The sequence below is a fragment of the Anolis carolinensis genome, chromosome 1 (genome assembly GCF_035594765.1).
Source record: "Anolis carolinensis isolate JA03-04 chromosome 1, rAnoCar3.1.pri, whole genome shotgun sequence".
In the NCBI taxonomy this organism is placed as follows: Eukaryota; Metazoa; Chordata; class Lepidosauria; order Squamata; family Dactyloidae; genus Anolis; species Anolis carolinensis.
In genome coordinates, this window is record NC_085841.1 from 188,599,439 (window position 1) to 188,671,527 (window position 72,089).

The 72,089-nt window shown below is 40.4% G+C and overlaps 2 protein-coding genes across 4 annotated transcripts; one reads left to right on the forward strand and one right to left on the reverse strand.

Annotated features, from left to right (window-relative positions):
- Positions 1 to 8,857: 8,857 nt before the first annotated feature.
- Positions 8,858 to 33,663, reverse strand: mdh1b (malate dehydrogenase 1B). 3 transcript variants are annotated; one of them, XM_008114930.3, is made up of 13 exons: positions 33,529 to 33,663; positions 31,284 to 31,396; positions 28,526 to 28,660; positions 25,908 to 26,050; positions 24,691 to 25,190; positions 23,210 to 23,351; positions 21,825 to 21,988; positions 21,407 to 21,546; positions 19,967 to 20,018; positions 18,577 to 18,639; positions 13,704 to 13,757; positions 11,883 to 11,936; positions 8,858 to 9,282 (listed from the first exon to the last, which is right to left on the reverse strand). In XM_008114930.3, the coding sequence occupies exons 1-13, from the start codon at positions 33,548 to 33,550 to the stop codon at positions 9,263 to 9,265; spliced, it is 1,602 nt and encodes a 533-aa protein (XP_008113137.1). In that variant the 5' UTR covers positions 33,551 to 33,663; the 3' UTR covers positions 8,858 to 9,262. The 3 variants fall into 3 exon arrangements, with proteins under 3 accessions (XP_008113137.1, XP_008113138.1, XP_008113139.1); XM_008114931.3 differs by lacking the exon at positions 25,908 to 26,050; XM_008114932.3 differs by lacking the exons at positions 25,908 to 26,050; positions 31,284 to 31,396 and having other exon boundaries at positions 33,529 to 33,623.
- fastkd2 (FAST kinase domains 2) lies at positions 33,656 to 51,000 on the forward strand. The gene is made up of 12 exons (XM_008114929.3): positions 33,656 to 33,777; positions 35,971 to 36,776; positions 38,927 to 39,030; positions 40,002 to 40,110; positions 40,736 to 40,859; positions 41,441 to 41,580; positions 42,564 to 42,736; positions 45,214 to 45,377; positions 45,737 to 45,955; positions 46,124 to 46,211; positions 49,237 to 49,351; positions 50,312 to 51,000. Exons 2-12 carry the CDS (start codon positions 36,054 to 36,056, stop codon positions 50,408 to 50,410), a joined length of 2,058 nt encoding a protein of 685 aa, XP_008113136.1. The 5' UTR covers positions 33,656 to 33,777; positions 35,971 to 36,053; the 3' UTR covers positions 50,411 to 51,000.
- Positions 51,001 to 72,089: the final 21,089 nt, after the last annotated feature.

A 72,089-nucleotide genomic window follows, 5' to 3' on the forward strand; every position in this document is an offset into this window, starting at 1 on the left:
CATATGCAGCCATCAGCAGTCTCAGTGTGAGTTCTGGGGCCCTGGGTTCTACCTGGCCCGGCTTCTCTGAGCTGGCTCTCTTGAAAAGCTCTGTGAGCCCCTTGAAGAGCTGCTCTGCTGGCAGAGGTTTCTGTTTCTCAGCCTGGCATGAGTGGCTTGGCAGGATGTATTCAACCAAGGAGACATCAGTCAAATCCACTGTGGAAAATAAAGCAAGACATTCATTACAAAGTCCCCACCTGAACAAAGGGTGATTTCTTATTTCAGCAAGATGTGCTGCTAGTTTCAGAGTAACCCAGTTTTTGGAGAAATAAACCATTCTAAGAAAGGCACACCCAAAGTTCTGATGTTTTTTGCTGTAGGTGCCACTATTGGATTTGTAGACATTGACATTACTCTATTGATTTTTTCTTCTTCAATAGTGGTTTAAGGCAGGGCTTCTAAAATGTTTCCACTCACTGCCCTTTTCAGCCCGAGAAATGTTTACATGATCTCAGTATATAGATATATAAAGTTGGTGTAAAAATCAAATATGTATTGATAAAAAAATCAGCATTTGCAAAATGTACTAAACAGGCTGATTTTCCTTTTTATGAAGTACAGCTGAAGCATCTTCTGCAGATGCAAACTTCCACTTTTAATACTGCACAACAGATTTCTCTAAAACAGGCACTAGCTAACATTCAAAAGCCTTTTACTTTTGCCAAATTTTTGGAGCACCAACATTGAACTAAGAGGGCCCCAACTCTAAATGGTTTAACTCCAAACAGTTTAAGAAGTACTGATGCAGTTTGATACCACTTTTACTGCTATGGCTCAATGCCACGGAATCGTGGGAGCTGTAGTTTTGCTAGATATTTAGCCTGCTCTGCCAAAGCATGTTGGTGCCTCACCAAACTAAAAATCCCAGGTGATTCACAAAGGAGCTGGTAGATTCAATGATGTCCTCCCATAAGGAACCTATTCTGATCCAGAAGTAAAGACAAAATGCTAAAAGCTGAAAAAAATTAGCAACTTGAGTATAAATTGCATGAGGGTTAAAATTTCACTTAATCTCTTCAAAAGTATTTAGAAAGCGGTCTAATCTTGACTATTACATGACTCACACTGGCAGAGGCTTTGCACTGCACGAAGCTTCAGGGCTGTTCTGTAGACAGAATTCGGAATAACATTCAGAGCCTCTGTGAAATAAAATAAAGAATACTACATCTAAATTATCACAGATATGTTTATGAAAGAAAAATTCAGATAGAAGTATGAACTAGGAATATGAAAAAGGAGTCTAAATTCCTCAGGACACACGCTCTACAAGCAGAAGATTTCAGTCTCACAACCTGACAGCTTCCAGTGGGGATGGGGATGGACACCTATTTGAAGCCCTAGAAAGCTACTACTGAGCTGTTCATTTAAACCTCTGTATATAAATGCACAGCAGATTACACCTCTGAGCTGCTGAATTCGCTGACTGAAAGGTTGGTGGTTTGAATCCAGGGAGCAGGGTGAGCTCCCACTATTAACCCCAGCTTCTGCCAACCTAGCAGTTCAAAAACATGCAAATGTGAGTAGATCAATAAGTACCACTCTGGCAGGAAGGTAACAACACTCCATGCAGCCATGCCGGCCACATGATCTTGGAGGTGTCTATGGACAATGCTGGCTGTTCAGTTTAGAAATGGAGATGAGCACCAAACCCCAGAGTTGGACACGGCTGGACTTAATGTCAGGGAAAACCTTTACTTTTACCTATATAAATGTATGGATATTTTTGCATGTGTGCTTATGCACACCTTGACATATCAGACTACATTGATGATTGCATGGAAATAAGGTACATACAGTAGAGTCTCACTTATCCAACACTCGCTTATCCAACGTTCTGGATTATCCAACGCATTTTTGTAGTCAATGTTTTCAATATAACATATTTTGGTGCTAATTTTGTAAATACAGTAATTACAACATAACATTACTGCGTATTGAACTACTTTTTCTGTCAAATTTGTTGTATAACATGATGTTTTGGTGCTTAATTTGTAAAAGCATAACCTATTTTGATGTTTAATAGGCTTTTTCTTAATCTCTCCTTATTATCCAACATATTTGCTTATCCAACGTTCTGCCGGCCCGTTTATGTTGGATAAGTGAGACTCTCCTGTATTTGTATATGCATCACAAAAAATATGCACTCCTGCCTGGGAAGTATGCACATGTCATGTCCCGCAGTTGATGGTGGTTGGTATAGTGGCATGCCTAGCCATTAGTGGTGGTTAGTACATATAATGCTTGGCAGTCTGGTGATGGTTAATATAGTATCATGCTTAACAGGATGAGTAGTATAGCTGCTGCAAAATGTATGGAAGATCTGTCTGTAAGGACTCACAGGCAGCACCAATGGGGGTGAAGGCTGTGGAGATAGGATTCAGCTGTGATCAGCTGCATACAAAGAGCCTGGTCAGAGATGGCTCTTTGGTAGAAAAGTATCTGTCATACTTGGTTGTGGATGTTGGCTGTTTTCCCCCCAAGGTGGTAAAATTGAGTTATTCTGACCTGTTTTCTGGAATCTTGTGATGTACCTTGCTGAACCTTGCACCTTGGTGAGAACCTTGCCTTGGACGCTGCCGATCTTTTAACCTCGACGTGGACCTTGTAGTACCTTGAATCCTTGGAATTTGAATCTTGCCTGATTTTGACTTATGAATTTTGGACTTCCCTTGGATTCTTGATTATCTGGTTTGACTTTTGGAACCTTTGACTATAGCTTGTACTCCTGAAACCTATCTGGCTCAACTCCTGGAACTCTGACTACAGTTTGTGCCCTTATCCCCCGGAACATTATACTAAGTGAACTCTCGGTGCTTGACTCTTAGACTGCAAACCTTGGCTACTGTCTATTCGTTCTCCTGAACTGGCTTTGTAGTACTCTCTCTGTTAATGAAACTTTACTTCATAACTTCAGCTATCTTTATGTTTTGAAGTTCGACCTTGAAGGGAACAAGTGTTGAAGTCATTGCTTTAAGTAAAACAGTTTTGAAACAAGCAGGGTGTTGTTTTGGTTAACCTCTGCCCACATACCAACAGAGCACTGGATCCTGACAGCACATTTTGTCAGAGATTGAGTATGAACAAGATCTCTCTTTTTTGTTTGCACTCCCAGATTCCTCCTGCCCTTATGACCAGTAAAAAGATACATTTCCAAATTTTGGTGGTAGCAGATCATCAGACAGGCATGTTGATGCATGTGAATATACAGTAGAGTCTCACTTATCCAAGCTAAACGGGCTCGCAGAACCTTGGATAAGCAAATATCTTGGATAATAAGGAGGGATTAAGAAAAAGCCTATTAAACATCAAATTAGGTTATGATTTTACAAATTAAGCACCAAAACATCATGTTATACAACAAATTTGACAGAAAAAATAGTTCAATAGGCAGTAATGTTATGTTGTAATTATTGTATTTACGAATTTAGCACCAAAATATCATGATATATTGAAAACATTGACTACAAAAATGCCTTGGATATCCAGACCCTTGGATAAGCGAGTCTTGGATAAGTACTTGTTGATCTATTCATTGTCTTATATAAAGAGCCATCCCCCTGTTCTCAGTCTTGCTTTCAAACAAAATCCAACAGTCAAAGATCAAATTCCATTGTGCATTAGAGACCATTGGCTGAGATCACAGAATTTTGGAAAGGAGCCCTGGGCACTATTACATATTTACCTTGTTGATCTGGATCCATCTTATTAAACTTGGTGATATGAGGACAATGGTGGACGTCCTATAAAGAAAGAAATGTTACGGTTTGCAAGTCACAGCAAAAGAATTCATGCCCAACACAACTCACAATATACAATCAGCCCATCATATTTGGTTAGATTAGGTGTACCATGGAAGTGGAAAAACCACAAATAAAAAAAAACACTTTTTTAATTTGAGAGAAAACATCATATAGGTCCTCTTGTGCAATTCTATAGTCAGTGTTTGCCAGATGGTATTTTGGAGAACCTTGAGATTCCTAGAAAGGTGTTTTCAATAGAAATCTCTAGTCTATTTCACACTTAGAGATTCCTACAGAAACCATAGTAATTAAATCCATGAATAATCAAATCCACAAAAGTCAAACCCGCAAATGTGGAGGGTTTTCACATTGTAATAAGTAAAAAAAAAACCCACGATGAAATGTCATTTATAGACATATGGGTGCTACTTAGATCTGTTCTTTTAATAATATCTTACCAAAACGTTTTTCAAGAATGACATATTTTAGATCCATGAGTTTACAATTATATCTGTCAAACACTGTTCATTTGACAAGTTTACATCCCTCTTCCAATTGCTGCACCAGTTTTAAGTTTCTGAAAGTGTTCAGGTAGGAGATCGGATGTTGTGCTGTACCCAGGAACAGAAGGCATTTAAGAATAAAACCAGGCACAGTGACATTGTGTTACAACTGCATTCATTAATTCTCCTTAAGTAAAGGCTTTGCCTCTAAGCCCTCCCATAGACCCACACTGACATCCAGAGCATTTACCTTCATTGTAGAATGATGTCCCAAGTAAAACTGTTCATCGTGAAATGGCTATTCCATTTACTGCTTCACAGTAAAACAGCGAGATGCCCAGGTTCATGAACTATTCCGCCCTTCCCTGCTGCCCCTTCCCCAATCAAGTGCAATCAATTAATAATCAAAGGTGTGAATAATTGAAAATGGAACAGCTCCTTTGCTCTTGGTCTCTAAAGGGCATTCTACGCAGGTTCCCCTTCTGCTTCCCCAGATGAAGACTCGGACATCTGGTTCCTGAGAAACATGATGCTACTACGGAAACAGAGAAGGTTGAGGGACACAATTGTCATCAATACAGGAAGGTTACATGATCAGTCACCATGCTTGTTTCAAATTAATTACCTTCGTTTTTAAAATAAAAGAAATAAGTCTGAGGCAATCATAAGCACTTGTCATGTACCTTATTGAAGCTCCAATTGTAAAAGTTGTGATGCGAGTCAAGCTCCAGCACAGTGGATCTCTTTTTATAAATCACCTTATACTTACATGCATTGTTGGAATTAATACATGTTGCAAGATACCTAACGCTGTTTTCGATATATCACAATGAATGCATCTACACTATAGAATGAATGCAATTTGACACCACTTTCACTGCTGTGGATCAAGGCTATGGAATCAGGGGAACTGTCATGATTCTTAACATTTTCTGCCAAAGAGTGCTGGTGCCTCACCAAACTACAACTATCAGGATTCTCTAACACACAGAGCCATGGCAGTTAAAGCGATGTCAAATTGCATTCGTTCTGCAATATAGATGATGACGACAGCAACAACAACAACAACAACTTTATTTTTATATCCCGCCTCCATCTTCCCAAAGGGACTCGGGGCGGCTAACATGGAACCAAGCCCAGATAATCACAATAACAGAATAAAGTACATGCATAAAACAGAAATTAAAACCAGATAAAAAACACATTTAGGAGTTACCAATTAAAACAGAATAAGGATTAAAACAGGAGTGGACTGGGACAAGGTACAAGAAATGTATATTGGAAACCTAGTGGGTGAGGTAGATGCACCCAATGTTAGAAAATTTAATACAGTAGTCTCACTTATCCAACATAAACGGGCCGGCAGAACGTTGGATAAACGAATATGTTGGATAATAAGGAGAGATTAAGGAGAAGCCTATTAAACATCAAATTAGGTTATGATTTTTACAAATTAAGCATCAAAACATCATGTTATACAACAAATTTGACATAAAAGCAGTTCAATATGCAGTAATGCTACGTAGTAATTAATGTATTTACGAATTTAGCGCCAAAATATCACAGTGTATTGAAAACATTGACTACAAAAATGCGTTGGATAATCCAGAATGTTGGATAAGCGAGTGTTGGATAAGTGAGAATCTACCGTATTAGCTGCTTCTAAAAGCAGGACAGTCTTCCTAATGGTGATAAGAGCTTTATTATTCAAAAGTTCATATCATTATGAATCCAAAATTCACCCAAGCCTGATGGCCAAGGACAGGACGATAAGTATATCACAGTAATGGGATTAACATCCTAGGATTCAATCTTTCCCCTAGTGCTTTATTCCAGGGTAGGTAATGGTCATGGTTGTAAAGAAAGCAATGCCAAAAATTAGATTTATTGGGTAGAATCTAATGCTAGCAAAATGGCAAAATGCCGAGGAATCAGAAGGGAGCACCTCTCTGCTTCCTCTGACCAAGCTGCCAATGCCTCATAGGGTTGCATAGGAAGCAGCCATAGCAGTTAAAAGTGGAATCATTAGTGCTATGGCCAATTAGTATGATAGAGCCCTAGTTTGCATCAGTCTTTCTTTTCTTAATCAAGTTTTAAATTATCTGTCCACAGACAACAGCTGCCATTTGTCCTTTCTTCTAAACAATATGCATATAAATCCTCATCCCCATTCCTTATTAAAAGTTCAATAGTTGAGGGGGGGTTTGGCATCTTTGATGTTCTTTGATGTCCTCTTGGTTTAAACTCTTGTGCCGGCAGGACTAATGTCTTGAAGATTGGGTTGCTGACATGAAGGTTGTCTGTTCGAATCCAACTTGGGGAGATTGCGAATGAGTTCCCTCTATCAGCTCCAGCTCCATGTGGGAACATGAGAGAAACCTCCCATAAGGACAGTAAAACATCAAAGCATTCGGGCATACCGTGGGCAACGTCCTTACAGATGGCCAATTCTTTCACACCAAAAGCGACTTGCAGTTTCTCAAGTTGCTCTTGACAAAAAAAAAATTACTTCCTCTTGCTTCTTTTTTTCCAGTTACACTATAAATCCTCACTCCACTTAATCCTCACTCCACTTAATCAATTCACAAAGATTATAAGTAAAAGCAGAAACAATCATAAAAGAAAAAGAAGATGTAGGATAGTAAACACTATCTAGACTACACTACCTAGATCTTCCAAATCAAGTTTTCATTCATGTTCTAAGGCTAATAGTAGAAACACTCTAGAACAGTGGTTCTCAACTTGTGGGTCCCCAGATGTTTTGGCCTTCAACTCCCAGAAATCCTAACAGCTGGTAAACTGGCTGGGATTTCTGGGAGTTGTAGGCCAAAACACCTGGGGACCCACAGGTTGAGAACCACTGCTCTAGAAAGCCTTCCTAGAGTTTTTGGGTGGCAGGATCTCATATTTATTAAATTGAAGATGGGCTTCAGCTATAGCAATGGAAGATCCTTTGGATTAGACACCAGAAATGTTGTTGGGCTGCATGAGTCAGTCTCTCATCATTGTCTATGCTAATTCAGCTTCATCAGAGTTCGACTTTAACATCTGGAGAGCCACATAGTCCCCATGCCATCTGTGGAGCACCAGACCAAAGAGACAAACAGCTTCTCCCTTACAGTAATAAATTGCACCATAGGTAGCAGTTTTTACTATTATCTAATAGTTATCTAATAAATGAAAACAAGGAATTTAAAGGTCTTGATCCTCAGATAATTTCATGACAGACCTCTGTAGGGCTCAACTAAAAAGGGGAAGATGCAAATTATCTTCTCCACAAAGCTTATAGAAGAGCCCATCTTGTTTTTCTTGTATGAAATGCCTATCATTTATGGTTTCTGTTGCTGCTTCTTTACTATGGGCTCCTAAAACTAAACCTGTTTGCCTTATCAATACAGAACTAAATCGGTTTCAGAGACTGTGTTAAATCCTGAGGATCTGAGGATGGAATATTGTTGCCACATTCACAGTGCTGCAATGTTAATGCTAGGCTCTGACTGTACCAAGTGCTGTGTATTTCCATAATATCTAGCAGCAATGTGTGTAGCTACAATTTTTTTTACATCAAGTGTCCTTTTTACATGATAAAGGACACTTGAAAACCCAGGGATGTAGCCAAAGGGCTGAGGTGGTGGTGAACAGTGAATTCACTTGCTTGAACCCCTTACAGCTTGATTTTAGATGGGGGCCTTTTGATTGATTTATTGAATTTACAAACCACTTCACATCAAATATTTTGGAGCCATATACAAGACAGGTTAGATGGTATAAAGATACACTATAACATTGTGTTCTATGTTGTTGGTATGTGCATGTTGGTGGATCCAAGCATATACAGTATGACACGACATTGACTACTGACCATTTTGAACATGTAAAGCAATGGTTCTCAAAGTTTGCCAATTTTTTGTTGTAAACTGCCCTGAGTCCCCCTGGGGAGATAGGGCGGAATAGAAATAAAGTAGGTAAAGGTAAAGGTTTCCCCTGACGTTAAGTCCAGTCATGTCTGACTCTGGGGGTTGGTGCTCATCTCCATTTCTAAGCCGAAGAGCTGGCATTGTCCGTAGACACCTCCAAGGTCATGTGGCCGGCATGACTGCATGGAGCGCCATTACCTTCCTGCCGGAGCAGTACCTATTGATCTACTCACATTGGCATGTTTTCGAACTGCTAGGTTGGCAGAAGCTGGAGCTAACAGCGGGCACTCAGTCCGCTACTGGGATTTGAACCTGGGACCTTTCGGTCTGCAAGTTCAGCAGCTCAGTGCTTTAACACACTTCGCCACCGGGGCTCCTAGAAATAAAGTATTATTATAATATTATTATTATGTTCTGCAGTTCCCTCCCCCTCACTCCTCCCCCTCCAAGCTTTCCTTCCTCTTTCCTGCTCCTCTGCCTGACCATAGAAAACCAATAATGATGGAAACATCTGGAATCTAAAGAAAGAATAGAATTGATTTTGGGCCATATTTCAGAAGACCAGGCTGGTATTGGTTCAAAATATATTTCCAGTTGCATGAAGGGCTACTATGTCATTTGTCCACAGTATGCAATGAAAAGACGAAGAAGGATGTTGTTGAACCAAGGCAATTATTTTGAATATTTTATTTGACCATTGTTTTTTCTTAAGTTGAACATTTAAGTGCTTTGAATACTTTACACCTTTTTCTAACCTGGAAAATGACTTTTCAGATAGTGTAAATAGAATGAAATGAAACTAAGGTGGTTTAGCCCAAATATTGCAGCTGAGATGGATCTAGCTAACCACATCACAAATGTTTAGTGTATGCAAAGAAAACTAATATGCTTAGGATTTCACATAGTTACACGTTTCATGATATACAGAAAGCCCATTTGGCATTTTTCTGCACCAAATCTATTGTTGTTGAGTCACAGAAGCTGTTTTATCCAAGAATTCTCTCAGTCCAATGGAAGTGAGCAGTAATAAATTAGCTTTGTTCACTGTTGCTCAAATTGCTTAAAAGTAGTCACCAGGAACTGCAGAATAAAAATAAAAAACAGGTATTTATTTTTCAGTGGTTCTCAAAATCTAAAATAGATTTAATTGGATAACTCATTACACTATGTAACACGGTTTTTGTTCCTGGGTTATAAATGTCATTTCCTAATTGGTTCTATTATAAAACATGGAAAAAGTTTATTAAACTGCAAAAACTTTGTTTTTGCAGGACATCCTGCAGCACTTTTTGCTATATTTTTTCAATTGATATCCCACCAAGTCTCAACCAATTCAACATAGTTTGTGGCAGCCACAAAAATGAAGTTTCTGGAGTCTAACAACAAATTTCAAAGTAACGACCCCACAGTTAAACAGGAATAACACTTTCAAACCAGGAACAGTTTTTTCCCCCTCCAAATTTTGTTACATACTGTTATTCAAGATGTTTTACAAAGGGGTTTAATTGGATCACAGCCACATTTCTCAGGCCTCCTACACACAACTGAATAAAATCCCATATTATCTGCTTTGAACTGCAATCTAGGGCAGTGTGGACTCAAACAACCCAGTTCAAAGCAGATATTGTGGGATTTTCTGCCGTGATATTCTGGGTTATATGGCCGTGTGGAAAGGCCCTCAGAGGTGTTAAATGCATCAATACACAAGGCATTTACATAGTCACAGGCAGAATAGTACTTCTCCATTTATGGTGCTCCAATGCACAAATATTACTCTGTTGTTTGCAGTGATATATGTTGAAGGATCTTCTCGCAATACACAGTAGAAATGTCACAGCAGAAGCAACTAATCATGAAGAACCAAAGATGTGCTGTCTCTTCTAGATATTTGTTTCCACATATGTCCCAAGTATCTGTCTTTCATACTTTATATGTTTCCCTGAAGAAACAGTGTCATATTAGCTATGGAAAACAGTTGCAAAAGGTCACACAACTAGAGAGCTATATTTCTACTTTAGCGGACATGGCATCATCCTGTGGGATCCTGCTGCTGGCTATTGAGAGAGAAATCTATGAAATCTTCAGCCAGAGAATGCTCCTCTGAAGAATCACCCAAATCCGAAGATAATCCCATAGGAGGCAGCCATGGCAGATAAAGTAGAATTAGAGCATTAGAATTACCGTATATACTCGAATATAAGCCGACCCGAATATAAGCCGAGGCACCTAATTTTACCACCAAAAACTGGGAAAACTTATTGACTCGAGTATAAGCCGAGGGTGGGAAATGCAGCAGCTACTGGTAAATTTCAAAAATAAAATTAGATACCAATAAAATTACATTAATTGAGGCATCAGTGGGTTAAATGTTTTGAATATTTACTGTATTTCAAAGAAAAACAGTAAACTAACTCTATAAGTGGAAAAGCAACAATAACTTTATAATCATCATCATCAACAACAACAGCTTCATTTGTACCCTGCCCTATCTATCTCCCCCTGGGGACTCAGGCCAGCTTCCAACATAGTAACAGGCAAACATATAATGCTTACATAAACAATGCAGAGCTAGATATAGATCTATAATTATACAGTAGAGTCTCACTTATCCAGCATGGAGGTTGAAAGGGGTTGCTGGAAGAGCTTAATAAGAGATGGTAGATAGTTCAGCATTTAGTCATTTAGATAGGATTTAGGACTGAAAAGGTTCTGAGAGCAAAATGGACACTGCTTAAGGGAAATTACTGATTTTGACCAGGAAAGCTGCTTGGCTATCAGATTTGATTTATAAGAGTTGCATACGCCATTACTTTATACAGGGCCACATTAAGGTTTTTGTAGATTCTAGGCACTCTTGTATTTGACTCCCTGCCTCACCTCAATGTATTACTAAGGACAGTAATACAGAGGACAGAGGACAGAAAAGTCCCGGATGGGTTAAACCCTTGTGCAAGCAGGACTGATGACTTGAAGGTTGGGTTGCTGACCTGAAGGTTGCAGGCTCAAGCCCAACTTGGGGAGAGCATGAAAGAGCTCCCTCTATCAGCTCCAGCTCCATGCTGCAACATGAGAGAAGCCTCCCACAAGGATGGTAAAAATATCAAAACATCCAGGCATCCCCTGGGCAATGTCCTTGCAGACGGCCAATTCTCTCATACCAGAAGCGACTTGCAGTTTCTCAAGTTGCTCCTGACACATACATACACACACATGCACACACACAAAACTAGGGACAGAGATACATTATTTCAAAAACTATTCTGTTTATCCCTATGCAAATTAAAAACTGGAAGTTGAAATTACCCTCATTCAGGATCAGATTCTGGAATATAGGGTAGTGTAGAAGGGGCCCTAGTTGCACCTTCGGGGAATTATTCAACTTTTGATATTTGTGGAGGAACTTAATTTGCTTGGCCTTAACCTGAATCTCTTAAAAAATCTAGGGAATTCCTGTTACAACTGAACAATATTCTGGCATTGCTAATAGAAGTCCACATCGAAAAATAGATGCTGTGCGTCATTTGATGTTATATTCAAAATTTTAAAAGAATTTGGTATAGAAATACAACAGGATTCATTCTCTACATTATTTATCTTTGTCACACAGTTGGGCTTCTCTCTGTATACTGGTCACACCAAACAAAAAATTAGAAACAAAAAGTTTCATAAAGGTTTCATACCATCAAAACTTTCTTCTTCATTTTCTTCTTCTGGACTCCTCGATCCTCCAGTTTCTATGACAAAAGAAATTGCTAACATTACACCGAACCATGCCCACATCTTTTTTAAAAAGCCCATTAGAGTATTCTTACTTCTTTTTACAGCAGCATTAAGACAAGCATGCATCCATGTGCATTTCTCTTTGTTAACATTGAAATGGGAAGATAATTATAAAATGGGAAGATGCAATCAGAAAAGAGGAAGTGTAGTGAACTGTGGTCTTTGGGTGCTGAAGGCTTTAATTCAGGTGTTGGAATTATTGGGTGGCCTTAAGCAAGATCTGCTACATCTATAAAATGGGCTTTAGTACTGGAGATAACTAGAGTTCCCAACCTTCCTAACAGCTGATAAACTGGCTTGGATTTCTGGGAGCTAAAGTCCAAAACACATGGAGAAGCACAGTTTGAGAAACACTGGTTAGAGCAGTAGTTCTCAACCTGTGGGTCCCTAGATGTTTTGGCCTTCAACTCCCAGAAATTCTAACAGCTGATAAACTGGCTGAGATTTCTGGGAGTTCTAGCCAAAAACACCTGGCAACTCACAGGTTGAGAACCACTGGGTAAGAGAATGTATTCAGGTAGGTGTGTGTTTGTTTCTGTGTGTGTGTGACACAGTTTTGGTATGTGTGGCCTTGCCCCTATTCAGGCTTGACAGAGAACCAGAGACAGATTTAAAAGAACAACAAAAATAGGTTTATAGAACACAATAGAAAATACATTAAACTCTGTTCTTTAGACCCCTTCCCCAGTATCATAGGTAGTTCTCCCTTTTTTCTCAAACCCCAAAGTGTATCTCTATCAGCTTCAAACTCTATCAAAGTTCCCACAGAGGCAAGCTTCTGCCTTTTGATGCATTCTGATCTATCATAGTCCCCTTTCATCATAAAATCCCACAAATCCTAAGTCTGCCTAGTTTCTTTTTCACGCCTACTCTTATTTTCATATTCCCTGAACCAAACTGGCTCAAACTTGGCCACTGTAGATCAAGTAGTCATTTCTCACAACAGATACAGCACCATGGCAGAACCTTAACATTTCCACCCATCACCTCAAATAGAAGGCTTTTCTGTAGGGTCGGTTCAACCAATCAACTACACATGTCAACTGTATACTGAGGCAGTACATGGTTAAACTGGGGTGGCAGCTTGTATCATCCCAAAACGGTGGAGTGAGACCTCTCCCCACCACATTTGGTCTATAAACCACCACTGGTAATATATACAAATCAAACTATTGTTTGATATTACAGAGCTGTCTCCCCACCACTACCAGCCATGGGTGGGGAAAAGGTAAATACCATATTTATTTGATTCTAATGCTCACCTTTTTTTGGCTAAATTACATAGCAAAAAGTGAAGCGTGCATTAGATTTGATGATACGTTAGAGTAATGCATGTAAACCCGCTTGCACTGTTCTACAGTCTGAGGCTGGTGAACTCTGCAGCCTCAGCCTGATGGTGGGGCATGGCTCCCCCTCCCCAGTTTTGAAGACCTTGTGAATGAGGACTTAGTTGGAAAGCTGCTACCTCTCCTGATGGAGGAACATGGCTTTCCCTTGCCTGTCAGTAAAGCCACACATTACATTCAACAATAATATTGATTTTGCAAAATACACCTTCAAAATTGAGATGCACATTACAATTGATTGTGCATTATACTCTAATAAATGCAGGCAGTTCTAAGCTAGAAAACTATAGAAGAGAGAAGGACAGATCTTCCATTTCATTGCCCTCAATTTCAGAATGCCCAGGATGTCTTTATCTTCCAAAAAAGAAGGTTTACCTTCAGCAGTAATTTGATCTTCATTTTCCAAGAGACTTGTTGCATATTTGACATCTAAGAGAAACCACATAAAAGAAAAATGACACAGATCTCAGGGCACCCCGGCATATTATATTTATGTAGTCTTATGATCTATTCCAGCTGGTGCTCTAAATCAGAAGACATTCACTGAATTCAGTGTGCTTCCACTTTCAATGCAGCACTTGGGACAACCATAAAACATCTTGAAATATCAAGCTTAATGGCTAAAGCTGAAATCTAGTATATATGTATGCACGTCAAAAGCAAGTAAGTTTATGAGAATTCAACCCATGGGTAAATGGACTGCTCTTGTACACCATCCAGAGAATAGCTCTTCAGATATATATTTTTAAAAGGTTTCTATACAACCCCCCTGTTACTTCAGCTCCACTGGCTGTCAATTTGCTTCAAAGCACAATTTAAAGTGCTGGCTTTAGCCTATTAAGTCCTGAATGGTTCCGACCCAGCTTACCTGTCAGAACACATCTCCCCTATAAACCAGGACAGATGTTAAGATCTTCTGGGGAGGCCCTGCTCTTGGTTCCATCTCCTTTGCAAGTGCAGTTGGTGGGGACAAGAGACAGGGCCTTCTCAGTGGTGGTCCCTTGACTGCTGAATTCCCTCTTTAGTGATGTGAGAACAGTTTCCTTCCTCCTGACATTCAGAAAACAAGTAAAATCCTGGCTTTGGAACCAGGCATTCAGAGATTAGCTACAATGCAATAGACAGCTGGGAATTAATGTGACTGTAACTGGAATGGCTCTTGGACTCTGATTATGGACTATGGGATTGTTTTGTTGTTTTAAATTTAGTTTTAATTGTATTTATATGCTACATTTTTACTGTTTAATGTATTTATAATTTGTTATATTTGTACTTTGATGTGCCATTGAATTGTGCCAAGTTGTAAGCCGCCCCAAGACCCCCTTGGGGTGAGAAGAGTGGGATAGAAATACGGTAAGTACATTACAGAGACCTGGACCCGTGAGGATGATAACATTCCCTCACATGCACTGACACCTCCAGGCTTCCAGATATTTCAACAGCCACGGAGTGTGGGACGGGGTGAAGGGGTAGCAATACTCTCCTGTGATTATTTTACCATCAAAGTTATTCCAACTCCAAAGATAGCCAGTATTGAGTGTGTTGGTGCGGTCTTGGCTAGTAGGAAATCCCTAGCCATTCTTGTAGTTTACTGCACACCTGGGTCTCTGGGAGAGAGTCTGCTTAATTTATTAGATCTTGTGGTGGACTGGGTCTTGAAGTTCCCCAGACTTATTGTTCTGGGTGACTTTAATGTACATGTCAAGGCACTGTCATCTTCATCAGTGACTAAGGACCTAGTACCAACCTTTGAAGCTCTGGGGCTCTCATTACTCAAGACTCGCCCTACTCATCAGGCTGGTCACACTCTAGACTTGATTTTTAATATCGGAGTATGAACATCTCTATCCGCTGTAATTTATGTTCCCTGCTCTGATCACGCTGTCCTGAAGGCCCGGATTGAGATTCCATCTCCTCCTCTCCATCTTGCCAAACCGATCTTTGCTCGGCCTAGGAGACTCATGGAACCTGCTAGGTTCTTGAATGCCCTTAATGGCCTGGGAACTGTGTGCGTCACTCTCAGTGAGCTAGTCAACAACTGGAATGTCAGTTTGTTGGCTGCCTTGGATGAGGTTTCCCTCAGACGCCTCCTTTGCCCTCGCCGGAATCGCTCCCCTTGGTACATTAATGAGCAATGGATGATGAAGCAAGCACGAAAGCGGCTGGAACACCAGTGGCGACGGAAACCTGACGAGGTGTCAGTGTCCGCTTTCAAGACTTTTCGCAGGTCCTATGAATCAGCCGTCAAGGACGCTAAAAAATCTTACAATTCCTCCTTAATAGCCTCTGCTAGATCGCGCCCAGCACAATTATTCAAAATCGTTCGTGCTTTGACCAGTCCGGCTCCCTTAGTCCAAAACCCAGCAACCACGGCTCTTACAGCAGAGGCATTCCAGAAGTTTTTCACTGATAAAATCACTGTGCTTCAGCAGGAACTGCCCCCTACAGTTGATATCTTGAGTGAGCTCGAGACTTTGTGGCCGCTTAGTGAGCCTATCTTTGACCGATTTACTCCACTTGACAGGGAAGATGTCGCTAGAATCCTGGCTGTTGCAAAACCAACCACCTGTTCCCTTGATCCGTGCCCCTCTTGACTGGTGAAGAGCTGCCTGGAAGGTCTACTCGATCCGTTAAGTAATATAATCAATGGCTCTCTTGAACAGGGGGTCTTCCTGGACAACCTAAAAGAGGCAAGGGTTCGTCCCTTGCTAAAGAAGCCTAGCTTGGATCCCATGACCCTTGCCAATTATCGTCCTGTCTCTAACCTTCCATTCTTAGGTAAGATGATAGAGCGGGCTGTACTGGGACAACTGCAACAATTTTTGGATGATACAACCGGCCTGGACCCTTTCCAGTCAGGCTTCCGCCCTGGCCATGGGACGGAGACAGTCCTGGTTGCCATTACAGATGAACTTCATCGCCAGTCTGATAGCGGCGGATCAGCGCTACTGGTACTTCTCGACTTTACCGCAGCGTTTGACACCATTGACTACGATCTAATGATTCACCGTCTTGCCATGTCCGGAGTTCGCGGTCAGGCCCTCAATTGGTTCAACTCATTTCTCCGAAACTGGAGCCAATGTGTGGAGTATATGGATCAAGTCTCTGAAAGATCTCCCCTCCTATGTGGGGTACCCCAAGGTGCAATTCTCTCCCCTCTTCTCTTCAACATCTACGTTACACTCCTTGCTAGTTTGGCTCCGAGTTTCGGCCTAGACTGCTATCAATATGCGGACGACACCCAACTCCTTCTGCGCCTGGAGCCTGGAGCAACGTCAATACCAGACAATTTCACCTTATGTCTGGAGGCTCTATCGAACTGGCTACGTGCTAGTAGACTGAAGGTGAACCTGGCAAAGACTGAGATTCTCTGGCATGGCCGCTCGATTGGTCTGACCCATTTGCTACCCACCTTCGATGGTGCTGCCCTATCTCCTTCGCCTACCGTTAAGAACTTGGGTGTCGTTTTGGATTCGCAGCTGACAATGGAAGCTCAGGTCGCTGCTGCCAGCAAACAGGCCTTTTTCCACCTACGACAAGCGAGGCAATTGGCACCCTATCTATCTGATAAGGCTATGGCAACAGTCATCCATGCCACGGTCATGTCTAGGCTGGACTATTGCAACGCCCTGTATGTTGGCCTTCTGATGTCTACGACCCAAAAGCTCCATATTGTTCAGAATGCGGCAGCCAGGCTACTCACAAGAACACCCATGAAATGCCATATAACACCAGTGCTGCAACATTTGCATTGGCTTCCAACTGATTACCGTGGTTTATATAAGATGCTAGTTCTGACCTTTAAAATTCTTTACGGCCAGGGCTCATTGTACCTTAGGGACCGTCTCTCCTTCTCCCATCATCGGAGCTCGCAACGACCATCCCAACGTGACTTACTTTATATACTGGGTCCTAGAGAAGTGCACTTGGAAAGGACCAGACACAGAGCTTTTTCTATTTCTGCCCTGCCTTATGGAATGCCTTACCAACCTATATGAGAGCCATGCGTGAGTTAGGGCCTTTCACCCTAGCACTTAAGACCTGGCTTTTTACTAGAGCTTTTGATCTAGGTTAATTTTATCAATATTTGTATGTATGTATTTTTATCCTTTACAATTTAGCTTGTAAATCGCCTAGAGCATCTTGGATGGAGGGCGATTAATAAGTAATTAATGATGATGATGATGATGATGATGATGATGACGATGATGATGATAAATAAATTGACAACTCAATGCTACATTTCTGAAAACCAACGAAAGTATGAAGAACTCAAAATATATTTTTAAGAGTGTGTGAAAGATAATTCCATCTCTCCCAGAAAAACTATCATAGTTCCTAACATCAAATCTGGCAAGCTAGAAGACAGAGAACAAGGTAAATGTAGGGTTCTAATCACCAGAAAGCTGGAACAAGGTTTATCCCAATTTTATTCAAAGCTTTAATTGTTGAGTGATAAACACTTAATAAAAGCAAGGCATGATTTGGTGTTTGTTTTTCTTTACTTTTCCATCATGGCTCTTTTCTCTGATCAAATGAATAAAAAAGTGAGTTTATTTGGAAAAGGATTCATACAAAGGTTTTAAAATGGTATCTGACATATATTTCTGACTATTTTATTTATTTACAGTATTTATACCCCACCCTTTTCACCCCAAAAGGGACTCAGAGCTGCTTACAGAACACATATACAGCAAACATTCAATGCCAACTATACAATTATAAAAGACAGACAACACAGACAGCGGTAAAGGCAGTTTTTCCCATATTATTTCCGGCATCTTGGAGACTATATTCGACTCCAGCCACCGGTGGGGGGGGGGGGGGTCCTGTTGCTCCATCTTCCATGCCGAGGAGCTTCCTCCCAATCAATGTCTTTAAGGGCACCTTTACTGCCTCCTCTGTAAGTGGTTTAGCCTGTTGTGCTAAGCCCGGCCCCTAGACTACAGAATCAAATACCCATATTGGTGATATTCTGACTACAAAATTAAATATTGATGGAGGCCTCTATATTTGTTCATTATTTGGAGGAAGGGTCATTCATTTGTCAAAGCATGCATCCATCTATTAATTACTTTATTTTAAGATGTACTCAAAAGTCTATTTGAAATAAAGAATATATACTAAGGGAGTATACTGATGCTTCTTATTCACTTTTTAACTGAAGAGGGAGTCAGTGAGATGGGGTGTTTTTTCCAATGAAATCAAACACTGAAGGTATTTCTTAGTCTTACCATCAAGGACTCACCTTCAGGACTCTCCTCTGCCGCCTCCTCCTCTTCGTCCTCCACATAAATACGTGCCTTACGAACTGAAAATACAATATACATGTTCTTTTATTTAACCATTAAAAAAATTAAGTAAGAAGAACTTTTAAATATGTATTGTTAAGCTAAAATCCAGTATCAGAAGAAGCCAAAGGTGTTACTGTCTCAGCCACCCATGTAAACCATTTTGAATTTGGAAGCATTTCGAATTTTTGAATTCTGGATAAAGGATGCTCAATCTGTACTTGCTGTATCATCAACAAACCTATTTTTGCATCCAGGACTTTTTCTCATTGTGGTCATCCACAGATATTTATGCTACAGTGACCTTCGACCAGACCCTACAGAACAGTGGTTCCCAACCTTTTTTTCTTTTCTTTTTTACCAGTGCCCAGTTGACCAGGGACTACTTTGACTAGGGCCCACTCTCCAACATTAGTACCAAAAGTGTTACAAATCAATTTTTGGTCAACTTTAAATTCAGTTTGGTTATCTGGGGTGCTGATTCAGAAAATTGCACTGGATAGACCACATCAGCTCTAGTTTCTGATACAGAACATATGCCACCCAGTAGTCGTCATCTGCTCACGCACAGAAAACCATGTTTAATAATCTAGAGTTAATGTGGTTTATTCAATGCAATGGTCAGCTCTGAGGAAAGGAGCGGAAAAAAGTAATAAAATAAAATAAAATAAATAAATAAATAAAAAGGAAGGAGGTTTGCAGACCAGATTTTTGGATGAGAATCACTGCTATAGAAGCTTGTGCTCACTTTTATGCATAATTTTCCATTATTTTGAATAATTACAAGTAATAAGAGATTCTATAAACACATTACATGATTACAGTGAATTCAACCATAGCTAAATCCACATGACGTTCAAATCTTTCAAAGTTCTAGATACTGGGAATATGTGTTTTTAGGTCTGATCTTCAAATTCAATTTTTGTTAGCTTTTATATTAAGTAATCATGTTCTACCATGGATGGCCCCCCACAAGGGTCTTCCTCCCGGGGCAAACCAAGAATGGGCAACTTGGAAGTCCCTGAACAGACTCAGAAGGGGAGTGGGCAGATCTAAAGACAACTTGGCAAGGTGGCACTACCTGGAGGAATCCTCCATCTTGTGTGACTGTGGAGCAGAACACACAACTCCACATATGTATGCTTGCCCACAATGTCCTACCTCATGTACAGAGGAGGAGTTGCTTAAAGCTATGGACAATGCAGTTGCTGTTGCCCGCTTTTGGTCTAAAACTATTTAGTTGTTTTGTGATTTCCTCTATTTTTTTCATCATTTTTAAAATGTATTTGTTATGCAATGCTTTTGACACGAAATAAAAAAATAAAATGTTCTACCACTTATTTTTACCTCCTCTCTGTGGATACATTTCTTCTACTTCACCTAATGCAACCTGTTTTTCCTGTATGGAAAAAAATGTTATTTACCATACAAGAAGTATGAGTGATATAAATATAGCATTTCTAAATAGCATTCTGATTTTTAAAATATAGCTTCATATTAACATGACTAGTAGCACTCTTCGTAGAATGATTTTTTTCGGCTTCTCTTGTGTAATATTAATGCACGCCAATATAACAGTTGCTGCCAGATATTACAAGTCTGAGGAAGTCATTCACAAAGATAATCAATCCCTTCAGCATTTTAAAGTAGCACATTTCAAGTAATTTCTTTTATTTCAATATTTTGAATCTAGCAAATAAAAAAATTAATCATTAGAAATCTAAATGAGATTTTGCCATAGCTTCTTCTTAAGTAATCAAAAGACATTTTGATGCCATTACAACGTTCCCTGTAATTATAAAGAATATACAAATGTCTGTTGTGTTTCTGTTTTGTAACTACAAAATTATCTACAAGCAAAAAGATCTTACCCATGGGTATGTATTATTTATGCTTTTTGGGGAGCCTGAGGCCCCTTCTACACTGCCATATAAAATCTAATTATCTGAACTGGATTATATGACAGTGCAGACTCATATAATCCAAAACCGATCATGTGAATTGTCTGCTTTGATAACTTGATAACCCCGCTCCATATGGGGACATGAGAGAAGCCTCTCACAAGAATGGTAAAAACATCAAAACATCCAAGTGTCCCTTGGGCAACGTCCTTGCAGACAGCCAATTCTCTCACACCAGAAGTAACTTTCAGTTTCTCAAGTTGCTCCTGACACAGAAAAAAACTGGATTATATGGCAGTGTAGGAGGGGCCTGAGATAGAAGGAACTTCCTAGGAGGAGATCTGTGATGTATAGATTCATAACTATGCATTTGACCATGCATACTGAATCAGGAATTTATTCTTGTGTCTTGTTTGCACAAATCGAATTTTCAATGAGACAAATAAAAAGGTGGAATAAAACAACATCGTCAACACAGCAACCATTGAATATATTTAAAGGAGTGTAATGCTGAAACTTCTGGGAATGTTTTAGTGTAACTGTAATTAATGGTACATGTTCAATTTAAAGTAGTAGAAATAAATTCAGACCTTTATAGAGAGAGGAAATGCTAAGGCATAAAGGCAGAAAGGAGAATCTGGGCTGGTAAACCACATAGAGGAATCCTCATCTGGCACAATGGTTTCTATTTTCCCCTGCCCTCCATGCCATCCCCTTTATACTGAAGGCAAATATCTTGCCTCTTACAACAGATAAGGGATTATTCCTCCTTTTTAATATTTTGGCGAGGGGTGTAGTATATTGTTGCTGATCCAAAATTCCTCCTGCTTTCCCTGTAAAGGAAACATTTTAGAAACTTCTATTTGATACCACTATAAAACGTTACCCGAATCAGATCACAGGCTAGAATGTGGAGATATTCGTCTGTTTTCTCGTCAATTTCTAGTTCTGTAAAGGCAATCCAGGTACCATTCTCAAACCTGACAGGCATGGAATAAACAATACCTTCAGGAAGCCCAAACTGACCTAAACAAAAGAAAAAATCCCTGGTCAATATTTCATTCAGGATTACAAATACATGTACATACTTTCGTTCCTAAACTCCCAGCAGTAAATGTTACCATCAAGCCAAGATTTCATTAAATGTTGAATGGGGTCAAAGTCTGAAAGCAAGAGATGCTTTCAGACATATGAGGGGCGGGAGAAGAAGAGGAAATGTAGTTCAGAAATGCAAGTGGTTTGTATGTCTGTTTCTCTCACTTGCTGACCCTGGATTTGAACTGTTGCTGAAGCACCGTATTTACCTTCAGTGATCACTCCTAGGGAAACCATCTCGCCTGGTGGGGAGCCCTGGTACCAGTATCTCAGCATGGTAGCAATGGTATGTGCAGGTGCCAAGCCTAAGCAGTGACTTCCCCAAGAACTTAATGAACTCAATGCAGTCACAAATTCAGTACGCATCCATTCACTGGCAGCAAGAAAGGAGACATGCAAATGAAAATCGAGAAAACTATAATAAAACTTCTAGAAAGAAATCCCAAACTACTTTTCTCTTCCTAACCCCCCTACAATATCCTTCTTGGTGTGGCTTATACCTCAGAACCCCAAGCCTTACATTTTACTCCAACTGCTTCTGGAGTGCTGTGGAACAGCCAGATAACTTGCTATATCTCTGGTGCAATTACACTGTAGAATTAATGCAACCGGACACCATTTTAACTGTCATGGCTGAATGTTATGGGATGCTGGGAGTTGTGATTTTACAAGACCTTTAGTCTTCTCTGCCAAAGAGTGCTGGGGCTACACCAAACTCTACATCCCAGGATTCCAGAGCATTGAAACATGGCAGTTAAAATGGTGCCAAATGATATTAATTCTACAGCGTAGGTACACCCTGTTTCCACACATCCTGAATTAAAGTTGTCAGGCTGAGGCAACCATGATATTCCTGTTTAAGGCTGTCCCATCTCCCAGCTCAGGACCAGGTTAAAGAGAAATATTCTCCCATTGATGTTAACTCCTGCTGCTGTTGCTCGCCACTCTTCCCAATTGACTATTATAAGCAGCATCCTAAGAAAGGAAACCATGGGAGATGGTTTGGAAAGGATATGGCTGCCCAGTCTTCCAATTCAACAACAGGTTCCAATGTAAAGTACAAAGTGGCAAACACATGTGGTCAAAAGAACCTCAGAACAAAGAACAAGGGAAACTTGTGGTGCTATCTTCATTAGGTCAAGTAAAAAGGCCAAAAAAAAAACCCAATAGTTTTTTTTTTTTTTTTACTCTGCTGTGCCATGTTTTAGATAAATATATGATGGTTTCTGGAATAACATTCCACATGAGTTCAAAAGCTTCATGCCAGAAACTTTTATTTGTAGCAGAGCTCTCCCTGCTGGTGAAAGGAAGAGACTTTGCATATTTTCTCTTCAACCAATTTTAACTGTAAAATGTATTTAGATTACATTTTCCAATTAAAAGTGCTGATGTTTTAAGATGAAGCGAATTTTTCTATTTGACAAAACTTCTGTGTTTCAGATAGAACAGAATTCCCTGAGAATGCAAAAATGGATTTTGTGTATAAGTAAACATCATACATGTGTAACATGTGTACATATGTGTGTAGTTATGTCAACTATTTTATTTACACACATACATATATACATAAGATTTTTACAGTAACAAAAAATACCGATCAAACAGCACATCCAACAAATGACGGAAGAAACTTGGTGGGCCCCAGATGGCACTGTCATATCTATAGAGCTCTGTTCTATTCAGATCAACGTAGCTACATCCACAAATATTACCCCAGACAATGAGATTTTTTATTCCTGTTGAAGAAAACAAAGAGAAACATGGTGAACGAGATAGTGAAAAACTCAGAACATCCCTGTTGTATCAGATCAAAGTTTCATCCAACTCAAGGCTGAGATCCCTGTGGCCTTTTATATATGGTTAGACTCCAATTCCCACAAGCTCTAGCCATCCTGACCAACGGTGAGGGATGATGGGAATAGTAGCTCTGCAACACATAGAGGGACACAGGTTCCCCATCCGTGACATCCAGTTTCCCACAGTAATCATCCGGATGGTCCTCATAAATCCATAATCATGCCACAAAAGCAAAGGCTCTCCCTTGATATTGTTCATCAATATTTTGTTGCTGAATAAGCAGGTTCTATCAAGCCATTATTTTAGGAGCTATTGATCAATCGTAATTCATATGGAGACATCTTCCTCCACAACATCCCTCCTTTAGGCAGAGTTTACTCAGGATTCTTTTCAGTGTTAAGCAATGGCACCTCTGCTTGGATATCCACTAGCAGGAACACAGCTCTGATATGAATAGTTCAGAGGTTTCTCTAATGGTGCCTAATATGATATATTCACTATGGCTTCTGATATCAATAGCTAGCACCAGTTCATACAGACTTCCATGCACATTGATATATGGAGAGTATTAATCAGGCCTTTATTACCAGCCCCTTTACCGCTGAGATGTTTATTTATTCAGAGTGATGGGAAGGGTCTCGGTCTTTCCTGCATACCTGGCAGGTTATACATTGATCTTTCCTTTAATTCCAATGCCTTATATCTGGATATAAAGTCCCAATTCAAGGATCAGGCACACCATACTTGAGCAAAGCTGTCAATCCTCTTGAAACGATGGGTTCTATTTATTTCACCCTCCCCATCAAGCAATTCCTTTGGGATGAATGAGTACTATGATCTCTTACCCTCGTGGCTTCCTTTCATGCCTGTGAAGGGTATGCAGAGAGACATTTCCTTGGAGCAGTGCCACTTCTGCAGAATTCCGTTCCCCCAGATAAGCATAAAGGTTGACATCTAAATTCAATTGCCAATTTCAACTAGAGTAAATCCAATGACTCAATGGAAATTGAATAAATCAAAACTTAAGCAAATTTGCTTGTTTTAAAGGGTTTACTCTATTTCAGTTTGGATTATCAATTGGATTTAAGTCAGTGTTTCCTTTAAAGCTGCAACTACTGAGAAACAGGACCACGTGGCTTTTTAAAGTCACTTTCAACCTTGAGCATTTTGTGGTGAAGATTCTGATATAAAGCTACACATTATACATTGACTATGAGTTAAACGAATAATCAACTCATTAAATGAATATCAAGCAGTCCACAGTTACTTGTAACTCACCTGCTGGGTGCATTTGCAATTTTCTGGCCACCATAGCCTTGGCTTCACTTTCCAACAGCATGGCAATAGTGACAATATTTCGAGGATTGATGGATGGGGCATATGTCATAAGCATCAAAGCCTTAAGGTTAGTAAAGGTTTTCCCCATCACCACAACTCTGACACTACTTTTGGCGTTCTTCTCTATCAGAGGACCATATATCTCACACTGATGGGTCACTTGCCGGATGCAATCTTCAATCGTTGGGATACTCTCCTGAAGGATATCATCCAGTAAAACAATAACGTCGGCATCGAGAAAAGCCTCATTCAGTTCGGTGTGTGAGGAGACACTGCGAAGGAGGGGGGATGCCAAGTCCTGGGTCTCCATAACAATACCTTCAAGAATGTCTTTGTAACTGCTTCGATCCAGCAAGTGAATACTGACTTCACTTTCCATTCCAAATATCTCACCATTGGTAAACAAAGGAATCAGTTGATAGCAGATATTAACACATGCACTGATTGAGAAGAAGGATGGAGAGAATCTTTAGTACGGTATTGGATTATGCATTGGAGGCATATCTCTTGTTCAGGTTACTCAGTATACAATTATTAATGGTTATCTTCTAAGACATTATAATCTCCATCACGAGTATTAGTGCCCTGATTTTTTCTCAGGACTGAACCCCAAACTGGCCTACACTTTAAAAAGCAATGCAACACTCAAAAGGCAATACAGTACTTAAACACTGATCTCTAGCCATGTACTCTAGAAGATTGTCTCCCATAGAACAAGTGAACCTGACTTTTCTTTTCAAAATCAGCAATGTGCTTAATTTACTTTAATTTTCCTACTTTATTTACTAGGTGTTTTTAAAGGTTGGGGGTCTAAAAATAGCTTACTCAGGCTTTACATAATGAAGGTGGGACAAAAATTAATTATTCAGGTATTCCAGAAAAAAGTTAACAATAAAAGATAACTATTGGTTGACATGATTACCAAACTTGCCCCTGCCACCCTTCTTTCCATAGAGCCAATCTGCAGTAACAACTCTGGGACCAGAGTGAAGAAGGGGGAGTGGGGGGGGAGACATCATACCATCCTGTCTCCTGTTCCATCAATTGGCAGCCCCATCAAGGAATAACTGACATTTTCCAGTTTTCACAATTATGAATTTCTGTCAGAAGAAACACATGGGACTGAACTTCTCTATGATTCCCGTTCATCATCCCACCTGTTAATCCAAATATGCAAGGGGTTGATAAGGCTTTTAAGTTCTTCCTCCTCCTTGTCGATTATTATACGAGTCTGCAGGTTCTCTTTAGCTATGAGGAGCATCTCTGCAGTTCTCATGTCTGATGAAATGTTATAGTAGTGCTGAAGATTGAAAAGCACCATTAATGCACATTCAAATATGTATTCCTTGAACACATTACTTGTCAAACTCTGAAACATGATAAAAATTATGTGCAATACAGTACACATAACTGGTTCCAGAACCTGCTCAAGTCTCATTATATATAATGGCATAGTTTAATTAATTATTTTATTTATTTATTAGCGACATTTATACCCGCTCTTCTCACCCCGAAGGGGACTCAGGGCGGCTTACAAGTTATATATACAGTGTTCCCTCACTACTTCACGGTTTACTTTTTGGAGATTTGCTGTTTCGCAAAAAAAATCATTAAAAATTACAATTTACAGCCTAAGGAAGGGAGAAAGGAGAAGCCGAAGGGAGAGAAAAGGAGCCCAAACGGCAATGGGAGGAGAAAGAGGTGATTTATCAACACATGATTGGTTGATAAAGACTTAAAATAGTGTATAACTACTAAAATAATGTATAAATATTAAAATAAATATAGTGTCCCTACTTCGCAGATTTTCACTTATTGCGGGTGGTCCTGGAACCTAACCCCAGCGATGAGTGAGGGAACACTGTACATACAATGTATTATATTATAAGTATAGCACAATATAAGCACTATATAAGCATTATATATTATTATATTGTACTATACAACTATATTGCAATATTATTAGTAATATTACATGTAATATAAATATACAATTATAATAGTGTATTATTATTATTATTATTATTATTATTATTATAAATGACATAGCAAAATTAAAATTTGCTCTTTGGACTTTAAACAAATTTCAAACTGTTAATGGTTGAATTCATGGATATGAAATCAATGGATAAAGAGAACTGACTATATATAGCTGTGCATGTTTGAGCAGAAAGGGAGAAAAATAAAGGATACTGCTGAAGGAGGCTGTATCAGTGGCTCTGTGTAGTCTTTGATACCCTGTATATATTATGTCACAGCAAAATGGACTTACATCACCTTTATCATAAAGATTCTTTATGGGTTTAGCCTGTGTTGGATAGGATTATACTCCCCCAGAAATCTCAGGTTCGTGGCTTGGGTAAACTCCTGAACTCAGAACTGAGCCTGGATACACAAGTTTTGGTGGCCAGGAGTGCATTTGCACAGTTAAAACTTTAGTGCCAGCTGTGCCTATCCCTTGAGAAGTCAAAACTGGCTAGAGTGACATATGCCTTGATAAGTATAGGTGAGATCTCGATATTTACAACCGCATTTGGTCAGAACAACCAACTGGGACTCAATTGTCAAACTGTCTTATTTTCTTTCTGGGGAGAATCTACACTTAGGGCTTTTCTACACATAAAATCCCAGGAAAAAACAGTATAAAACGAGGGTGGGGGGTGGCAGCTAATTAATGTTTGGGAAAAGTGTGGGCAGAATAGGGCTAAATGCTGAAACGTATGTGTTTAAAAGATGTGCTTAAAACCCAATTCCGCCCAAAAAATGTGCACTGACAGGTCTGTGTGTGGACTTGCTGCTAGGCCCTGGGATTTTTTGCCCCACTTTTAAACCCTCATTTTGAGGCTGTCTGGAAGTGCCCTGAGTCCACTGTATAGCTGCCCACCTGAGAGATCTCTTTATTCCACAGAATGGGGTCTTTTGACATGGTGATGAACTTATCTAAATTCTCCAACTGACTCTTTTACATCTTGTAATTTCATCCCATTTTACCAATTTTTATTTAATCAAGTTTTATCATGTTTTAATTTATTTTAGTTAACTATTGCAGAAGTTTTAGCATAGTGATTAGTGTTTATTTGTCTGTGTATTTTTGTTTTTTATTGTTGGTATGGTCAGTGGAGTAATCAATAAACAGATCTGAAGTCTGAAATCTGAACCCTTGATAACATCCCGTTTGGGTTTCTGTCAAATGCGTCTATATGGGGCTATCCAGAAACTTCAACAGGTCAAAAATACTGCAATGGATTACAAGGACCATGGGGCACGTTCCCCACCCTTCTAGACATTCCAAGCACTGTTTTAAACCTTTAAAGCCTTACATGTTTAAAACACATATTTGCTTGTATATCTTCCTGTACAAGAAAGCATAAGCTTTAAGGTCTACAGGGGAATGTTTACTCTTTGGTCCCACAACCTTCACTGGCGTGTTTGGTGGGGACACAGGAGAAGTCCAGTGGTTCCCCTCCCTGCTCTCTTTCTGCCAGCCAGGAAAGACTTCTTCATCAGGAAAGCTTATCAATTTTTATATAGCAGTAGTGTAGTGTGGTGTATTTTGTTTTAATTATTTATTAGTAATTAATTTTAAATGTGTTTTAGCTGTTTTAATTATATTTACTAAATAAATATGCCATAAATGAACTCTTGACTTAATGTGTTTTCCCAATGTCTTTATTACTAGAATCTGATACTGATTAAACACGAACACTCCAGACTCCACCAAGACAAAAAAGAAAAGTGGAGTAATAAACCGAAAACACAGAAATAATTATTTTACCTGAGCATGCTCCAAGAATTCATTGTATCCTCCCAGAAGAAGGCCCTTTCCACCACGATCCAAGAGTTCTCTCCAAATAATTGGAGAACGCTTGTGTTTCCATCCATTCTTTTCACAGGTCTCTTGTAGCCATGCCTGGAGGCAAACCCCACAAAGTAAGCATTGGAATGAAATGGCAATGCTGACTAAATCCAGGAGAAAACTTTCAGTGCAATGTTGAATATTGCTTCTGTTCCCCAAATGATGCCCGTTTGCATTTTTGAAGGCCACAGATCTATAATTTGAGAGGAAAGCCTCCCGGTATCAGATGAGGCATTCAACCTCCCCAGAACATGAGCCATCAGTGTCTTCAATAAGAAGCGTATCATTTTATACTTGAGTATCTGTATTGAGTGTGGAAGATAAAATGAGAAGTAGCCCAACTCTTATATAACAAAATCCCTTGGGAGAATTGATTCCTGCTTCTTCTCAAATGCATGAATATTTGGCTCCAAGTTTCACACATCACATTTGTATTCAACCCTTCAAATGCAATTGGAAGTATTATTGCAGCAGAGTACAAGTGCCACTTTCATTTTGCTATTTTAGCATCTTATCCAATTTATTTTAAAAGAGGAATTTGACTTTGAGAAATACACACACACACACACAACCTTTAACTTAGTGGCAATGCAGATAAGGCAACATGTGAGTTCTTTATAGCTCAGCTGTAAGGATGTTGCAGTAAAATATGAGAAATTTGACTACATGGAGAATTCTGCAACATAGCAGAAAAATAAAAGTTATGAATTATTCCTGTAACAAATGTATTAAAACCTTAAATTATGCCATGTCACATCAGGGTGGGCTGAGGGTGGGGAGAAAGAAGAATATTTTAGCTAACCTTTTCTTGGACATAGTATCAGTAAGAGCAAATATTCAACTGTATGTACTAGTGGACAGCATTTGCAAACAGTTTGTACCAATTTAGGAACACCATCCTATGACAATCAAAACTGAGGCTCCTGTGTAGTTCATTGTATTTTTTCTAATAAATATATAGATAAATGAACTAAGGTGAGCAGGTGCCATACCCAAACTACCAGTCTGTTCATCTATAAATGTCATTCTGGGCAGAGTTTGTGTGTTAGAAAAATAAAAAGCCACTGAACTTTTGTCCATGTCTCATTGTCATATGTATAACAAAGTTCAAGGGACAAGATCCAACATGGAGTGTCTGATTGAAATTATACAGACTCTTCAAAATTAACCTGTTTTCTCTCCCACAAGGGGCTTCCTCAGAGATAGGTGTCTCAGGAACAAGGCTTTCAAAATAATAAGTATAATTTATTTGCTTGTATTCTACTTTTCTCTCTGGAACCATAATCCAAAGCAGCTCACAACCATTAAAAACTATACAATTAAAAAACCTACAAAATATAATAATCAAAATAGAATTAAATGATGCCATTGTGAAAACAATTTAGTTAAAATCACATAAAATGCATAAATATAAAGGACATCCTGGCTCATTCTGAAAAGCCTGCCAAAGAAGAAAGGTCTTAGCCTGCCACTGGATGAACAGAAGGGATGGGGCCATTCTAGTTTCCCTGTGAAGAAGGGAGTTCCAGAGTCAAGGGGCAGCCGCTGAGAAAGCCCTTTCTCACATCCCAACCAACTGTGACTGTGATGGACTGTCCAGGGTTTGGGCAGGTTTGTAAAGGGAGATGTAACCTGCCAAATGGCCTGAACCTGAGCTGTAAAGGGCTTTATAAGTCATAACCAGCACTTTGAATTGTGCCTGGAAACAAACTGGCAGCCAGTGGAGCTGCTGCAACAGGGGAGTTGTCCGCTCTCTGTAGTCAGCCCCAGTAAGCAACCTGGCTACAGCTCTTTGGACCAGCTAAAGTTTCCAAACACTCTTTGAAAGCAACTCCACATAGAGCAGATTACAATAATCCAAATGGGATATAAGACAGACATGTACCACTATGGTCAGATCCAGCATCTCAAGGAACAGGTGAAGTGGGCACACCAGTATTAAATGTGCAAAGGCCCTCCTGGCCACCATAGAAACCTGGCACTCCAGAGAGAGGGGGGCTTCTCCGTGGCTGCTCCCTGCCTCCCTCCTTAAAGAACTAAAAATGCCCCCCCCCCCTCTCTTCATCTTCAAAAAGCTGTTAAACTGTATGTGTAATTTAGCCTTTGGAGAGAAGGAAGATTAACATCTCTCATACATATTCTCGCTTGACATCAGATACTTCCTCAGCCTGTTGACGCAATATATTATATTGTGCTTTTAATATATAATGCTTTAATTGGTTTGTCTTTTTGTATTTATTATGTTTATTTAGTCTAACCCCTACTGTGGTTCATTCATGAGTGATATTGAGTTATTTGATTTCATGTTTCGCTTTGATTGTTGTTTATGTGTTTATTGACATTGAATGTTTGCTATTTTTGTTATTCCCTGAGTCCCTTTGGGGGGGGGGGGGAGCAGGTTATAAATAAAGTATTATTATTATTATTATTATTATTAGTAGTAGTAGTAGTAGTAGTATTATCTGCAGATCTGTATCAGTATGCTAATGACTGATCACAGCACAAAACAAGTCAAATGCAAGAAGAAAATAGAAGATGGAAGAAAACTATGTGCACTTACAAATGCCAGTACATGTCTTTTCACCACCTGTTGAAGCACTCTGTCCCCAAAAAGTGATAAATAGTTTGAACCATTTTGGAAACCGCATCATGAGTGAAACAGACCAAAATGTTTTACCTCCCAGTTGTCAGGATGTTGCGTAATCTTGTGTATCCTGAAGTTTGGCAAATTTTTATCCAAGTAGTCAGCAAGTAATTCTGCTTTAGCATAAAACGGGCAGTCTGCCTTACCTAGAAATCAATGACAAGAGTACATATTCTTGATGTGGCAATTTCAAAGTTGATACTAAAAAGAAAACAAATATTTTGTAGAAAGAATGACAGGACAGATAAATCAAGGATAAATAAAGGATGCTTCTGTGACATGTGCCCACCATTTTCTCAAGGATGAACCACAACTTAAGATACACACCTTTCCAATAATTTCCATGCCTCGCACTGTTTTACACCGTTGTTTTTCAAAACCAGAAATAGTTTTGGGGCAAAGAGGCATTTCCAGAAATGCCTATAGCTTGGAAGGTCCAAAGAAGAGAAAATGTTCTCTTGAGGTTGCAGTGCTACCCCATCCTGCAATATTTCTGGACCTATTAAGTAAACTCTGACAACTTTTGCTGAATGCAATTGCACAATGTCCTCCCATATGCTATAACGTCAACTTGAATTTAGTTGGCATGAAATGTATGAAGGATGCTTTCATACACTGATCAAGTATGTATCCTTTTTCTAATGGGACAAATCATAAAATTGTAAAGTCAACAATCAGTATTTCTAAAAAGACAAAATGCATATACAGGCAACACCGAGTATATACGGTACGTTAGTTATAAATAAATAAACCTTGTCTTCCTTCTTCCCTTTCTTTCCCTCATACACCTTCTCCCTCTTCTTTCTTTCTTTCTTTCCTTCCTTCCTTCCTTCCTTCTTTCCTTTTTCTTTTGTTATGTCTGTATTTTCTGACAGTGAAGATACACTTTAAAAAAAAAAGGATAAGGAGGCTCTTCTTCTGATTTCACTGCAGAAGAGGTAGGTCTCTCAACTGCTATTAGAGAAAATATCTGAGGCCCCTTCTACATTGCAATATAAAATCCAGATGATCTGCTTTCATAATTTGGATTGTATGGCAGTGTAGAAGGGACCTGAGGTTGCCACGGTTTGTAGGTTTGTTCTTTTGAAGAGCATAATGCAAGCTCTTGAAGGAAACCTTTGGACTGGTTTTTTTTTTTTTACAATAATAAATTCAGGTTGAGTCCCTTATCAGGAATCCCAAAATCTGAAATACTCCAAAATCCCAAATTGTCCACAGGGGTGGCAGAGGCCTCATCTACACTGCCACATAATCCAGTTTTTGAATCAAAATTATCTGCTTTGAACTGGGATCCTTTCTATACTGCTCTATATCCCAGGATCTGATCCCAGATTATCTGATTATTCCAGATTATATGGAAGGGTGACTCTGGAGTCTCCACTGCCATATAAACTGGAATAAGCAGATAATCTGGGATCAGATTTTGGGGCTGGATCTACACTGCCCTATAGCCCAGGATCTGATCCCAGATTATCTGCTTTGAAATTGATTATATGAGTCTACATTGCCAGATAATCTGGGATAAGAAGGATCAGATTCTGGGATATAGGGCAGTGTAGATCTAGTCTGGATTATATGGCAGTGTAGGCCCCTTCCACACAGCTGTATAAAATCCAAATTGAACTGGAATATATGGCAGTGTGGACTCAGATAACCCAGTTCAATGCAGATATTGTGGATTAGCTGCCTTGATATTCTGGGTTATATGGTTGTGTGGGAGGACCCATAGAGTCATATAATCCAATTCAATTAGAAACTAGATTATAGGGCAGTGTTGATCCAGCCTAAGACAGTTACACTTTTCCTTTCTGGTGGCTCAAGACACACAAACATTGTTTCAAGGACAACTGTCTGGGGGCCCTTCCACACAGCCCTATATCCCAGAATATGAAGACAGAAAATCCCACATTATCTGAGAGTGGGCTCGGATAACACAGTTCAAAGCAGATCTTGTAGGATTTTCTGCCTTCATATTCTGGGATATAGCGCTGTGTGGAAGGACCCTAAAGCAGCTTTATGTGTACATGAAACACATTCTGCGGTTAGATTTGGGTCCCACCTTCAAGATCAGTGGTTCTCAACCTGTGGGTCCCCAGGTGTTTTGGCCTACAACTCCCAGAAATCCCAGCCAGTTTACCAGCTGTTAGGATTTCTGTGAGTTGAAGGTCAAAACATCTGGGGACCCACAGGTTGAGAACCACTGTTCAAGATGTTTCATTATAGATGCAAACATAGCTATGCCAACACCTGTACAAATGCGAACTCCCAAACACTTCACCTGCGAGGACGAATTTGGCCATAGCAGAAGCGTGGCTTTCTGAATGATCCGCCTCCTTCTCGCGCAGGAGAAGCTTGGGGGAAGTTGCTAGGCAACCGGGCACATAGCCTCAGAGGCAGGAAGCAAAAAAAAAAAAAAAGACTGGACTATTTTGTTTGCTCCCGGCACCCGTACTTTCGCCGGGTGAAGTCACGTGCTCACTTTGCGATGGCGGCTCCCGTTTGAGTGTCACGCGAGCGGGTCAACGAGGTTCGTGAAAGGGCGGAGGGGGCGAAGGTTTCCATGGAGATATTGAGGAAGGGGCTGAGAGGGGCAGAGAGTGAAGGATCCCTCGCCTTGCTATGTTTCCTTTGGCGTGTGTCTTGATATTCTGGGTTATATGGCTGTGTGGAAGGTCCCTATATCCCAGGATCTGATGGCAGGTTTTTTGTTTATCCCAGATTATGTGGCAGTGCGGACTCATCTAATCCAATTTAGAGCAGAAAAGCTGGGATCAGATCCTGTGGTAAAAGGCCTGTCTGGAAGGGCTCACACGGCCCTTCCACACAGCCCTATATCTCAGAATATCAAGGTAGAAAATCCCACACTGGGTTATCTGAGTCCACACTCAGATAATGTGGGATTTTCTGCCCTCAGTTACAGCGAGTGGCTCACCATTCAATGATTCAGAAGAAAACGAACAGCACTATGTTAACACGATTTGTGTTCCTGGGTTATAAATGGCATTTCCTAACTGGTTCTATCATAAAAACTCATAAAAACGTAGAAATATTAAACTGCCAAAACTTTGTTTTGGCAAAACATCTACAGCACATTTTGCTATAGTTTTTCAATGAATAGATCATTGAATTTCAACCAATTCAACCTTGTTTGTGGCAGACACAAACACAATGTTTCTGGAGTAGAACAACTGCAGTAGAGTCTCACTTATCCAACATTCACTTATCCAACGTTCTGGATTATCCAACGCATTTTTGTAGTCAATGTTTTCAGTACATCATGATATTTTGGTGCTAAATTCGTAAATACAGTAATTACTACATAGCATTACTGCGTATTGAACTACTTTTTCTGTCAAATTTGTCTGACATGATGTTTTGGTGCTTCATTTGTAAAATCATAATCTAACTTGATGTTTAATAGGCTTTTCCTTAATCCTTCCTTATTATGCAACATATTCACTTATCCAACATTCTGCCAGCCCGTTTATGTTGGATAAGTGAGACTCTACTGTACTTTCAAAGTAAGGATCACACAATTAAACAGGAAATCACACTTTCAAATTAGGTACATTTTTCAAATGTTGTTACATAGTGTTGTTTGCACTTTCCCTTAAATAGACAGAACTGCAGGAGTGGAAGAGGGGCTACATTTCGAAGAAGAGGTACAATTATTATGAACTGACGGGTCATTTTGAAGACCACTGGAAATAGTTTTTTTCCTATTTCATACTGGCTTCTAGTCTTCATATATTCAGAAAGTGTGGCAAAGTATGTCTTTTCCCCCCAGCTTCTAATCATGTTAGATGATAGTATGAATTGGTTGTTGTGAGTTTTTCGGGCTGTATGGCCATATTCCAATAGCATTCTGTCTTGATGTTTCATCTGCATCTGTGGCAGGCATCCTCAAATGTTTGTTCAGAGGTCTGTTCATGAGGCAAGTGGGTGTATATATATCTGTGGAATGTCCAGGGTTGTGAAAGAACCCCTGTCTGTTTGAAGCAAGTGTGAATGTTGCAGTTAGCAAGCTTGATTAGCATTGAGTAGCCTTGCAGTTGCAAAGCCTGGCTGTTGCTGCCCCGGGGCATCCTTTGTTTGGGAGGTGTTAACTGGCACTTAGTTATTTGCTGTCTGGAATTCCCCTGTTTCTGAGTAGAGTTCTTTATTTGCTGTCCTGATTTTCGAGGTTTTTTTTAATACTGGTAGCCAGATTTTGTTCATTTTCATTGTTTCTTCCTTTCTGTTGAAATTGTCCACCTGCTTGTGGATTTCTTGGCAAAAACCATGGCTGAGCAGGGATTCAAACCCAGAGTCCTATACCAGTGCTCAAACCACCACACAACAGTGGTTCTTGTTATTGGTATAAGGAAATTAAATTGTTTCTTCATGGAGCATTGAAGTAAGAAAATAAGAAACTGATTCCACAACCTTCTTTCCATCCCATTGCAGATTAAAACACCTGTAAAAGATGGCACCTGGTTTATCTCAGTCTCCTCGTCTGTGTCCAAGTGAGCTCAGTCATTCCTGCCAGTTTTCCTTTTTTCTCACTGCTATGTCAATATTACAATTAGGAGGACATGGTTCGATATTGGGAAATTGCTTTTTCCTGTTAATGATTAATTGTGGCACACAAAATATCTCTTAGATTAGCATGTTATTCTGTAGATATGATCATAAACCTGTATAATACAGATGAAATTCACATTTTGAATTCATTTCACAGGTAATCTGTAGAACCCTGATGTGGACGGTTCATTTGTGCTCTGATAATCTTTTAATGAAATTGTTTTCTCTGAAAGAAGCAAAATGAGTTGGAAACTGAATTGCTTTATACGGACAACGAAGCAGTTGCAGGCATGCCCTTATGTCCTGAGTCCTTTTTCTAGAACTGCAGTGAAATCTTTTACACTGGGAAATAATGGACATAAAAATACTGTGCGAAATAATAATCTGAGGCAACTCCTGTTTTATTCACCTCCTTTCTGTCTTCAGTCATCTATTCGGGGGTTTTCTCAAGATGTCCCATCTATCAACACAGAAAGGGAAGACCCAAATGAACAGAAAACTGCTAGTGCCCTGTTTGATGACGATGGGCCAATCCCTGCACCAGTGACTGTCAAAGATCCTCAACATGCATCTGATTTCTTGACTTCTGCAAGGGAAGACAGTAGTGCTATTGAAGAAAATGATGAAAGGAGTGCATCCCGGCAATTCTTTGATGAGCTTCGGAAGTGTACATCTCCCTGCGATGTCCTTGATCTTGTTGCAAGATTTCCAGTCTCTGAAAAGTATGTCAGTAACAGTCTGGCTACCATGTGGATGCTCACAAAAAAGCTCTCAGAAGACCAGAAGCGCTATGAGAAGAGGCTGATGTTTGAGCACCCCCAGTTTAGTCAAGTCTGCCAAAGTGTTATGAATGAAGCCAAGTTCATGTGGCGTGATGACTTGGCCTACAGCTTTCTGGCTGTGGTGAGACTGGGAATTCCTCAGAGCACCCGGTTGGTTCAGACCCTGCTTAGGGTATGCCAGGTAAGACAAAGTACCCTTTTCAATACAGGAAGGGAAACATGTCACTTCAAGTTGTTTGACTACTATCAGCCTCATGTAGCATGGCCTATGGGGAAGGATGATGGCTGTTGCAATCCAAACCCTTTGGAAGGTCAAAGGTTTCCCATTTCTGTACTGTCTAGTGTGAATATAAGGAGTGGTGACAGAGTGGTGTATGGTGAGCCAGAATCAACAATGGGACCTACTATGCATCATTACTAGAAAATGCTATAGTCTGAAAAATATATGCCAAAAATTGACCCAACAAACTTGGGCTGATGTATACCTGGGTCTGTGTAGTACCTCTGTCTGACATGGCACTGCTTTTGGCTTTTTGTAATACTTGCTTTAAATATGGCAGCAGTTCTTTGGCATTATCGAAGACTTTGATGGCCAGAATCACTGGGTTGCTGTGAGTTTTCCGGGCTGTATGGTCATGTTCCAGAAGCATTTTCTCCTGACGTTTCTCAAAAAGACACAACCCCCTCTTCTTTTCCCACCACGGTAGTGGTCCTTTGGCGCTTCCTCACAGGCAGAGAAGTTAGAAGGGGTCGGAAAAACCTGATAAAAGGCTCATCCTCCTCCATGCTCTTTGCTACCAAGATAGCTCATTGCCATTTCAGTTCATTTCCATTTTCTCCTTGGGATAGGAGGGTTAGAAGGGGTCAGAAGAACCTGAATAAAACCAGCTCCCCTCTACTTTTCATGCCTTGCATCTTCATAGGTGGTCACTTATGACTGAGTATGATTGTCTTACAAGGATAAGTGACTATGGAGACGTATTCTGGATCCACATGGTTTTTCACAATAAGAATATACATTTCTAGATGGAAGGCAGACATAAAAAGGGTTTGCTTGACATGCCTTTCTCTTGACAAGTCTCTCCCTTTTGCCCTCTATTTGTGCCTCTTCAAAATCCATAGCACCGTTGGTAACAGCTGACCTCCAGTTGGAAGGCACAAGGGCTAAGGTTTCCCAGTTCTTGGTGTTTCTTCCACATTTTTGAAGTTTAGCTTTCCATCATGTGTTTTTCTTGGAAGACGCCTGTACATGAATTTGTTTTCTGTGTGGAGATTACAGTGGCTTTTTGGTTTTTCCCCACTGTGACAGGGAGATTAGAGAGCATTGGAAGAAGCTGGGGAAAGTCCTGTTTCACTCAGCTCTCTCTACTGCGGTGTTGCTTATGTCTTTTGTTTTTATGTATGTGTAGTAATCATAAAAACTGAATGTACAATCATTCTTATCTGAACAAATTGAATTTTCCCACAATCATTCTTTTCCCATTCATAATCTCGTACAGCCTAAATAAACATCCATTGACTAGAATCCTGCTTATGCACAATGATCTGTTACACTGATGGCATGGTGCGCTTTTGCTCTGTGGTGGTAGAGAAAGCTAGAGAAAGCTGCTCTGAGGAGAGAAGGCTGCCCTTCAGACTCCTAAAAAGTGGGAGCCATGTGGGCAGCATTCTCTCTAGATAGTACTGGTTTTCATTACAGTGATATTTGATCAGCTCCTTCCCTTCTAGCCTTCAGAAAGAAAGTTAAAGCATGGCTATGAGACCAGGCTTTTGGAGAATACCTGCAGTGCAATAAATGAACATAGAATCTGTGCAATGACAATTAGAATGGCCCTGGATTACGACTTTGGATTATGTGATTTTAATAATTGATGTAATTGTTTATAGATGTTTTAATTCTCCGGTTTTTAATGTAGACGTTTACCAATTTTATGTTATGTTAAGGCATTGAATAGTTGCCAATATGTTAGGCTGCTCTGAGTCCCCCTCAGGGTTGAAAAGAGCGGGGTACAAATATGGTAAATAAAATGAATAATAAATACTTTCCCAGTTGCAATTTCCACCCTGGCCACTTGTGTTTCTGCCATCACTGCTGCTTACACTGCTAGCCAACAGGATCTTACCGCTTGTTAATTTCACCTAAGAGTCATAAGTCATGAATTGAAAAATGCATTTGCTAAAGAATAAGTCCACCTTTAGTCATTGCTCATGACTGGGTGTTTGAAAAGGTGGAATAATTGTTCATCCCATAATTTGGATTTGGAATGAAGGGCACTTTAAATCTGGCTGGTCAATTTCAACTGCTTGGGTTTTCCTTTGCATTTTCTATAGGAACGTCTCAATGAATTTGATGATCGATGCCTCTCCATTGTGGCAACTACTTTGCAAGGAATGGAAAAAAACAAGAATGTGGACGCTCTTCAAATTGGATTGCAGTAAGAGGGTGGGGGGTTCTAATAGATATTATGCATGACACCCATTTGAAATAAACATGTTTCTACAAGAGCCTCTTTTTGCCAGCTCAATATAGCTGTGGTTGCACATGATATTGAGTGCTAAATTAAAGTTGGAATTGTAGGTGGGCTGTATTGCCAGTTTGTAAATAAAGGCAGTGAGATACAGCTAGACTTAATTGGACTTAATTGGATTCATGGGCCTGTCTTTTGAGGGGAAAATGAGCTTAAGATTGGAGTGTAAATTGAACATAAATTGTACACATTTTGGCTTGGAGTCCCAGATTTGTTCTGGATTTTATACCTTTAAAACAGAGTCTGCTGTAATATAGTTGGGCAAAAATCCTATATTTGGAACCAACATGGAAGTAATAACAGAAGTAAGTCTGAGTGAATCTCAAATAAGAGAGATTCTGTTCTTGCTTCTGTGCCTTGGTTACTTTTTCTGCCTTCCTGTTTCTCACCTTCTTCCAGGAAATACTTAAAATACCAGGGTTCAAGCCATCTAGAATCCTTAACTGGTAATTTAGGAGTCTTCGTTATAATGAGCAGCAACTGGCAGCGGTGATTTACTAAGCAAGTTGGAGTAGCTGGCCAAGTCTGCACATAGCTATGGACTGAAGAGGAAAAACGATTGGCATTTATTCCTTTAAAACAGAGTGTATTCTGTGTGTTGTCAAAGGGTTTCATGGCCGGAATTACTGGGTTGCTGTGAGTTTTTCAGGCTGTATGGCCATGTTCCAGAAGCATTCTCTCCTTACGTTTCACCCACATCTGTGGCAGGCATCCTCAGGGGTTGTGAGGTCACAAACTCTGAGGATGCCTGCCATAGATGTGGGCGAAACGTCAGGAGAGAATGCTTCTGGAACATGGCCATACAGCCCGGAAAACTCACAGCACAACAATGTGTATTCTTTTATCAAGCTGATTTAACTCTTTGTCTTGTTCATTAGGTTGGTGGTAGAGCAGCGCATCCCCAAAATCTCAAATATGTTTATGTTGCAAACTATGATGAAGTGTATTGGGAAGGATGCCCCACTCACTCTAAAGAAAAAACTGGAGGTAAAAAAGATAGAAATTATTTGTTCACTCAGTATTGGAAATTGATATTGGTGCCATTCTATAACTGGAAGTTTGTACTAGAACAGAAGTGGCCCATTCCTACCATTTCTGATTCTTTTGATGTGTTCCTGACTACATTCTCCCCAGACATTTGAGTTCTCACTCCCTCCACCCTCCAATGAAGCAAATCAATCTCCTATGTGATACAGGCACATACACCAAATTAAACTACTTTAGATGTCGAGGACAAGGGTTTTATTATAATGAAGGATTTGAACATGTACTCCTGTAATCAAGATTCCAATCCTTTTGCTTCACACTTATTCTGGTGATTGTAGTTATACAACAGAAGTGGATGCATTAGCCTTCCTACTTTTCCAGGAACTGTGATAGAAACAACATCCATTGACTAGTGGACTCCATACAGAAAGAGAGGAAAATAGAGTGTACATAGTGTACAATTCCTTTTTTTCCCAGAAGAATCTGAACTTTAAGTAATTTGTCCAAATCTGAGTTTGCTTTCACTGGTGTTTGATAGTTCAGTAATTAGAAGTTTCTCCTTGTTTCATCAGCCCCTGTCAAGTTAGGATATTTCTTTTAATCTGATTCAAATCTCTTATTTTAGAGCAAAGCACTGAGTCAGATGCACCAGTTTACTCTCCCAAACGCTCAACACATGTTCGGTGTGTTGGCTGAAATGAATCATCGCTCACTTCCAATTCTGGAAGCTTGTAGCAACAAAATAATAGGTAAGTCCTAAAGAATGTGTGAAATTTTCTTCTTTGTTATATCATCTCCACCTAATTATAACATCCTCATGTCCTATTCTTTTTTGAAAGCTTGAAGGAGAGTAGCTAACAGCTGAGGAGCAGGAAAAATGGCAGAAATAGGAATGATTGGTTGGTTGTGGAACATTTTTCTCTAAAATATTTAACATAGTCATATTTGATACAGTTCACGCTAAAGGTCAGTGTTCAAAAGAGTTGGTTCAAAAGTTCCAACAAACAGTGCATGTAGTCCAGTGAGCCCTAGGACATTAGATGTATTTTTAGATCTGCTCTTGTTATTAAAAAAATCAACTAGATTTTTTAAAAAGTGGTGGTCAGGGTCAAAATGTGTTACTTTGATGACAAGGAGATCAGAAGAAAAAATCATTTGACTAACACTAATTCCTTATGTCATCATTTACCCTGTGTTCTGGTGAAATTTAACATAGGTGAGAGTTGTTGTTTTCACAGATTAAATGCCCAATTATGTTTTTAACTCAGTTACATCTCAAAAGTCGTGATGTACTTAATAAAATATTTTCTTATATTTTTGTTTATTTTAGAGAATATCCAGGGAATTCCATTTTGGCCACTGCTGAATGTTTTGAGGTCTTGCAGAGACCTCCATTATCGCAACAGTGCACTCTATTATACAATATCAGATTATGCCGCCACAGCTTTCTACATGTGGGACATAAAGCAGGTACAGTTTCTGGGGGCCTTTACACTCTTCTACATGTGTGTGTTGAAAGGATGTATCTGTGTGGCATTTGTAATAGCTAATTATAGCCTCTGGTTATCATTATATTCTAAAACTGCCTGAGATTTTGAATATTTGTTGCTGCTATAACTGCATGCTGCAGCTGAGAGGACAGAGTGTTGTGTTCTAACAGTTGAATGTCAGGTGATATTATACACACACACAAAAAGCTCTGGTGAAGAAGCAACTTGAGAACTTAATGTAAGTGACTCCTGGTGTGAGAGAATTGGCCGTCTACAGAAACGTTGCCCAGGGGACGCCTTCTGGGAGGCTTCTTTCATGTCCCCGCAAGCTAGAGCTGACAGACAGGAGCTCACCCCTTCTCATGGATTCGAACTGGCAACCTTCAGGTTAGCAGTCCAGCCAGCCCTAAGCTGTCCAAAACACATGCTATTTATCTTACGTTGAAGTTACATTTTTAAAATATAACTTTTCTGACATTCATACAGATTCAATTTAACAACAAGCCTTGTTTCTTGTTTTTAAACAAGAAAAAGTGACCAATTGTTGAATGTCAAGGACAGCAAATACAATACATGAATTTGGATTTCCCAGTTGAGTTTTATCTTCAGATTATACTGCCTTGTAGAAGTATCCACCCCCTTTGACTCTTCCACTTTTTTTGTATTACATTCTGGAATTGAAATGGTTTTGATTGTCATTGGTACCATTAGATGTACACAAGATTCTAAATACCAAACATTTTTTATTGTGCCACAAACCTTAAGTAAACAATGACAATCCAGCACTGGTTAAATACTTCTGTAATGCGCTCTGCATCCTGATGATTCATACTATCATTTTTGGATTAGTCTGAATTGAACTGGAATTATTTACAAATTGTTAAATTGAATTCTGAACCAAATTTCATGATTAATATTCATCCCTACTCTGAAAATAATGTACATTTTTCTTCTTGGTTTCAGGTAGTCCTCTTTCTTTTGGCCTTTGAGAATCTTAGCTTCCGGCCTGTTCATCTGATGGATAAGTTTGCTGAGAAAGTGATGTCTCGTCCTGAATCTTTGAACATGAGGGACACAGTGTCTGTTCTGAAATCCTATTCTCTTCTTAATCATACTCCCAAAGGCCAAAAGGACAGGTAGGTTCTGGTTAATGAAAAAATGTGATAATTTCAGAGTAATTGAGTTATCTAGAAGAACATCACAACTTGGAACATAATTATTCTGTGGGATCATTTCATTGTGATAGCCATTGTCAAGGTGGTAATTCATATTGATTTTTTAAACAATCTGGAATGACTGGAAGATTTGATAGGCTATTTATCTCCCTCTCTCTCTCTGTCTGAAGTAGGGGTTTCTAAGGAACAAAGCATGGCCCTCATGATATTTTGACTATCACCAGCCTCATGTAGTGTTTATGTATGGGGAAAAGGATTTATGTGCAAGGCAAGTAAAAAGGCAAAACCCCTCTGAACAAGTCTTGCAAGGAAAATCAATAATTTCAAATTGGGGTCACTGCTAATCAGAAACGACCTGAAGGCAAACAACAAGAGAAAGTACAGATATTCTCCAGTGGTCTGCATTCTTTCTGGAATGGAGGTTGTGGATCACTGGTAACCATAGTTCTGATACTTGGGTAAATATATGATTGATTTCTTTGTCGGTGCTAAAACTGTGATAAATATAACAACCTTCAGATGAATCGTGCCTTGAAAGTATTTTCAGGAGAATGTGCAGTATCTGCATTCTTCTATTTTTGACGTTTATCCTAAGACATGCCTATGTATTACCTGCATATTGAATACATAACTGTATGAGTAGCTGACCCACATACACATTAAATACCCATTGCATTCTTGGTATTGATCAAAATTCAATTAGTAACACATCTATATATAAAAAATGTACATAATTAGGACCGAGATAACAACAAAAACACTGGAGCAAATGCCACCAAATTTGGCCACAATACACCAACACATGCAAGGTATGTCCTTCACACTACCCCCCCCCCCCCCTTCCCAAACCGATCGGCCTATATCTATTTTTCACTCCCCTCCCCTCCCTTTTTGGCTGGAATTCTACACTCCCTTCTTTCTCCTTCACTCTCTGCACTTGCCCTGAGGGGGGCAACTATGTTTACAGCTGATGGGGGAGCCCGGCATGTGGAAAAGAGCAGGTAGAGAGCCAGCTGCCAGGGCTGTTCTTCTTGAAGGGGCTTCCTTCCCTACTCGCACACACACACACAGTTCTCCCCTGGCTGCCAGTCGGAAGGGTAGATCCGGCCACCTTTAGGCCCTGTCCCCTTTATGACATAGCAACCCCCTCAGCCACAATGGCGCCCAGGGGACAGGCAGAGTTCACTTAGGCCTCTTCCACACTGCCTACAAAATACAGATTATCTGATTTGAACTGGATTATATGGCAGTATAGACTCTTGGCCCTTCCACACAGCTACAGGGAAATTCCAGAAAGGAAACAACCAGAGCCAGCTAACTTCTCCCAACAAAGGATTCCCCCAGGGAGGAATCAGGCAGGCTTTGAAGCTGCAAGGCCATTAAATGCTAATCATTCTGGCTAATTGCAGCATTCACACTTGCCGCACCAAGACTATTCATTGCTGTTCAACCTGGCCAACCAAGGATTCTACAAGGTAGAAAGCAGCCAGGCTTGCAAGCAGCAAGGCTATTCAGTGTAATTCAAGTTGGCCAAACAAAGATTCCTCTACAGAGGAAGTAGCCAGGCTTCAAAGTGACTCTTTGATTGAGGGTGCTACTTCAGCTCGCCAAACAAGGATTCCCCCAGGTATACACAGCCAGGCATTGAAGCTGCAAGACTATTCAGACCAACAAAGGATTAACCTTGGTAGAAGGCGGCCAGGCTTTAAAGCAGCAATACTACTCTACTATTGAAGCTGACCAACCAAAGATTCCCCTAGGTAGCAAGCATCCAGGCTTTGAAGTTGTGAGGCTATTCATTGCAATTGTAGCAGCCCAAAAAACCATAACTCTAGAATGCAAGTACCCAGCCTTCCAAGCAGCATTGTATTCCATCTCACCAAACATAAGAAGAAAATGCCAGGCTTTGAGGCTGCAAGGCTATTCAGTGCTATTCCACCTGACCAGCATAGCAATGCGTGGCTGGGCACCGCTAGTTTTCTATAAAACTATTGGCATTCAGATCACTGTAATGTGAATTGTTAATTTTATTACAGAGGCTGTTACCTCATAACAAATCAAATACCTGTAGAAATTAAATGGTTCTTTGTATATAATGATATTTCTGCTAGGAAAAACTAATGTATCTGTTTGTCAAGTGTGAAACATGTATGTGGCATTTTTGCAAATGTGTAGAATCAAACGCATTGTTGTGCTTGTAAATCTCTTTGTATCTCTAACAATATGGAGTACATGTATTGCATTTTAATCCTTTCACTATATTTTAATATAACTATTTTATGATGGTGAGTTTTAATTATGCTATGCCCTGCCTTGAGCCATGATGAGAGGCAGGTAATAAACCAAAACAGTGTTTTTATTATATTATTATTATCTAGCTAATTAAATCGTGATTTTTTTTTGTGTGTGACTGTATTTATCTTTCCACATTTTTGAAGATTTCTTGAGGCTCTGAATAGTGCCTTGAAGACGTACCTCTCCAGGATCTCTAATGCGGACCTACTAAGGGCTGTATATTCTTTCTGCATTTTTGGATACCTTCCACAACCAGCACTTGATCAACTACTGCAAGATGAAATCCTCCATGATCTGGTGACATCAGGTCAGAGCCTTGTTTTGACTTCTGTTCTTGTCCAAATCAAAGCTGAGGCCAGACAGCTCCAGGATTGTCTTTGTTACAGGGATGTGAGTTTAATATTGTGTAAGACTTCCATTAAAATATTATTTAATAAAAAGGACATATCTATCTTCAGTTTCTCAGTATTACTTTTAAGGTTTTAGCCAGAATTCCTGGAACAAAGGGAGGAATTGTGTCCTCCAGATGTTGGATTGCAGTTGTTAGCATTACTTTGCCTCTTCCAAATTATTTTTGTTACAGATGTAACCCAAAGGGAACTGTCGGCTTCAGTTGACAAAACATTCATTTGACAACAGTGTTTCCATTTCTTTTATTTCCTTCAGACGGCCAGAATGTAGAACAAAATGAAAGGATGCTGCACGCCATCAATGTTTGCCTTGAACTTGATGGAAATTCATTGACTAAACGAGCAGCTTTACCAACAGACAAACTCCCTTCGCCTGCTTTGGATTTTCTTGATGTTCAGGAGGTGCTGCTTACGCTTCTGGGAGATGGAAGTCTGTTCCGAGAAAACGTACAGTTAGCAAATGGCTACAACCTAGGTATGGAATATTACATTCTTCGTTTTGCCTTTAAATAATCATGGATGTTGGTTTGATATGAAAGATCTGAAATAAATGAGTGGAAAGAGGGGGGGCTATGAGCACACAAGACGTCTAAGTGTCTTGCAATCTTATTTTTTCATATTTAAAACTTTCTTTTTTCACCAGATTTTGAAATCTTAATGGATGCAAACAGAAGTGTAGTGATGCCAAATACTGATCCTGATCAGTTAGGAGATAATTCTAACATTCAAAGGTATGTTTATTAGAATTTAATCTTCTTGACATACATTGTTGCAGGGCTTTCTCCTAGATTCAACACTTTCTTAATCTGTTAAACATCTAGATCTCATTTATTTGCTGGATGTTCTGCTGTTTAAATCAAGAATAAGAATTATGCAGTCCTTTGATACATTGTTATACATGTTGTTAGACTGCATTTTCCAGCATTCCTCATCATCTCCCGTCGCCTGTAAGTGCTAAGGTTGCTTCAAATTGTAATTTGGCAACATCTTATTTCCTTTCCTAGCATAAAACTTCCTCTTTTCAACTTAAGTAGGCTCATTGAATCAATGGGACATAGAAAGATGATGGCTTAATAACTCAGCTGTTGGTTCAGTGGGTCTATTCAGGACTAACTATTGGATTTAGATCCACAAGATTTAGCAAAATGTTCAACTAGGAGAAATAAGTTTAGTGAGGAGAGTGGTATAAAAGGCAGCTATTTAGTGCTGAGCTATTTGCATTGCAAAATCATATGTTAACCAAATAGGATTTATAAATAATAATTAACTTTATTGGTTGTCTGTGGTGAGTAAGAATTTCCTGTCTGCAGTCTGGATACAGAGTCTTGTACATTGGAGAATGCTTTAAGATCCATAGAAGAAAATGGAGACATATCTCCCAATGCTCAATTTTTTATTAATAAAAAAGCCTAGCATGTTTTGGACAATGTATACTCTTAAAGCTTCTTCGGGAGATGTAAAATTATAAAAGAAAAACACATAGCTAATACATAAAATCTCAATTACAGTAGAGTCTCACTTATCCAACATAAACGGGCCGGCAGAACGTTGGATAAGCGAATATGTTGGATAATAAGGAGGGATTAAGGAAAAGCCTATTAAACATCAAATTAGGTTATGATTTTACAAATTAAGTACCAAAACATCATGTTATACAACAAATTTGACAGAAAAAGTAGTTCAATACGCAGTAATGTTATGTTGTAACTACTGTATTTACGAATTTAGCACCAAAATATCACGATGTATTGAAAACATTGACTACAAAAATGCGTTGGATAATCCAGAACGTTGGATAAGTGAGTGTTGGATAAGTGAGACTCTACTGTATATTGATATACTGACTGGCCCATACATACCTACTTTGATTTAAAGTCCAGGCGTTTCTGGACCAGGAGTTTTTTAACTGGTTGCAGAACAAATAAAACATATGATATATGTCTCCATTTTTTACTGTAGATTTCACTGAATGCTCCCAAATATCTTCTACTTTAATTTTAAGATCATCAGTGAACTATGAAGGATGCTAACAACATGTGTATGGTTAGGTTGGCCAATAACCATTATGTCAAAATTATTCCAGACCTTTCTGCACTGCTAATATAACTGAATGAATTAATCTATGCAGGTCCTGGACTTAGCTGAATGCAAAAACAAAAAGCGATTTAAAAATAAGATTAAAAAATAAGTTAGCAAAACCTATTTGGTGTTTACCGTTATGTTTACTGTTATGGCACATGATTGATCAATTTGTCACTTCAATCCAGTCAACAGAATACTAAGCCTCGACTTGCCAATAGGAATAGAATAATGACAAAATGACTGTTTTATAGCAGTAAAACTATGATCCTGCATAAGGATATGGTGCTTTATAGTGCTTATGTTTATAAAACAGTCACAACTTCTCAAATACTCAGACAAAGACCTAAAGCATTAAATTGTCTTTATACAGACATCTACAAATGTCTGGATATTGCCAGACAAAATTCCCCTCATGTACCCATCAGCACATTAAATCCACATTGGGAGCCTTTCTTTTATTTCCTAGATTAAACCAAATAGAGATACCTGAGCAAAGAGCCTTCTCAGGGGCACTTGCTTATGGAATATTCTTCAGGGAGAAATGTGCCCATCTCTTCCATCATTTTCACATCAGTTGAAGACTTCTTTCTCCCAAGTCTTTTTTTTTTTTTTTTGGTAAACATTGCTGTAATTTGCTTGTTAATCTCCTGCTAGATCTTTTGTAAACTATCTAAATTCTGTTTCTACCAATATTGATCTTGTCATCAGCAGCTGCTATCTTGAAAATAATTATACTTATAGAATAAGACCAGTTTAAAGTCAAGGCAATAAAATTCTGATGAATGCTTTTATTATGAAACAAGAGTTTATTGTGGAATTTTCTTGGTTAGAATGTTTGTTCTGAAAATGTAAACAGAAAACTTTGAGCTGTTCAGGAGTTAGAAGACATTTGTTTGTTATGCCCTAAAGACTGGTTTCCAAACTTTGGTCCTTCAGGTGTTTTGGGCTTCCAACTTTCAGAAGCCTTAGCTGCCTTGGTTATCAGTCAGGAATTATGGGAGCTTTAACTCTAAAACTTCTGGAGGATCAGTTTGGGAATCACTGCCCCGAAGGGTCACCATGGGTTTGTGATTCAGTAGCTGAGGAATAGCCAGAAAGCCAAATTTCCCTGTGTCCCTATTGCAAAGAGGAGAAAACTTTTCTTGAGGGCTAGGGGAAGGAGAGTGGTTGTTCCTATCTTCTCTATTTCCTCTGAACCCACTTTGGGATAGAGAGGAAAGAGACCAAAGGGGGGACAGACAACCAGGCACAGCCCTGTTACTTTACTGAAAGAAAATCTGCACGGACAAAAACTGTGCAATTTGTGGAAGTACAAATGAGCAGCGTTTGTAGTTGTGATCAGCGGCCTATTTGTGAGTACTAATTCCAACTAAGTAGATCAATTAAATCAATGGAAACTAACCAAGATAATTCTGGTTCCTTAGGTGTGTATAAATTGGAAACTAATAGATATTTAAGAGTGGGACTCATAAACTCCAGATGCCATGAGACTACAACCCTATCAGGACAGACAATGGGGAGGAATGTTGGGAGTTACAGGTCAACAACAACTTGAGATCATGTGATTTATAACCTTGATTTAGGCCATGGTTTTGATACGCCAATGACTGTGACATTGATCAGACTAATGCAGTCACTCAGTTATGGAATCATTATCGCTCTTGTTGGTTTTAGGATAGCTTTGCTATGTGCCCCTGTGTCTGCCTTCTGTGTTGACTCAAGGCATCCCCGAGGAAGGCTAGCAATGAAGATGAGGCACTTGCGCCTTCTAGGTTATCGTGTGATTCTGGTAGGTAAAAGCAAAATGGTCTTATTTTATCATAGGGTCCCATGTTAACAATTGTGAATAGAAAATGAGAACTCAGATCATCGTTACAGCCTTGTGTGTCTTGTAAGAAATGGAAGGTCAAAGTATGTGTTGGTGACAACAATGATCAAAATCCCTGCTGTCCTTTTTATTCAAACAAGCTTTTAAAGAAGACAATTTTTAAGAATAATTCAGGGGTTGCTATGGTTTTTAGTTTGAATATGCATTTTTTGATTTTAACTGAATTTTAACTACCCATCATATTTAATTCTGTTTTACTGTTTATCTATTCATAGATTTTAAATTGTGCCAAAATTCTTTTAATGTATGCTGCTTTGACTCTCCTTGAGAGAAAAATGGGGTAATAATAATAATAATAATAATAATAATAATAATAATAATCAGTGCTACCACCAGAGAAAAGACATTGCTCTGAACCTGAATGTAAAAACTATTAAGAATGAATTCATTTATTCAGAAGCACTGCAGAAACTATAAGAAGGAGCATATTTTTATTATCTGGATTGAGTGTATTAATTCTTGAACTTGAAAAACATATAGTTTGCAGAGATTGTTATATATTTAAAGCAATCCGATTGGCTATTCACAACATCAGTGTTGACATTATAATTAAACATCTTGGCCCTGCTAAGTTCTTAAATGCATGTCTGTTTTTTTTTTTTTTTTTTAAGCTGTTATCGTTATTCAGGCCACAGCTAATAGATCTAGATAGCTTGTAAACTTTTTGTTTGCACAAAAAGTGCAAGTGTTGTCATCATGATTATCTCCTATGACTTTCAAGACAGTTACTGTGGTCTCAGTGATTGTTTAGAAGGTGTTGTATATTGTATATATCTATTTCATGTATGAGATTTGTCCACTTACAGAACTTCTTAATTTTGATTTTAAAATGACATTATTTCCTTCTTTTTTTCTTTGGAGATTCATTACCAGGAATTCCAAAAACTGAAGAAAGAAGAGGCTCATGAATTCTTAAAAGGAGAAATATTTTCAGCAGAAACATCTTCACCTTCTAATTAGAACATCCAACCAGACTATTTAATCTATATAGCAGACTTTAACCTGCTTTTCTAGGAGTAAGGCCCTATTATATGTACTGGTTGCTCTCCTGTGATAAAGGTTCAAACTACTGCAAAAGTATATATCAGTGAACCAAGCAATCAAGAAATCATGTGAGAAAGATCACCCTTCATACATACACAAGCTCATTCTGCTGGGCTTCATGCATTTTTCCCAGGTTTCTGTGCCTGAAAGCAGGGATCGACCTCTAGGTATTGCTGAGTTGCTCCATTTATCACCATTGCCTAAGACTGATGAGAATTGTAGTAGACAACATCTGGAGGATTACAAGTTGTTCGGTGTGATAGGTTAAAAAAGGGAGGGGAAATATAACACTGAAATTGTTATATTTTCTGAGTTGCCCTGACTCTTTATTAAGAGGATATTTGCTGAATTGCATTGTTAATTTAAAATATTCAGTCTGTGCTGTGTGATTTGTTCTTGACTTACAGAGGGAAAGCAGGATATACTGTATAAATAAGTTAATAAAAATCTGAAAGCTAATTGAATGGTTCACATTTTATCACAGAAAAAATAAAATTCAAATGTAACTCAAGTGTATTCCATCCTTGTAGCAATTTCCCATAACATATTCAGTTGTGTCTTCTACTGTAACTACTTTGAATGTGTCTTCATGCTGTAAGAGATGTGGATGTGATTTAGTTGTTTTTCCTTCCCTTATGCTTATGAAGCCTGTCTTAAACTTCCTCCATGCAGGATATAACATCTGAATTCAAACTTTTAGCCAATCATTTATGGCTTTAGGACAAAGGTCTTCATCTTTTATGTTATGTTCATCCGGCAGTGGTTTCCTTATGGTATTTGGAATGACTGCTAAATCTTTATAAAAGTAAACACTATGGATTTCAACACAGACTAGTGTGACCCCTATGGGGTGAATTCAGAAATGATCTCAATAATATGCAAATTGATCATAGAGGACCATGATTCAGCCCTTTTAAGTCTGAGTAGATACAAAAAAAATTGTCACACACAACATTCATGAGCAGTGATCAATTGCCATCAAACAGCTTCATCCTGTACATATTTATGTACACCTGAACCCAATGACCTTCAAAATATTTAAATAGCATGGGAATGCATCTTGATGTGCTAGAAAGATATAATCAGGGAATATTCCTAAATTAATTGTAGAATGACTCAGGGCCTTTCCACAGCCATATAACCCAGAATATCAAGGCGTATAATCCATAATATCTGCTTTGAACTGGGTGATCTTGAGTCCACACTGCCATATAACCCAGTTCAAAGCAGATAATGTGGGATTTTATGCAGCTGTATGGAAGAGGCCTCATTCTGTGTGTTTGCAATGAAAGTACAGCTTTTGCAGTTGGAAAGGGGGTGCATTGCAATAGAGGGCTCCACCCTCTCAACATTTATCACAAGATCTTATAAACCCACTCAAGTAAAACTGGAAAAGCAGTGTTGTGTTTGTTTGTGGAATGGTATGGAAGTTGATAGAGTGAGGACCACATCATAGGACCATGAAGTTACTCGAGCATCTAATGTCAACGAATCCAGGAGCACCACTACCATCTCCGCAAAGTATGTTCATTCTGGAGATCCAATTCCGTTTACTTCAAAGATGAATGGTTTTGCAGTGCAATTCCTGTCATGTAGACCAGAATTGCTGTCATAAATATTTCTCTTAAGCTATAAATAGTGAAATAAGCCCCAGAATAAATATGAAAACAAAAAAGAGATGTAACATCTAGGGATCAAACAAACTTATAGTGGTGACAAACTATGACTGCTATCCCTTTTGGAATGTACAACAGGAGAAGGGCAAAGTGGCAATCTATTGTCAAAGGCTTTCATGGCTGGGATCACTGGGATGTTGTGTGGTTTCCAGGCTGTATGGCCATGTTCTAGCAGAGGATCACAAGATGCAGGTGAAACGTTGGGAGAAAATGCTGCTAGAACGCGGCCATAGGTAAAGGTAAAGGTTTTTCCCTGACATTAAGTCTGACTGGAGGTTGATGCTCATCTCCATTTCTAAGCTGAAGAACCAGTGTTGTCCATAGACACCTCCAAGGTCATGTGGCTGGCATGACTGCATGGAGCACCATTACCTTCCTGCCGGAGCGGTACCTATTGATCTACTCACATTTGCATGTTTTCGGACTGCTAGGTTGGCAGAAGCTGGGGCTAACAGTGGACGCTCACTCCGCTTCCTGGATTCGAACCTGTGATCTTTTGGTCTGCAAGTTCAGCAGCTCAGTGCTTTAACATGCTTCACCACCAGTGGCTCCCAGAACACGACCATACAGCCCGGAAACCACACAACACCCCAAAGTGGCCAAACATCACATTTTTTGCCTGAGATGAAGGACCAGAAGCAATCACGGCCCCCACCCCACTCTTCTACATACAGAAACAGTGGGCTGGCAATTCAATCCACCTTCAACTCTAGTGGTTTCCATAACAGTGTAGAAGTAAAAAAAGCTCTTGAGTTTTATAACAGCTTCTAAAAGGAGCTATCCAAGATGTGGGATCCTATCCTTCAAGATAGGCTTTAGACTGCTCTGTTAAAAGTTCAAGCTAAATCCCCAAGCAGGTTCACTCGACCTCCAACTTGGGAGCCACTAGTTGTTACTGGCTGACAATGGAATTGGGACTTTTTTTTTAGGGCTATAGGACACACAGAGGTATTTTTCAATGAGATCACAAGCTCATTTCTCATTTTCTTTATAAATGAGTTTTGTAAATGTAGCTAACAATACTAAAATAACTAAGTGCAAAATAATACATTGTTTTTCCTCTGTTGCCTTAATCTTCAGGGGGATTAATTCTGCAGCAAAGAGCATATGTTCAGGGAAGAAACTGAGTCATTGGCATTCATCAGAGACATGTTTTTGCTTACAAGTAAGGCCAGTCTCGTTTTATTTGCAGCCAGAAGGAGAGCCACACAAAGCTGTTGACAGGAGTTACAGGGCTAATTTCCACATTGGCCGAAATCCAGTTACACAGTATTAATCCCAGTTTGAGTGGAGCCACTGAATCAGTGGGAACTGCTTAAGTGGTGATTTTTCTTGTTCCCATTCATTCAAGGGTCAGTTCTTGTTGGGACTAGAAATTGGATTTAGACCTTTGTTTCTAAAATGGGGAGGGAGGACGTTAAGCTTATGGTGGTTACTAGTGATGAGACAATGTCATCCATCTCACCGGAGGGCAACTGGGGTTAACTGAGAGAGTGCAAGACAGTCTGACTTGAACAGTTGTTATTCTCCATGAGCAGGGACAAATAGGTCGGAAGTTGTTTTTGTGGTTGCAACCATCCCTCCAGACCACCCAGCATCCACAGCCACCACACTCATAGAATCATAAAGACTACATGGGCCATCTAGTCCAACCCCCAGTCATCCCACTGTTATGTATCAAAGAGCTTAGTCCAACAGAACTTGGTGAGCACTCTTCAGTCCTGGACATTCTACAGTATGGAGTAAGCACATTTGTATAACATGCATCTTAACCTCCAAGTAAACATACACAAGGGGCCCCTGGTGGCACAGTGCATTAAAGCGCTGAGCTGCTGAACTTGCGGACCAAAAGGTGCCAGGTTCAAATCCCGGGAGTGGAATGAGCGCCTGCTGTTAGCCCCAGCTCCTGGCAACCGAGCAGTTCGAAAACATGCAAATGAGAGTAGATCAATAGGTACCGCTCTGGCGGGAAGGTAAGGGTGCTCCATGCAGTCATGCCGGCCACCTGACCTTGGAGGTGTCTATGGACAACGCCGGCTCTTCAGCTTAGAAAAGGAGATGTGCACCAACCCCCAGAGTCGGTCACGACTAGACTTAACGTCAGGGGAAAACCTGTACCTTACTAAACATACATAAAACTGGGCTGTAAAACTCTTAATTTATGTATTTCCACATTTCTAGGTTCTATTTCAGGACAAAGCCATCGCAAGAAACTATATATCTGGTAGAACACCTAAGATGCCATTGAAATCATTTTGTGAGCATTCAAGTGCTCAACTTGCAAGCTTGACATATGCTGTACCATAACTTTTTACTTTCTACTGAAAGCACAAAAATCACACAAAATAAAATTTCAGAGTTCTGAGCTTTAGGGTGCTCTTGCTACTCTGCTATGCTGGGCATACTAGAGCATCCTGGGCCCATAACCTATGTCAGGATAATGATAGCAGCCCGCAGAATATCTCAGCCCCTTTTACTCTTAGTGTCATAAAAACTCAAAAAATACACACGAGTCTGTTGCTTTAAAGTAGAAAATAAATTTAGTTCTATTCACTGTAGCACAAAAGCACAAAGCAAAACAGAAGAGTTGTTCTCACCAATGTATAACAAACAATATCTACGGTGAGTCGTCTTCTTTAAACGGCGACATGCAAACACACTGCAAACAATACAGTCTCTCTACTTTGTTATTAGTAGAATGTTCTTATCTTGCTTATTAGCAGTTTTCCTTGGCACTTCAAACAGCTTCAGTCTTTAGCCTCAGGATGCTGCTGCATAACTGTTCCCAGCAACAGCTTCTTCAGCTCTCAACGAGCCATCAAGCTAAGCCAAAACGCAAAGCTCAAAGCTTACAAACTTAGTGCCTTGTTTTATGCAGAAGTTGATAACACACCCAATTAACTTGTGGCAGCTGTAACAGAAAAGGTTCTTATCCTCCCTCTTAGAAAAAGCCTATTGTAAACCTCTAGTAGCAACTGCTATACAGAGGCCATTCACAGGTCCACAGTCTGGGGGTCCTCCTGGACTCAGCGCTGACACTCAATGCTCAGGTGTCGGTGGTGGCTGGGAGGGACTTTGCACAATTAAAAGTCGCACCAGCTGCAACTATACCTCGAAAAGCCTGATCTGGCCATGGTGGTCCATGCTTTAGTTACATCTAGAATGGATTGCTGCAATGCACACTACATGGGGCTGCCTTTGAAGATGGCCCAGAAATTGCAATTGGTGCAATGATCGGTAGGCAGATTACTAACTGGGGCCAGCTATAGAGATCACACCATGCCCCTATTGAAGCAGCTCCACTGGCTGCCGATAAGTTTTGGACTCAATTTCTCCGAAACCGGAGCCAATGCGTAGAGTATATGGATCAAGTCTCTGACAGATCTTCCCTCCTATGTGGGGTACCCCAAGGTGCAATTCTCTCCCCTCTTCTCTTCAACATCTACGTTAGACCCCTTGCTAGTTTGGCTCGGAGTTTCGGCCTAGATTGCTATCAATATGCAGATGACACCCAACCACTTCTGAGCTTGGAGCCTGGAGCAACGTCAATACCAGACAATTTCACCTTATGTCTGGAGGCTCTATCGAACTGGCTACGTGCTAGTAGACTGAAGGTGAACCCGGCGAAGACTGAGATTCTCTGGCATGGCCGCTCGACTAGTCTGACCCATTTGCTACCCACCTTCGATGGTGCTGCCCTATCTCCTTCGCCTACCGTTAAGAGCCTGAGTGTCATTTTGGATTCGCAGCTGACAATGGAAGCTCAGGTCGCTGCTGCCAGCAAACAGGCCTTTTTCCTTCTACGACAAGCGAGGCAACTGGCACCCTATCTATCTGATGAGACGCTGGCAACAGTCATCCATGCCACGGTCACGTCTAGGCTGGACTATTGCAACGCCTTGTATGTTGGCCTTCCGATGTCCACGACCCGAAAGCTCCGTATTGTTCAGAATGCAGCAGCCAGACTACTCACAAGAACACCCATGAAATGCCACATAACACCAGTGCTGCAGCATCTGCACTGGCTTCCAACGGATTACCGTGGTCGATATAAGATGCTAGTTCTGACCTTTACAATTCTTTACGGCCAGGGCCCATTGTACCTTAGGGACCATCTCTCCTTCTCCCATCATCGGAGGTCGCAACGACCATCTCAACGCAACTTACTTTACATACCGGGTCCTAGAGAAGTGCACTTGGAGAAGACCAGACACAGAGCTTTTTCTATTTCTGCCCCTGCCTTATGGAATGCCTTGCCGCCCTATATGAGAGCCATCCGTGAGTTAGGGCCTTTTACCCTAGCACTTAAGACCTGGCTCTTTACTAGAGCTTTTAATCTATGTTAATTTTATCAATATTTGTATGTATGTATTTTTATCCTTTACAATTTTATCTTGTAAATCGCCTAGAGCATCTTGGATGGAGGGCGATTAATAAGTAATTAAATGATGATGATGAAAGTGCAGGTTATTATCTATAAAGCTCTACATGGTTCAAATCCAGCCTATCTTCATGATCGCACCTCCTCCTATGAACCCGGCACAGGCTCTAAGATCTGCCGGGGAGGCTCTCCTCTCGGTTCCGCCTCCGTCTCAAGTGCGGTTGGTGGGGATGAAGGAGAGGGCTTTCTCAGTGGTGGCCCCTGGCTCTGGAACATCCTTCCCAGAGAACTTAGGCAAGCCCCCACACTACAGCATTTTTGGAAAGAGCTAAAAACTTGGCTCTTTCAACAGGCCTTTGATAATGTTTAAGATAGCAGCCAGCCTACTATCCTTTGATTGCATGGATTCTTTAACCCATACTTTGTCATATTTTGACTCTATAGTAAAGGTAAAGGTTTCCCCTGATGTTAAGTCCAGTCATGTCTGACTCTGGGGCTTGGTGCTCATCTCCATTTCTAAGCTGAAGAGCCGGCGTTGTCCATAGACACCTCCAAGGTCATGTGGCCAGCATGACTGCATGGAGCGCCCTTACCTTCCCGCCGGAGCGGAACCTATTGATCTACTCACATTGGCATGTTTTCGAACTGCTAGGTTGGCAGAAGCTGGAGCTAACAGCGGCCGCTCCTGCCGCTCCCGGGGTTTGAACCTGGGACCTTTCAGTCTGCAAATTCAGCAGCTCAGTGCTTTAACATACTGTGCCACCAGAGACTCCAATAAAAACGTTTTGACTCTATGGCTCTTGCTAATTTTATATGTCTGGTTTAAAATGTGTTATTGATTTTAATGATAATATACTGTATTTTATATTTTGTGTGACACCATTGTTTGCTATTTGTAAGCCGCCCTGAGGCCCTATGGGAGATGATGGCAAGTTGGTTGTTGTTGTTGTTGTTGTTGTCAAATGGATAGAGACCAGTATCGTGTTTGTGCCCATTGGCTACCATTGTTTCTGTCTTTCTTCAAAACAGCAAACTGGCAGCCAGTGACTTGTGGGCTGGCAGAAGTCCAGTACTCCCCACTTTGAGTAGCAGTGGTTTAAAACTTAATGGAGCCCAGCTCAGCATGGCAAAGGAAACCAATAAAATTAAACTGGCAGGTAGTGACAGTACAAAAATATAAGTGCTCCAATCCAACATAGTAACCAAAACAAAGTAAGACAAGGCCTTTATCACATCACGTTTTAATACTAATAAAGTTTGAGCCAAGCCTTAGACCACAATGGAAGACATTTCCACAAATAGAAGGCCAGTCTCTAGCAATTCTCACTTTTAAAAACTTAGCATTTTTAAAGGAAAATAGAGTCTCACTTATCCAAGCTAAATGGACCGGCAGAAGCTTGGATAAGCAAATATCTTGGATAATAAGGAGGGATTAAGGAAAAGCCTATTAAACATCTAATTAGGTTATGATTTTACAAATTAAGCACCAAAACATCATGTTATACAACAAATAGTTGTATCACAAGATACAAGAAAAAGTAGTTCAATACGCAGTAATGTTATGTTGTAATTACTGTATTTATGAATTTAGCAACAAAATATCATGATATATTGAAAACATTGACTACAAAAATGGCTTGGATAATCCAGAAGCTTGGATAAGCGAGTCTTGGAAACTCTACTGTATATGCTAACTCTTACAATATAGCATGTTTTGGGAATAAGATATGAATCTTATAATCATAGCCGAATTTAACATGGCCAAAATAATTGTGCTTTAGAGGTAATATTATCTGAGTGGGCTGCTAAATGTTTTAAAGGCAGCATGAAGGGGAGGTCGATTCAATGGAATATTGTACCTGAAATCTATGTTCTGGCAATCTTTTTGCCCAAATTATCTGTATTGTGTACCGTCCAGTCCTGATGAACCAAAAAACCTTCGGAGGGTTGTTATATGTATTCCGGGCTGTATGGCCATGTTCTAGAAGTATTGTCTCCTGACGTTTCGCCCACATCTATGGCAGGCATCCTCAGAGGTTGTGAGGCAGGCTCACAGCCTTCGACAACACATCAAACAACCTTCCTCTTGACACTCACACTCAACAACATTTATAGACAGTTATGAGAATACAAAGCATGACTAGAGTGTGACTAGAAACACTTCTGTTCCTGACCATATCATGAACCAAATATGTACAGATAAGAATGATATATCTGTAAGCCTATAAAGCCTGTGATTTAATATGCCTAGAAACAAATAACCAGCACTGAGAACATTTGTAGCCTTTAGAAAGCAGTTAATAATAATCCCAAAGTAAGAACAGCGGCAAAAACAACTGGAATTTCTCCTACAAGGATTTTTTTTTTTGGGGGGGGGGGGCTTTCCTTTTTGTCCACCCGTCACCATGTTTACAGCTCTGCTGAATTTAATGAGCAGTACTTTTCACTACACTGAGCAGGCTGAAGGTGTCATGCCTGCCTTGAGTAAAATACGACTCTGTGGCAAACAGCATGCTCAGTGCTTGCCTATTATATATCCGCAACATCAGCAAAGGTTTCTGCTCTGTTCCAAACTGTAGGAAGACATTTCTACACAAATCCAACAAAATCTAGTTTCCATGGCAGCCACGCGCTGCTGAGTCCACTCCACTGCAGGCTGGAAACTCTGCAGAGGTAAAACGCATACCTTTGCTTGCCAAGTTTGAATCTGATGCTTTCAGACAGCCAATATTGAATACTGTGTCACCAGTCTGCAGTGGTGCTCCTCCAGGGCTTTGCTTGCCAAGGACTCTGTGATTTGGCTGTTTGGCTGGATTTCGTCGAGATGCCTGGGCTCAAATTTTCCACTGCTGTCAATTGGTATTATGCCTTTCAAGACACTTATGCCAAAAAAACATGATTAGGAGGGAGGGGGCCACTATGCTTCTCTCTGAAGTGTCTACACTCAGTTTTTAAACCAGGGATCCCCAAACTAAGGCAGGGTGCAGCCCTTCAAGTTTACTTACTCAGCTCCTGCTGTAAACTTAAGACTTAGGATTGCTCTAAATCTGAAACAACTTGATGGCACACAACAATCCTAATTAACTTGACAATCTCATCAGCTAAATGCAGTCCAACGCCCCTCATTGAAATACTGATAAGTTTATGCTGTTTAATTTTTTCTTCATTTTAAATATTGCATTGTTCTTTCATGTTCTTTGCACTACAAATAAGACATGTGCAGTGTGCATAGGAATTTGTTTGTGCTTTTTTCAAACTATAGTCCCGTACCCCAAAAGTATAAGAGGCCATGGTGGCACAATGGGTTAAACTCTTGTGCTGCTGAACTGCTGACTTGAAGTTTGGCAGTTTAAATCTGTGGGATGGGTGAGTTCCTGCTGCTAGCCCTAGCTCCTGCCAACCTAGCAGTTCAAAAATATGCAAATGTGGGTAGATAAATAGGTACCGCTTTGGCAGAACAAGGCAAAAAGATGCTCCAAGAAGTCATGCTGGCCACACAACCAAGAGGTGTCTATGGACAATGCAGGCTCCTCAGCTTGGAAATGGAGAAGAGTGCCTGCCCTAGAGCCAGAGATGCGTACCTCCTCCAGAGTTAGAAATGAAAAGAGAAGCCTTTGCGTTTGTCTATGTCTGTGTGTTTCATTGCATGTGATTGTAACAGAACATTGAATGTTTACCTGTGTCTGCTATATATGCTGCAATCTACTCTAAGTCCCTTCGGGGAGAAGGGAGAAATATAAATAAAGTATTATTATTATTATATATTTTATATAAGGGACCGTAAACAAGATCAGTTTTACCATTGTATGATCCCTCTCTGTACACACACACACACACACACACACACACACACACTAGATTAAATAAAATAAAAACATACATAACTGAAAATACAGACAACATACTACAACTATAACTTTATTATTGTATCCCACCTCCATCTCCCTGGAGAGAGTTGGGGCATCTTACATATGGTACAAAGTGCCTAAAACAAGGCATAAAATAAACACACAGTACAATACAAAATAAAACCAGTAGTGTATAAAACAACAATTTGAACTCAGAACAGCGCCCGATAACCTATAGTGTCAACTGTCGTAAAAACGTGGCCAACCGTAAACAAGAAGGGAAAGGGATAGTGCAAGTTGTAGCTGAGGAACAAGGGAATGGGATGAAAGTGCTGTGCTGCATCATAATTGCAGACCATTGGGCTAGACATTCTCAAAGGCTTGTCTAAACATGCTAGATTATATCCTCAACACCTCAATTTTCCAAATCCCAGCTACTATGTATCCCTTTCTCCTTTCCCTTTATTTCTTACTATTTTTCCTCCTGCAGACCTGCGAATGTGTGCACCAGTGGGGGGAATAAAATATAAAAGAACAAGGCGAATAGCCCTTTCCATCTCATATTCAGCCATGGCGAGACTCTCTCCCTTCTCTTCAGCTCTTTCCCTACAACAAACCTACACCAAGCAACACATAAACTTTTTTGATTTTTATTATTATTATTTTATTTTATTTTATGACACAGCAAACAAGATAGATATGTTGGATTTTGTATCACAAAATCACAAGTCGAACACTTCCCAAGTGTCTAGGACTGTGTGATGTATTTTCGAATGATGCGCGCAGATCTCAGTAGGGTGGCCTTTTGCAGTTGGCAGATCGTAATTTTGTCAATGTCTATTGTTTCCAAATGCCGGCTGAGATCTTTTGGCACGGCACCCAATGTGTCGATCACCACCGGGACCACCTGCACTGGTTTCTGCCAGAGTCTTTGAAGTTCAATCTTGAGGTCCTGATAGTTTTTCCTGTTGTTTTTCGTCAATGCGACTGTCACCTGGGATGGCGACATCAATGATCCAAATCTTTTACTTTTCCACAACTGTGATGTCTGGTGTGTTCCAGAACTTTGTCAGTCTGGATTTGGAAGTCCCACAGTTTCTTTGCGTGCTCCTGGGTTGCAAAGATCAGGCCTTCTGTCTCCTTCTTCAGTTATTATTATTATTATATCTATAAAATGAAGGCAAATGTGCATGAACCCATGAACTCCAATAACCTCTCTTAAGCAACTTCAGATATCACATTCTATGCCCTGTGTGAAAACCAGAGATGGGACATAATCTGTGGGACAAAGGACCTTCCTGGATCTCAGCGGGAGTCCAGCTGCCAGCTGCCCAGCAGTTCCCCTTTGGAGATCCCAGCTATCCATGAGACAAAGATCCAGGACGAAACTTTGATTGCAATCCCATCAACAAATGTACATTTTTGAGGCTCTTCCTTTGTTTCCTGGTATGGGAAGATGTCTGGAACAACAACTCCTATTGTGTTCTCTGGCAGGTTCCAGTATCTACCTAATTCTGTCAGATCATCTTTTGGACTTCTCTTTGTTTTTCACATTCCAACACTAGCCAAGCAAGGGCTTGCCAAGCCCCTGGAGACACCTCCCTCCCCTAGACCGCCTCTGCCAGCCCATTGGATGCTGCGGGGCTTCCCTACTCAATTGGGTTGAGATCCCCAGCTACGTCACCACTGACCAATCAGAGGCTTGGGGAACGCCGACTGGCTTCTTGGCACTGTCCAATCAGGGGAAAGGGAGGAAGTTTTCAAAGTGACCAGTGGTGGTGAATGGAAACTAATGTGTATAAAAATGTCTGCTTATGATTATGCTTTTACACTTGTACCCTTCAAACATCGGTGCTGCACAAATGTCCCTTTTGCGCAAATTGAATAAAGCCTCTGTTGTTTGCCTGCAACCTGGTGAGATTCTCGGTTCCTGGTTCATTATCCACGGCTAGCAAAGCTTGCCAAACATCTATATATATAAAAGAGTGATGGCATCAGGGCAGCGGACAAAACAACAAAACTACAGGCCCCCCAACCTCGAAATTTGACAACACAACCCATCGTCCACAGCTCTAGGTTGATACAAGAAAAAGAAAAGAAAAATAAAGTCCTAATTAGAGGGAGAGGAATAATTGTTTTTATCCAATTGCTGCCAGTTACAAAGCTAAGTTGGTCTCCTAGCAACCCACTCAGCCCACGGAACAGGCACAAGAGTTTGGAGAGACCCCTAAGGGCCATCCAGCCCAGCAGAACACAATCCAAGCATTCACAACACATGGACAACGTATAAATACTATACAATACTACACAGGGACATAGACCCCCCTCTACCCTCACCACTTTCACAGTACACAAACAACCAAATGCATACTAAACATAAGGACAACCATACAACAGACATTCAATACCACCACTACCTCAACAAGTTCTCACCAACACCACCAGACAATGCCACAGCAACGCGTGGCCGGGCATAGCTAGTCACTTAGAAAAACCTCTAAATTTTGGTATCACAGGGACACCCTTCCCTATGTTACCCAAAGCTAAAAAATATACAGTAGAGTCTCACTTATCCAACATAAATGGGCCAGCAGAATATTGGATAAGCAAACATAAGGAAGAATAAGGAAAAGTCTATTAAATGTCAAATTACATTATGATTTTACAAATTAAGCACCAAAACATCATGTTTTACAACAAATTGACAGAAAAAGCAGTTCAATACACGGTAACATTATGTAGCAATTACTGTATTCACCAATTTAGCACCAAAACATCGCAAAGTATTGAAAACATTGACTACAAAAACATTGACTACTAAAAAAATTGACTACAAATAAAGATAGAATTGCTTACAGTAATTACATTGTTGGAAGTTAAATCTGTAAAAAGTTCAGTCCTGTGAAGATTTTTTAAAATCTGTGATCCTTGCCTGCCTAGAGAAACAACTGTGGATCCGAGCAGGAGGCAGACTGTGTTGGATATTAGGCTTGATCGATCCATGAAAAATTTGATTCTAAACTCGTTTCAAAATTAGAGGGGGCAGTTTTTCGTTTTTGTTGCTAATAACGAATTTGGCCCCCAAAATTTTTCGAAATTAACGAAAATTCGTTATTTTCTAAATTAATTCGTTAATGGCGGACGCGCATGCGCGGTGGCCCAAAAACAGCCCAAAGGGGGGGGACTTAGGGGGCTCTCCCGCCCTCATTTTTTGAGTGATCTTCTTCAAACTTGGTACAGTGGTAGAACACATTTAACACTGATAGCTCACCAAAATGTGGAACGTTTCCCTTATCCTCTGATTTTTGGCGAATTTTCATAGCTTTTATAATAAACCATTTTTTAATAATTGCAGAAATCTGTTCCTGGTTTGAAAGTCTTATTTCCTGTTAAATTGGGTTGTCTTTACTGTGAAAGTCATTGTTCTACTTCAGAAACTTTGTTTTTGTGGCTGAAACTTTGTTAAATTGGTGTGTGTGTGATATATATTGTGTATATATATATATATATATATATATATATATATATATATATATATATATATATATAGTCCCTGCTTGTGTGTGTGTGTGTGTGTGTGTGTGTGTGTAGGTAAAGGTAAAGGTATCCCTTGACGTTAAGTTCAGTCATGTCTGACTCTGGGGGTTGGTGCTCATCTCCATTTCTAAGCCCAAGAGCCAGTGTTGTCCATAGACACCTCCAAGGTCATGTGGCCGGCATGACTACATGGAGTGCCATTACCTTCCCAGAAACACCCAGAAAATGGGAATTCCAGACAGGAAACAATCAGGGCCAGCTAATACCTCCCAACAAAGGATTCCCCCAGGTAGGAAGCAGCCAGGCTTTGAAGCTGCAAGGCTATTCAATGCTAATCAAGGTGACCAATTGCAACATTCACACTTGCCTCCCACAGACAAGAGTTCTTTCTCCCACCCTGGACCTTTCACAGATATATAAACCCCACTTGCCTAGCTTCGCACAGACGTCAAAACCTCTATGTCTGCCACAGATGTGGGTGAAACGTCAGGAGAGAATGCTTCTGGCACATGGCCATAGAGCCCGGAATACATACCACAACAGTGTGATCCCGGCCATGAAAGCTTTCGACAACACAACCACAGTATCCATTCAAGTTCATGTAGCGTGGTATGGACTGGAGACCTGTATTGGGGGGAGGGAGGGTGCGAATCTGGGCCCCTGGGAGCAGCCGAGGACGGGCCTGGCCCACACCCCCTCGCATCCCGGGCCTCTTCCTTCCTCTTCCTTTTGTTATTTAAACTATATATTGTGAAATTATGGTGTGTTTTTTTTCATGCGTGTTCTGTGTTCAAGATAGGGAGACCAAAGAAGAAAAGCAAGGGAGGGACGGAGGCCCCAACACTTCCGGCTCCCATGCGAACTCCCCCCTTGTGTGCCTTGGAGGGTGGAGCATGCGCACTGGCTCTCCCTTTCTCTATGGCTCTTTTCAGGTCGCTTGGGAACCCGAAGTGCCTCCTCCCTTTGCCTTTGTGTCCAAGAAGGAGAGAAGGACGTTGCAAGGTTTGCATTGAGGGTGTTTCTCTGGTGGGTTTGGCTTGGAAGGGGGCTCATTAAGGCCCAATTAATTAATGCACTGAGCTGAGGAGAGGCGGCGGCGGCGGCCATTTCCCCCCTCCGTCTTCCTCCTCCTCCTCGGCCTCCTTCCCCCTCGCCCCCTCCCATTGGCTGAGCCTCCCATTGGCTGAGGGGCAAAAGGAAAGGAGTTTGGGTGATTTGCAAAAGCTTTTTTTTCCTAACGAAAAAAACGAAGAAATTAGAAAAAACGGCCTCTCGCGATTCGAAACCGCGATATCCAGACGTGTGGACAACCAAGGTTCGATATTGCTTCAAAACAAACGAAAATAACGAATTAATAACGGGTAACGGGAAAATCGAATTATTTGAGCAAGCCTATTGGATATAATACAGAATGTTAGATAAGCAAAGGTTGGATAAGTGAGACTCTACTGTATATATTTGTGACACTGCCAAGAGCTCACCATAGATCTTAAATTTCTACTGTGACATCTTTGGGCCAGGTCTGCTTGTGGCCTTGAAACCTTACAAACTATTTATCAACAGATTATGCGCAAATGAGAATTGAGAATTATAATAAACACTTTCCTACATCTATCAGATTATGCATGAATCATTTACACTGAGAATAAATATTTGTCTGGATTTTCTGCTGATATTCGAGTCTTCCCAATGGTTCTCGTTTATACTGTGCTTAAATAGTTAATATGCTGTTTTATTGCTTGCAATAAAAAAACCTATAAAAATGTAAGTGCCTGGTTATCTCCCACTGCATTACGGTAATCTTTTTTAGACTGGTTGAGAATAATAATGGGTTACTCCTGCTCTTTTATGGATAAGTTGATAGTAATAAAATTCCATATATATATACAAAGTTTCATTATGTTATTACAAGTAAAGCATTAGCAATAAATGAGTAAAACATTTAGCAATAAATGTATTAAAAAGCCTTCTTAAGGCATATTTAGAAACGTCTTTGTGCTTTATGTGTTTCCACAGATGTGGGCTGCAATCCAAGAGCCATGCAACAGGAAATCAAAACCATCCCTGCAGAACTCGACAAGAATTGCTTTCTGAGTCAGCACGGCTGGGATTGCACTTTTTTAGTATTTGAATGTTTTTAAGTTGTTATTGGAGCCTCTGGTGGCACAGTGTGTTAAAGCGCTGAGTTGCTGAACTTGCAGACTGAAAGGTTCCAGGTTCAAATCCGGGGAGTGGAGTGAGCGCCCCCTGTTAGCTCCAATTTCTGCTAACCTAGCAGTTCGAAAACATGCAAATGTGAGTAGATCAATAGGTACCGCTCCAGCGGGACTGTAAGGGCATTCCATGCAGTCATGCTGGCCACATGACCTTGGAGGTGTCTACGGACAACGCTGGCTCTTCGGCTTAGAAATGGAGATGAGCACCCACCCCCAGAGTCGGACACAACTGGACTTAACGTCAGGGGAAACCTTTACCTTTGCTACCTTTTAAGTTTTTATTTACTCATACCACCAATGCAAGTAAGAAAGGCTAGCAATTTGCACCACTTTAGATACATTTTTGCTGCAACTCCCAGCATTCTCAGCATGATAGACTTGCAAAGCCGGGAACTGCAGCCTAACAGCACGATGTGACACGATTTTTGTCCCTGGGTTACAAATGTCATCCCCTAATTGGTTTTATAATAAAAACATGGAAAATGTTTATTAGATTGCAAAAACTTTCTTTTTGTGGGACATCCTGCAGCATATCTTCTTTCTCTGGCAAAGCAGTGCGTAAGCTAGACATTTTGATTTTTCATTCCGTCACAAAATGTGTTAGAAGTGTGAGCAAACTGTGGCGGGGAGGCTTGCGTGTGATGAAGTCCTTTATATCCTTAGTCTAGAGAAGAGACAATTAATAGGGGAAAGGAGAACAACACCATGCTGGTTTGATTTGTTGCTGCAATTTGCAAAGACTCTTGGTGTGCGTGTGTTCTATGTATTTATGTTGGCAATTTTCACTTTCCCACCACCACATTGCTTCCTTCTGGTCTGCTCTGCATCTACCTTCTGGCCATGAGTAAGTAATAAGTAACCTATATTACATGCTCTTTAATCTTATCCAGTCTCTCCAAGCAAGAAAATTATTACAGTTGGTAACATTTGAGTCATTCCTGTCTCTGGGTCTCAGATTGTGACTCTGGAAACTCAGGGCCAGGAATTGTCAAGAGTTGGTAACCTCTGGGATGAGTGGCAGGCAAGTTGAGAGACTGTAGACACGTACCAGACAGATGACATTTCTAGAGAAACAAGAAAGACAAGCTTGTCAATTTATTACTTTTTAGGAAGCTTAGATTTGTAAGCAAAGGTAAAGGTTTTCCCAGTTGTGTCTGATTCTGGGAAGTGGTGCTTATCTCAATTTCTAAGCCAAAGAGCTGGTGTTGTGTGTAGACATCTTCTAGGTCATGTGACCAGCAAGACTGCATGGAGCACTCTTAACTTCCCGCCGAAGTGGTACCTATTGATCTACTGACATTTGCGTGTTTTCGAACTGCTGGGTTGGCAGAAGCTGGGACTAACAACAGGAGCTCACTCCCGTCCAACGGATTCGAACTACCAACCTTCCGGTCAACAAGTTCTGCAGCTTAGCGGCTTAACCTGTTGCACCAACATGGCCCATTCAGAGCTATAGCTTCATTGTATTTGCATGCTAAACATAACTTTTTAATCTCTAAAAGACATTTTCTTGGGGGGAAAGCTGAGGAAAAGATACTAGATAAATCACGGGAAATTATTCATTTTAAGTAAAGCTTGGCACAGTAAGAACAAGCTATTAATTTCAGATCTTTAATTCATTTGACCCTGAGTTACACCTCTCCCTTCTTCAGCTGATGGTATTATGTTAAGGTGTGAAGCAAACACTCAAGTTAACATAGACCCTATCACCAAGGTGGTCAATGGGATCAGGTTTGATATACTTTATAAACAGGAACACAGCACCTAATTTGCATCTTTTAATTAACATAATTAACAGTTTGCATAACATTTGCTTGAACACCAAGGGTGCTGTCAAATGCCAAATGTGGTTGCTCCACATGCATTTTATTATCATGTGCCTTGGAGGATCTTTCAATTTCAGGGCTGTAAAAAAACAAGCACATATCCAATCACTCTCCTCCTGGCAAAGTGCCCTTCTCAACTGACTTTGCCAGCTGGTCGCGCTAAACCAGGTCCAAAGCGAGTCTTTCCTCCAAATGCTCATAGGCAAATGTTACTCCCCCAGAATTATGCCACAAGTTTAAGACTTATAAAGACTGGAAACTGTCAGGAGAAAATCCCCTGAAATGTTTTTGGTATTGTGTGCCTTCTAGTCATTTTCGACTTATGCTGACCCTAAGGTGAACCTATCGCGGGGTTCTCTTGGCCAGATTTGGCCTGCCTTTAAGAAAATGTGACTTTCCTATGGTCCCCCAGTGAGTTTTCATGGCTGAAAGGGAATTCAAACTCTGGCCTCCAGAGTTCCAGTCCAGTGCTCAAACCATTACACCACATCGGCTTGTATCTACCAAAATCTTAGCTGCCAATGAATATTTCTGGTTTTACTCTGATATAAGAGGACTAGCCATAGAATTAGGTGACAATTCATGCTGGAGCTTTCAGAATCAAAGTCTTTAAGAGTTACTTTTAGATCCACAAGTTACTCCCAGAATCCTTCAGCCTAGGGCATTTCCAGACAGCACTAAATCATGGGTTTTAAACAGGGGCAGAAAATCCCAGGACTTCAGAAGAGGTCCACATACAGACCTGTTAGTCCTGGGATTTCTGCCTCCGTTGTCAAGACTTGCTGCTTTGTTCTGAGATGTAAAGGCTCCCAAGATGGTCGGCATGGGACTTCCGCCGGAAACCTCGGCAGCTTTTTTTTTTTTAAAAAAAAAAGCCCCGGATGCAGATATACGGATATGCAGATATGCAGATCTCTGCAAAAGTTCTGTTCTTTGTCCTGGCCAGAAAAACTGTGCCCTCCAAACATTTCATGATGTATCTGCCAAATAAATAAACCTCAGGGGGTAGGACCACTATTGCCAAGTCAGCACTGCACTATGAGACAGGAACACACAGTTTCAAGCCAGGAACAGAACAGTGTCGTTATTGATACTTTTTAGAGTCTGGCTGCCTGGCCATCTGTCCAGACAGATTTGGTTGTGTATTTGTGGCATGGAACAATAGGGTGCTGTTCCTGGGATATACATGGCTGTTCCTATTAACCATCTGCATGACCTTGGCTCTCAGTATTTACATTTCTCTTCAGCACATCCATGTCCCAACAGCCAGTAGTAAGTTTTTGCCATGCCATTTACTAAACTGTACCCATGTTTTCTGCTTACACCCAATGAGGAACTGACATGTATAACCCGGCAACATCATCCTTTTATTGCCTGGCCCGTCTTCTCACTTGCCATCAGAATTTAGTGGTGCTGTAGCGGAACCTTCGTGCTACGGTTCTTGTTGGCGCAGTGGAGGAATTTGAAGACGGACAACTGAAGGAATTTCCCAGAAAGCAGTTTTATTTCGCTAATGGCCACTAGGGGTCCCCCTAGCACAAAGTAAGTGCTTCTCCAGGGGAACCGCCCAGTGGCATGCTGAGTGAACATTTATACACACTACAGGGTTCGGGTTATGCCCGCCCACAAGCAAATTCATTGGCTTAGAGTTGTGACGCTGCCCAATCGGTGCTGACTAGCAGGCCGGCTGCACCCTTTTTGTGCCGTGCTCACAAATCTTTCAGAGCGCCTGCGTACGCATGCTCTGTTTGTTTTTCTTTAGCTTTCATTTCTTCAGAAACACATGATTTCCCAGAAGTCACATGTTTCTGTGAGTTTATGCACCCGGGTCGCTAGCTGTCGCCATCTCTGCCCATATATGGTATTTCCTGGGGTTCCTTAACCCCCCCCGCCTCACTCCCCCATTTTCTTTTTGCGAAGCGCATGTACAAAAGCTGAAGCAAAGCATTATGGTTCCATCCAATCCCGCTTGGCTTGGAGTATGGCTATCTTTTTTTCAGGTAAAGATTGTGTGACACACCTAGTACACATTTGCATCATTATTGGAGTGCAACACATAACTATGAGAACAATGAACAATCCTAAAATCCCTACCAACAATATGTTCTTCAACCATTCTATTGAGGGTAACCAGCTAGTCACCCAGGAGAAGGGAGACCAACCTTCTATCTCCTGGACATTATTGTAAATTAACTTTTGTAATGACTCGATGTCATCTTCAATAGTATTATTCAAGTTATGAAATTTCACTACACAACGTCCTCTAACCATGGCGCATAACCCCCCCCTGGCCGCCAGTAGGTAGTCAAGGGCCAACTTATGCTGTAGGGCCATCTGGCTGATTTCTTCTACTTCAGACTGGATTTCCCGGAAAATTTTACCAGTGGCATTTATGGACTTTTCAAGGCGGCAAGTCAGGCCTAGAACACTTCTACGGTTTGCTTGAGCTACAATCCCTGGGTAAGCACCCAGTGTCAACAAGCCTGTGATCAGGCCTCCTCCTACACGGGAGGCTTCTGAACCTGACAGGGCCTTGTTGATAATGACCTCATCCGAGCATTCTGGTCCTAGAGGGCCTGTTTGCACAATGTCCCGTTTCAGGCGCTGATGCCCTTTGTGTAAGACCTGAACTGGGAATGTCAAATAACCCACACCGACACACTGGTAGTTGCCGGGGTGATAATTTGTGGCCCATTTATCAAAGAAAAACCATAGATTTGGATCCCTAATTTGCCATAACGGACAGAGGCTTTTACCTAGGCTCAGTTGGGTTAATTGTTGCAGTATGTTCATATAAGATTTTAGGCCCTCAATAGAATCATTCACACTAAATGTGGGATAATCTGGATACATGCTAGCCCACTCGGTTGCGGTTAGATTTAATCGTGAGACATAAGATGTATTAAATCGTCCATGTAGATAGAACCGGTCTCGACAATGGGAATAATTGCCTAATCGGGAAAAGAACGCCTGCCTAGTTCCCCAGTGTTTCCACTCAGAATTCCATATTCCCGATCCTCCACAACAGAAGCACAAACCCCTGGTGGAGGTATGGTATCTAAACCGTCGAAACCGAGTTTTATTTATCCTTTGCGGTATGCTAGAAAACACGGTAGGTGGACCCTCCTGAGCCTTGGACAATCCCTCCAACACAATCTGTGGTTCATCAATTAAATCGGGAAGAAATGAAAAATCTCCTACGGTGAGGGGGTGTTCATATATTAATGCTACCTCTTTCCCGTGCTGCTCAAACATATAATTGGCATGTTCTTTTATCCAATTTCCATGTGCTCTTTTTCCAAAAGAGAGAATAAAACTCAGCACAAATAATATACCAAGCACAGTGCGCTTTCCTCCCCTCCTCATAGCTTGTCTCCCACTTTTTCCTCTCAAAATGTCTAGCCACCATCTCCCGGAGAGCGCCTTTGTTGGGCCATGCTGCGACATACTTGACCACCGACGCTCCGTTGCACCCGAAGGGATCAGCTTCATGGCCTTGTTGACCCCTTAGGGAGTTGCCGGATGATCCTGAGTCTCAGGTCCTCACCAGGAACTCGCTCCGTCCGCCACTCCTCAGGTGCTAGTTTTACACGGGTGTAATGTATCCACGGCTTAATCTCCTTCACCTTCACTGCAGTGGGGGTAGACAGGAGCACAACATAGGGTCCTCGCCACTTGGGTCCCAATGGCTCAATCTTCCAATCCTTGACCAGAACCTCGTCACCTGGTGAAAAACAATGTAGAGGTGTGGTAGGGAATGGTGGGTTCAATTCAGAAATGTATTTTTCTAACTGCTGCATTTGTCTGCCCAAAGCCTGAACCTGGGCCAATGTCTGTTTCTCTCCTATGAGGTGCTGCTCAGCTCCTGTCTCTAAAGCTCCCTTCAAGTTCAAAGGGGGTCGTCCATAGAGTCTTTCAAAAGGGGAGAGTCCTGTCCGTTTGTGTGGTGTACATCTGATTCCTAATAATGCCATGGGCAAAACCACCGTCCACGGCAATCCTGTCTCTTGGCAAAGTTTCCCAAGCTGAGCCTTTAATGTCCTATTCATTCTTTCCACTTTTCCAGAAGATTGGGGTCTATATGCACAATGTAACTTCCATTTTATGCCCA

Coding starts and splice junctions, on each gene's coding strand:
- mdh1b (XM_008114930.3), bottom strand. CDS start 33,550: ATGGCCAAATTCGTCCTCGCAG. Junction 21,547..21,824: donor CCTAGGAGTGATCACTGAAG/GTAAATACGGTG, acceptor TCTTTTGTTTAG/GTCAGTTTGGGCTTCCTGAA. Junction 18,640..19,966: donor AATGTATCCACAGAGAGGAG/GTAAAAATAAGT, acceptor TTGTATTTTCAG/TTCGTAAGGCACGTATTTAT.
- fastkd2 (XM_008114929.3), top strand. CDS start 36,054: ATGAGTTGGAAACTGAATTGCTTTATACGGACAACGAAGCAGTTGCAG. Junction 45,378..45,736: donor CCATGATCTGGTGACATCAG/GTCAGAGCCTTG, acceptor TATTTCCTTCAG/ACGGCCAGAATGTAGAACAA. Junction 45,956..46,123: donor AGCAAATGGCTACAACCTAG/GTATGGAATATT, acceptor TTTTTTCACCAG/ATTTTGAAATCTTAATGGAT.